The sequence below is a fragment of the Varroa destructor genome, unplaced genomic scaffold (genome assembly GCF_002443255.2).
Source record: "Varroa destructor unplaced genomic scaffold, Vdes_3.0 BEIS01000004.1, whole genome shotgun sequence".
Taxonomy (NCBI): domain Eukaryota; kingdom Metazoa; phylum Arthropoda; class Arachnida; order Mesostigmata; family Varroidae; genus Varroa; species Varroa destructor.
In genome coordinates, this window is record NW_019211457.1 from 45,872,232 (window position 1) to 45,944,320 (window position 72,089).

The following is a 72,089-nucleotide window of genomic DNA, read 5'->3' on the forward strand; positions in this document are numbered from 1 at the left end:
TTCGAGCGGGACATGGTGGGTCTATATGCGCACGTATGTTATTACAAAAAAAAAATTACTCTGCATTAGAACCTGGTCAAACAATGAACGGGTAGCTTTTTGTAGAACAACTTCGTCTGTCATTGAGGTTAATTTTCCAAACATACTCTAGGAAGCTATTGCGCAACATCAGGTTTTCTGCAGGATTACTTTAAAAGATATATGGGCCATATTATATAGCTAAATCCTACTGATTGCTAATTTGAGAAAGAAATAAAAATAACTTACCTCAGCTCAATGAGCGTAAAGCTATGTATGCACCGATGGCGAATTAAACTAAGGGATCGTTTTTTTGTGCTTACCTTGGCTAGGTTGCCAAAAGCGTCTAAGCGATATCTGAGCAAAAGATATAGGTACCCTTCGTCATTATTTTTAAAATAAGTTTTTGTGAAGAGCGCTATTAGACCAGTAAGGATATAGAAGTTTTTGGCGTATGACTAATAGACGACCATATGTTTTTAAGTGTAGTAGGCAAGCTCGGCACTATTTTACTATCACAGGAACTTCTATGTAAAAGCGAGAATATTCAAGAAATTTAATAATTAGATTACTGCGATTAAATTATTAGCATTATTAATCAATTGAACTAGAACGTTCGAGTGCAGTCGACCTAGAGAGAATTCTGTTTACAATAAAAATAAAATCACCAGGTAATAAATAAATTCTTAGGAACGGATGACCTTCTATGAGCCACCAGCCTGCAAATATTATTTTCCCGATCCGTACGTCATGTTAAGTGTTTCAGCGTGTGTATCCGGTAAACGATAGTCAAAATAACCCAAATAGATAACATATCCAAGTTAGCTCACAAATCTAGCCTCTTATCGTAGGCATCACCCCATTAAAGTTTACAAATATATAAGAATGCGATCTATTTGCCGCTAAGAGTCTATAGCGCCAACACGGCCAGCCGTCCGACTGACGACACCGAGGCTTTCTGTTGGATCATGCTTCTGTCGAAAAACGTGTATCTTTCGTTTTTGGCTCTTCGTGTGAGTCTAGTTTATATACACAGTTAGAAAACTTATCTAGTAACCTCAAACTTGAGCCGTATTTTCAAGTGTTATTTCAGTATTTCACGTTACAATCGGTTAGCTTGCTATTGCTAAACTTCAACATTGCAATGTTCCGATCATCGTTATGTTAAGGCCAGTACGAGGTCCGCTGTTACTAATCGAAGCTACCGTGGTAAAATGATAATCTGTTATGGCTTAACGACCATAAAGCAACGACTACTAAATATGTTGGAATCTGTGTTGTCAGTTGACCGCGATTGACACATGCTTGCATCGAAAACAACCATCGTCCAAACGTTAAAAATGAGCCTGTGGTCTAAGCTAGGACACTTTGTCTTTTATTTCACTTCGTCTTTATTAACCGATAGCCGCAAATAACGGCCGGCAAGAGAACGTCTGAAGTCAAGAGTTTTTAGTGAAGTTCGCGTGAACTTGCCATGTTAATGTACGGTAATAGGAAATACAATAGTAAATTATTATCTATAATAAACGTTGATTAAACGCATCTCAGATGAGTCGAACAGATGCCTAGGGAGCCGTTATTTCAGTGGCTATATGGTTTATGCGTGTCCGAAAAGACAACATCCCTACGAGTTAATTAGACAATCTATAAAATAAGAATGTTATTTTGTGTGAATTTTGGTTTATTTTTTATACTTCATACTTGAAATAAGCGATTTTTCAATCTGGACATCAGGGCAAAAGGATTCCATCATAGAGGATTGGACATATTCCTTCGTTTACAATTGAACAATCTATATCCTGAAAGGATCCGTAATAGTGAATTGGTTAACTTAAGCTTATGGACAATTGGTGCTCTACGTTTCAATGCGGGTGTAAACACATTTCATCTTATATCTTATTTCGTTTCTTAAGCAACTGACGCAAAACAAAAAATAATCCATATATTTAGTCTATATATTTCACATAACAAGTGTACGAGGTTTTACCTTTGGTACTCTCGTTAAGCATTGCATTAGACAATCCAGATTTTGATTTTCTCCTGTTAAGAACATACGTGCTGTGCATGAAGCTCCCGTATTGTTGGGTGTTTAAAACTGGGCTGTTGAACTGGAATAGATAGCTTATGAATTGGCTTTGAGGGCAAGCGCGAGCTTGAGTAACATGCTATTGTACTGTATATTAACAATGACGCAGGTTCGTATACACGGTACCACCTGCTAAATAGGCATATGATCAAAGGTCGACGCGCGTGGAAAATATATTCCAGCAAAATTTATTCCTCATTAAAATCTCATGTGATATATTGCTGCTGTCATAATTTATTAATACCGTCTGTTGGGTAGACAACATGTCTAACTGTACAAAGTAAACTCATATACATACATATAACTTTATTTTATTTATTTCAAGAAAAGTACGCATGACTATGTCGGATCATAAAGTTTTTGACAACAATTTATGCCTATATTAGCCAGTATCTAGCCAAGCAAATAATTATATATGTGCAAAAAGTCAACACAGCACAAAAATGCACGCGATGCATTCATAAAAAGAAACACCAGCAGTAATAACGATAGTTTCCTTTCTCAAAAACATGATGCCCTGCAGAGATCTTCCAGCTGTCGCATAATGTACCTTACCAAAAGTCACCCATGAATGAATGCTTTCCCTCGACGAAGTTATCTCGTTTATAGGATCACTTTTCGTTTAGCCTATATCGTTCTATTTCGCTATATTTCTATTTTTCTATATTTTTAGCTATTTTCATCCCGATTTCAATTGCTTTAGCAAATGAGGTTATTTGCTGTTGTCTGCGGTTGTTCAATAAATAGCGAAAGAGGAAGATGGAATTCGAAGAGAGTATCGAGGCTATAATTGCCTTTCTCCCGTTTTTTCTAATATCATCGTTCTTTCGAACTGAGCCATGAGCTCATATCGCAGCTTACCGCCTCCATATCTCGAACGGCACGTTGATTAGTATCGCATATTTCGCATCAGAGACGCGTCGCTACAGCTATATCTTCGATTAAAGAATATGCGAAATAGATAAGGCCAACGCAGAAAAAAAGAGCAGAAGGCGTTGTCCCTTCCGTTATGCATCGTATTGACTGACAGTCTCCTTCATAACTGGTTGGCCGGTCACGTGTTTTCCAGCCATCAACATGAGTGTCGTCGATGACTTAATCGGCCTTGATGGCGCAGCATTGAAGCTGTTGTAACAAATTGTTCTCGCCAAGGTAGCGATGGTGGCAGACGCACGCCTCACCACTGCTTGCAGCGGTCACAGTAGCAGCGGGATTAGCAACCAGTGGATACCGATACAGACACGACTAGAGCTAGCGCCGGCCAGAGCTCATTCATTCGCCATAAGCAGCTAATTGGCTGACACATGGAGCTGTGCAGTCCGATGCTACATCGCGTTCGTGTGTTTACCCCGCCGTCATGGGTTTCGAACCGGTCACAACCGACAAGCAGCAATCTACAACTAGCTAATATCTAGTAATGGCTAGATGGATGAAATCCATGGCTCACGCAGCGCAAAACGATTTTCAGGTTATCATCAACGTCAACTAATGTCTCGCGTCTGTCTTGTGTAGATGACCGAGTCGATGGTATGCATGGTGGGACATAGACCAGTGAGTACTGCTGATCGTTTGCAGCTGTGCTGCAGTTCAATGTTGCGCTTTGGCGACTTGTTTGTTGTGTACATTAGTCAATGACGCACACATACACACACTCAAACACATGCACACAACACACGGGTGGACAGATGGACATACAGGCACAGACAAAGCCAAACGTTATTATTATCAAGGCTACGTTCAGGTTCAACGATAACAAGTCCTACGTGGCGTCTAGTCTAGTGGCTTTGTGTAATCGTCATTGTACGGCAGCTTCGTCTGGCCATACATTAGGAAAGAAAGAAGCCCAGAGCCACAATCTGCGTCGCTGTGCTAAACACGCAGTTAACACGCCAATTGTCCGTCTTTGCGGGTCTGTGACTGTTATACCTACCTGTGTTTGTATCTGTTGAGTGAAGTCTTCTTCATTGGGTTAAAGTTAATGTTGCTGGTTGCTTTTCAATGTCAGGCTGATCCGCTGCTGCTGCTGCCCCACCGTGAGACTGAGGCTCGCTGTCAAAATAGCCAGTTTTGGAAGAGGAGTACCATGAGGAGGCAGCGTACGACCTGTCTTCCTGTGCGAGCCTAAGGTCGGTTGACGAAGTAGTGTTTATGCCTGCTAAACAACGTCTGTGAAATGAAGCCGTTGTAGTGGTGTTAGCTACAAACGAAAACGTTCTTTTCATTGGTATAGAACAAATTAAGGTGGTAGAAATAATTTCATACTTAACAGCAGTGTTATTATCTGGGTAGAAAAGTAGATTGGACTCGTGCGACGGTGCACCGGTGTGGAAATGCGTGGTTCCTACTCGGGCCTTACGAGCAAATGCTAATATCAACAAACGGTTCCGTAATCACAGTCCCTGAAGACTGTTTCGCAACTAATCGTTTTTTGTGCGTGCCCACAGTAGAAGACAGAACGGAGTGAACTCGAAAAAGATGACGTGGATGAAGCACGCGGTGCCCGCTGGACTGGCATTTGTTATCTTTTTACCGCTGTTAGCTGTTCTGAAATACAACAAGCCAACAGAGCAGTTTCATATCAAGGCACGGAGAGTGGCCGATTTCCAAAATGCTATGGAGAATGCAATCTATATGGATCAGAACCGCGAAAATGAGCTTGGCGACGTGATCAATGCCTTACAGACACTTAACGTTAACACGGTTGGTACTCCTTTACCATTAGAAAAAAGAACTCTAAAAGAAACCTAGCTAGTCATCTAATAGAATTTAGTTTTTACGAGGAGTTTTTGGCTAAGATATTTAATACAGCGGGAAGTTGTAGAAATGTTTTTTTTCTATACTCTCTATGGTATGAAAAGTAATAGAAACAAACGTCAAATTATGAAGATATAGTATTATTGTGGATGAGTAATCTATATGTATACTGATTAATTTCTCTAGAAAAAAGTCTGTCCCGAGACATGAAATGACCAACGAATATCCTCTATTTAATCTAGAAATTTATGAGTAAGCATTTTGTTTCCATCACCAGCAAATTCGCCAGTTGGTCATCAATATAAATAGTGTTCGGCACCTCAAATATATAACACAATCTCTGTCTATACGTTTTGCATTTGAAAGGCGATAAGTCTGTACCATCGATATACTGCAAAAAGACGTCGCGTTTCAGTGTCTAGAGTCGATTGTCACACCGACGATTTACAATATGTCGTGCGATTTGGTGATCTCGATTTACTTAAATGCGCGCTATAAGACAAAGAAAAAGACGGACCTTATCTAAGCAAAAGGGAGCATGCTCATGCTTCGGAAAAACACCATAGACGAGTATGTGATTAGAACAGGGTTACTACTCAGAAACCTCTTCTTTAGACTGACGACACACTCGAAACCTTGAGCATAGCGGATATTTTCGGCGGAATCACGATTGCTCGTAAAGAAGGGATATGTCAGCAGGCCTAAGAAAACTAACACACCTGTATTGCAGTAAGCCGGTGTTGGTTAACCGAAACGGGCTGAAGCTGGTCGTCAGCTAGCCGCACAAGGGGCCAAATGGGTTTTCGCCCGAATCCCGGATCGTATAAAATGATGAGTCTAGATGTCAGCGGATATCTAAATTGCGCTGCTTCCGTTATTATAGTGAGGTTGCTGAAAGGGAATAGCTCGTACTTGGAATTGCCTTGAACAAGGTGTCATTAGCGGTGTGTTCTGTAGACCCCAACTGGCGAAGCTTTCTGGACAGAATGCAAGTCGTGCTCCGGCCATTGGCTAGCGTTGATAACGGTTGAAAACTTCAACTTCAATAATTGTCGAATCTGGTAATTATCGTCTTTCTGCTCATGGTTTTTGTCGAATTTATCAGACCAAGAAACGAGCTGGTTCAGGTTTATGACCGGCGACTTTCGATCTGCCTTCGGAGATGTTAGTCAGACTGGGGAAATTTTGAATGCCTTGCCCCTCTACATTACTCCGGTTAGTGTTTCTTCCAACCTTTATGGTTCGAGTTTTACGCCCGGTATCGTTGCTAGGCAGGCATCCCATCAGACAGATGGCTAGCATAGACAGACAGACTTCGTTTCGAGCTGGGGGCCAGCCATCTATTAAAATACCTGGCTACCGTCAGCGACACCGGACGTAGAACTCAACACAGAGGGTGGAAAATATTAGGCAGGAGCTCATTGTAGAATAGCCTACGCTAACTGTGCTGCTGAAGATTCTCCTAATTTGTAAACGAGAAAAGTAAAGAAGCCAAAAAAAACTTTCCACTAACATTACATGATTCACGGTCGTAAAAAATTTTTTTAAATCATAATCGCGTAACCGATGCGGACCAGCAGTGAAAAAGGTCAGATAGCGAAATCGTTTATTAGGTCAATCCCATTAAGCGTCTTATCTTTCGAAAACAGCCGATATTGATCTTTGGTTAAAAAAAAGTCCGTGTAGCAGAAACCAGATGCGTCGAAACAATTTCTTGATGTAATATTGCGCAGAAATAATTGCATTAAAGTAACATTGCCAAGAAAACGAAAACTTCAATGGTTGTTATAGGGCTTGTTTGGCAGTGCCACAGAACAAGATGATATCAGAATAATTACTAAGATGTCTAGTAACAATTGTATATATTATATTACATGATATGATTTTTCAGTCGGCTTGAGATCGATGGACGATCTGTGACGCCAAGTAACGCGAAACGCTACATCTGTTTTAGAACCAGTTTATGCTGCATTGATAGAAATACAGTATAATTCTTCCTTAACGATTACAAAGTGCTGTTAAATTGGCTACCACTGTATTAGTAAAATGGATACAGTTGTTTCTAAAAATTCGAATTTTTTAGCCCCCAGATGCCTGTAATTAAACATAACTGCAATTGGAAGACAAGTCCTCTTATCTTATCAACAAATCAGCATAAAAAAGTTCTGATAAGTATCAATGGATAGTGCTTAAACAATCAAATTTCAAATGAGCCGTATTAATACTGTCAATGGTCATCTGCATATTGTATAGTAAATCCTTTTTTGTCTGTCGGGATCAGAAACTGGATATGGGAAATTGTCACATGAGTTCTTGGTAAACAAGAACTTGCACAAACATCTAATCCTGTTAGATACAGTTGTCGGGAGCTGTCCAATGAAGTCTATGCAGGTCTATGTAGTTGCCCGCTCACTAGGCGTACATGTTTCAATGAAGACTTTGTATCAATAGAGCAGTACTAGAACTACTTTCAGAGCGATGTCGTTTTTCTTTCATCATGGCTATGGGCTTGATCGCTTCACCTGCTAGATATTTGAAAAGGTAATACGTTTTATGTCTCGCAGGCCCGTATAGAAGTAGCAGAGTAATAATTTTAGCAACTTTCGCTCGGCGATTTTACCCAAGGGGTTACTGGAACCCATTGTTTGCTATCCAAACTGTGGTACTATTCAACAGTGACCAGTAATCAAGAAAATCGATTGTGCCTAGTTATGATTACCTCATTTTTGTCAGGAATTGCACTGTCAATAAAAGAGCTTGAAGGGTGCTCTGACTATCTACAACTGTCGACATTTTGCCAACAAAAGTTGAGCAGTGTGACGATAGTCGATCCATTGACGCTTTCGCCTTGAACCAACTAGCTCTCTACTTTGTAGATGCTGCATATGTCTATTTACAAAACGAATGGATGATGGAATTACGAACCCTGATTCGCGTTAGGTTCGTCGGATATTTCGGCTGTCGATCAGATCGGTATGGATCGCACGGTTCAAGCCGAAGATTAAATTTACCTCATAATAAATAACTTAGCCCCCTGCTAGTATAAAGCATATCATGCACGATCTATTTAGTTGGGCGGTTCTCGGTCGTACACTGCTTGATAACTTAAAAGATAGTTTATCAAGTACGAATGCAACAGCTCATCGGCGAAACTACTGAAAAAGGACTTTCAATTATTTCGTCTCTATTTGTTTTTTTCAGCATCTCATCATTAGCAGCTTATCATGAAAAGCCATCACCGATATGCCCCTATACACAGTTCCTTTGGATCATGAATTTTACAGAACTCGCCCAGTGCTTCGACACAGAAAGGTAGACTCACAATTGAGTTCTATCGCCGGATCAAGTCGATTAATGCCAGCCACGTTTCAATTGCCGGACGACACCGTTACATAACAAATACGAAATAGCAAAGCTACAATACGGCCCTGCTGCGATAGCGCAGAAATATAGTGTGATTACTGTCATATTTTACAATGTAACGCTCCTACTCAATGTCGTAACAACATCGACATATCCCTGGGGGCCCCCGTATATCGGGGGTGTTACAGACACCGCTACTAGCACCAGCCTATGAAATCTTGTTGTCTTGTTGCTGTCCGGCTACAAAACCCTTTTACTCGGGCAATCAAAACTGCAGTCCATAGCGTTACAGTCGTTCAATGGCACTCCGGTCGCAATCCCAACACTATGCGATAGATCGCACACATAAGCCCGGCCGCCAACCTACGCCACAGTTGAGTAGAAAAATTACCTGCTTTTTACCTAGGTAGTTAGCACATGGTAAGCTAGCTTAACGCTGCCCAATGAGAATCAGTTTTTGCATAGCCGAGAACAACGTCCGCCCAGCTTCATGATCGTATTGGATTGAAACGGTTGTTGTTCATTGTCGATTTTGGCGGCATCTTTGGACGTTTAATATCTTTGCACTGAGATATCGGGAAGGAAGGCGTATAGATATCGGCGCAGCTTGGACAGCGCGGAGTGAAGAAGATGCGCAGTGTGGCATCCCCGTGGCGGACGCCGTATATTTGTCATTATTGACAGTTTGATATCATATTATAATATCCGGTATTGACTACCCGTGAAAATTAGCATCCGCTAGATGTAGGAAAGGTGCGACAAAATGGCCGCGAAGCTGCTTGAAATTATTATTTGGCGTTTGAGTCCATGGTTGTTGGCTGATGTGTTTGTAAAACCACAGTGGCTGTCCCGCGTCGTTTTACGCTACCAGGAATGTCTCGATACAAATACTCGTCGTATAAAGAACCGACACACCTATACTGACTAGGCGAATTGTCGAGTTCAAAAAACTATTTTACTGTAAGTTGTTATCCAAATGTAAGTTTACTATTGCCTAAAGCTACATAATGTGGCAATGTTTCGTGCCGCTAATACAGGATAACATAGATATATTCATTCAATTATTCTTAATTTTACCGCTTTACAGTCTGTGACGAAAACTGTGTTGAAGGGAACGATGCATCTTCATTATGATTTACCGACACATCCAAACCGATTCGGCGAATTCAGAAACAGAAAATATGTTACGTTCAAGTACCGCTTGATTACGTATCAATAGTTTCTGAAGGCTCATCTTCGTTGAATAATGGGTGATCGATAGTGTAATGAAGCCGACATGTTTACATAAATGTGCTCCTCTGATCGCTTTCACAACCTGAATTCGTTGTTTTTCTGTGTTAAGAAAACGATAATATCCAATCTTTCGTTTCCCTGGGTAGCATGATCTACTCGCAATTACAATATTTAAAACTTGTAGCAAGCGTACTAACTTGATATCCAGTAGCGGAAGAACCGCTTGTAAATTTCTATGGTAAACGAAAGGATCAAGCAAAAACGTAGTCTGAACTATTTGAGCCTAATTTTTTGCTGATTTCGTTATACAAAAGCGTCCAAAAAATGGCGCTAAACGATTCCAAAAGGGATGCCACAGAGAGGCTCGACCATTCGACAACGTCCGCCTTTTTCGCAGTTATCGAAAGGTCTGGGGACCGATATTTTGTCTTACAAAACGTTATCAGAGGCCAAAATACCTCACTAAACCAGTAACATAACATCAATTTGCTTTACAAAAAAAAAAAAATGGAAAAAAGTAATTCGTTTTTCGTTTTAATAGATCTTCTTATTGAAATTCAATCTCAGTCTACACTCTAGGTGTATCTTGACTGAGCTTTTCCTTTAACCAGGCGTATAACTAACTGTTCTTTCTTTCGGTATGTTATTGCAGATTCTCAACACTACAGACACAGGTGTGACTACGAACGAAACGTGCAAAACGTGCTTCACACTGTTTCGTTCTGCAAGGGTAGCTATGACACAATTCACGCGGCGCGAGTTAAAAAAGATGAGCGCGTTAGCGTGTTCCATTTTTGCGGCCGACCTCGTCAGCCCTGACATTTGCCAAGGCCTCATTGATCAGTACCTCGACTCGGTAAGGACGCATGCATTCACTGAAGCTGTACTAGCTTCGATTTCATTCCAGACAATCGTCGGATAGTTTTTGCGGACTCTAATAAAAAAAATAAAGGATTATATATCTGTCCTGTGGACAAATAATTGTGTGAGTTTGCGATGACGACGATTGTCGAAGATACTGTTCACTGATAAAGTTCCACTTGCCTCTGGGTGTCCGCGCAACGATTCTAGCCGAAAATGGGCTTTGATTTCAGAAAACGGCGCAGCCAACTAAATACAGCATAAAACAGTTTTCAGACTAACACAAACACAATACGACGTATGGCGTCTATACAGGTTGTATTCTTTTTCACGTTACGTTGCTAAGTGAAATGAATACGCTTACTACGACGACTATAATGAAGTGGACAAGGGTAGCTAGGCCCTGATTCTTTCTGTACATGCAGCCTACGTGAGAGTGGTACGCTCTGAATACGTGCATGAGGTTGCTCTCAAAGGAACAATCATGACGTTAGTAGGGTGCTTACGTTCGGTGCTGAGAAATCTAAAACAAAGCCAGGTTACTGCTGACCGTTGGCATACGCGCAGTGAGTTAGGCCGTCGTAGTATCGGCAAAATTGGACGAATTGTTTCGAAAGCAGATGACAGCGGACGAATGGTTGCACTTCAGTTGAGCGTCGATAGATAACCTATAATACAAGCATTCAATCCACAAGTTTGTAACGGCGAATGGTATTAACAGTGTCGGAAGTGTCGGCAAACGCTGCTACGGAACGGCGCCCATCAGTTCGTTTACCGATATAGCAAAGGGTGAATATCGCACGTTTGATGCCGACGCAAATCTACTACGTTAGGTGCCCTAGCATAAAAAGTAAAGTAATCGTTTTTATGTGTTAAGTAGGCTAAGCTCAAGCATCATTTGGATAGGTACCATCTCAATGCAAATATAGAAGAGCTTATTGAATATTGTCGATAAAGTTTCTGGCAAGCATTCGAACTCGTTCATATCTCAGAAGTTTATGTGAAGTTTTCTAAATTGCGAAACCTTCAAATGCGGCGGGAATCATTTGTTTTTCGATCAGTATATAATACACGTAGGTGGTGTTTTTGCTTTCTAGGGTAGTAGATGGAAAAGAGTTGCATCGCGCCCCTTCCTGATTCAGAAGTTAAATGCACATTTTGACGTATTTATTTACGAGGATAATTATCGTATAATATAAAATTGTGCCATATATAGTGGCAAAATAAATAGTCTCGCTAACTTCGAGCTATTTTGGGTCAATTGGTCATCAATTTCGTGTTTAGAGTAGTCACAGTTGCCCCACATGTTATACGTAATCTGAACAGATGTCTTTAAAGTCACATTTAGCTGTTGGCGTTGATTGCACAACTCTGCTTTTTGCCCTTCTGGGTAATTTTCGAAAGCCGTTGACCTTATGCCTTACACCAGCATCATCCGTTACAGACCCATAGCAAAGCGTAGCGATTGACCAATTGTGGTGACAATATTTACGCTATACCTAATTCTAATTGAACGACAGCGTCAGAAGCCGCGATACATGTAGCTCACATTCAGTTTTTGACCGAATGAAATCGATTATTTTGAGACTTATATGCAACTTCCAATACGACTTAATATCAATCAACTTAGATGTACGCAAAGCTGGTCGTTTTATTGATCTGTTGCTGGTATGAATATATACAGTAAAGTCGACAACGAAAACACTAAATATAATTTACTTAGGAAAATGTATGGCTTATTACTTAGCTTATTGTATGAATAAATACCAAACACGTCCGTCTGGAAGATCTGCAAGTTCGATCGATAACTTCTAGATCTGTCATTTAAAGAAGTTCAGCACTTGAAACCTATCCGGAGACCCAAGCGAAAGACTATAACTGAGGCTTATGTGTGTCGAAATTCATTCAGTCCGCAAGTAAACTCTTAGATATAGTCTAGGTCCTTTAAAACGATTTAGCAGCTTATTAGGTGTGTGAAATTATACTGATCATCTGTTTTGCTTCGTATTAATGATTTTCTGTGTACGTGTATCCATTTCTGGGTTCCACCAGGTATATAACATTGCCGAACGCGTATTCGCAGCAAAGATGAGCCAAAGTGACATTTGTGGTTTGATGTTTGGTCCCACCTGTGGACCAGTGACCGCAAAACAACACACCTGGAAAGTAAACCTGCCCAAGAAGCTTCGTATGGGCGCAAAAACGAATCAAGTAAGTGATCTCAGTCGTAATGTTCCTATTACATAACCGCTGGCCAAATTTATTTCTTTCTCCTAAACTAGAGTGCAATAGCGAGTTCAGAATAAATTCGAAATATGCATTAGCTGATTAGGTTATCGTTAACGAGCAACGCCCGTCTTGTTGTTTCCTCGCGCGGCTTTTGCGACGCAGGTCGGACCTGGAACTCAGGGAAACTTAGTGAGGAAATTTGAAACCAAGCGTAGCTGGCCTTCGTTTTATGCTGAGAAGAGCCATCAGTCGTCTGAAGCAATCCTTAACGTAGGCAGCACTTAGCGTAAAACTAATTTCTTTAGGTCCAACCCTCGAGACATCTATAAATTTAATAGGCTTGTCTATGAGACCCAATCAATGGTGATAGAATCAGATGAGACATAACCTAGTCATGACAGCTATCTATTTGAAGCGCATTCAAACATACAGTGTGAATATAAATTCTGCCAAAATCAAAACCTGTGTGTTATAACTAGCATGAAAACTTGGCATCTCTGTTCCTTACGCAGTCTTTCTGACAAGTACTTTCTCCCCTCTTGACGTCCCCGGTCAGTTCTCCAATTTATGCTGTCTGATTGTGAGAATATGGATAGGTTCCTTTTTCGAACACCGACACCAAACATCTAGCAGAGTTTGTATCTATGATGAGGCTGCTGACAATAAAACACGTATGGAGCCACATGATAGATTTTAGCCCGAAAATTACAGTCTTTCATGAAGTTGAACTTCGTACGTAAGTCTTACATCGATAAGATACTACTTACTCGTCGTTGCCATCGGTTAGGCGTCAAATTGTCATTGCTAATCTCATTAGTAAAATTGTTTCTCTACTAACTAGCGTCCACAGATAAATACTTTGATGAAACAGCGTAAACGTTGCCTATCTGCTAAATCGTCGCCCTAAAAGGTTGCGGTTGTTATTGATTAAAACAAACAAAACAAAACTAGTTAGCGATGTCTGAACAGATTCTGTGACAGTTATTAGCGGCTCACGGCGTTAAAGCTAATTCATGGCCAACCTTTTCAAAGGTATAAAAAATATATTAGAACGCAAGCCTCTAAGGCAATTTCAGAAGTAGAGATTATAGTATTCACGTTGCCAACGGTAACCAAACGTGGTACCTACTAGTTCTGATGATAAATTTATGTAAGTGTGTATTTGAATAACAAGCAGTGCACCAATATCGAGAACCTTAGTTCTAGCGGGAATTTTAAACGCGGGCAGTAATCTTCCGCAGCAACGTCTCGCTGCTTGCATTAATGCCGCTGACACCATTCGAGAATATCGAGATACTATGGAGCGTACTACTTTACTGATAGTACAGAAAAAGAGATTTCCATATATAAGACTATAAACGTATGCGCGTCCTTAAATGTTAGATAAACATACGATGATCGTTCGACTTAAATTAAACAAACACTAAAAGTATGTGCGTCTTTCTCTACAAAACGAAAAACGTTGCCAGACTTCTGCAACAATGAAGATTCTACATATATCCGATATCCATTATGATCCACGCTATCGTCAAGGGGCCATAGCCCAGTGTGACCGGCCTCTTTGCTGTCGGGAGCTGCCCGAACAGCAGAACCCGGAATCGAACTTGCTACCATTGGTAATTTCAACGGAATCGTCGAGTCTGAGCAACAAAAATGCCGAGAATCAGGCGGTCCGAATCAGTACGGAGGTTTCGATGTTAGCAGGCCATTTTGGTGATACACGTCACTGCGATATGCCGCTCGAGACGATCGAAAGCCTCGTCAACGATGCCGTCAGCATTACCGATAAGGTTTGATATATATACATATAATTCATGCTTGTTTAATCTGCGTGAGCTTGTAGCTAATTACGTGAACACTGTAAAGAAAACGAGAAATAACTCGGGAGCGTGTATAACATTTGTGCTGATAATTGAGCTATAGTTATGAAGTGAATTAATCTTCGATGGTTACTCGACTTCCTCATCAACATGGCGTCTTCTTGCCAAATAATACTCAGAAAGAAATTTACTAGGTTCATAGCATCATACTTGTTATGGATAACTTCTTTGTAGTAATTTAGAGCATTCTATTTTTTCTTTGTTTTTGATACATAATATGAGTTCACAGATAAGTTGCTTTTCTCTAAGGACATTCTCTATCTGATTTTCCATTCGTTTTTACTAGTAGCATACCTTTATTATTAATACGATTAATTACCGCAGTATACCTGATCAGATCTTACTTCTGTCGGAAGAGCAAATTTTATCTATAAAAATATAGAAAACCTTACTTTACGTATCTCACTAGACAACCTTCACCGTAAATTTACGAGCTTAACGGGTTTGTACCTGCGCGCGTAGTGCCAATCAAATCCAATTACGCCTGCGTCATTTTTTCTAACATCTCGACCTTACCAGATATCTCACGTTTACCTGACGGGCGACATCCCACCGCACGATGTGTGGAAATCGAATAAAACGGAATACTGGAACATTACACGGACGGTCTATCAGTTGTTAGCCGATAAGTTGAGTTTTGACGTGCCAGTATTTCCTGCCGTGGGAAATCACGAGGCTGTACCTCCGAATCTATTTTCTACTGAGACTAGCAATAAAACCTTCCGACAATCGCTTCCCACTGTCAAAACTTTAGAGCTCTACGAAAGCTTAGCGGATATTTGGCAGGCCTGGCTTGCTGATGAGCAACTGGTTACGGTACGTTCTCGCACGTATTTGATAGTTCTATAAATACAATCAATGAAGTAGTGAAAGATTTAGCACTGCAGCAGGTAATGCCCTATAGCTCAGTAAAACTGAGCGACAAATTCTTTGCCTATTATTCTCAATTTTTCTTAGGTTGAACAACTTCTTTGACGTCAATTGATTTTCATACGGGGCGCAAATTTTACGATATCAAAAATGGTTCTGCCTGTTCTTCCAGGTGCGCCGCGGCGGCTTTTACGCCAAAACAGTTTCGCCTGCATTAAAAGTGATTTCGTTAAACACTAATATGTGTTACTACCTCAATTTATGGCTGTTAGCCGATTCTCGCGATCCTGCAGGACAGCTTGCGTGGTTAGTGCGAGAGCTCGCTGACAGCGAAGGACGAGGTCAATTCGTCCATATTCTTGGTCATGTGCCCCCTTCAAGTTTCGATTGCATCTACACGTGGAGTGAACAGTTCCTGAGAATCGTCCAAAGGTAGGAAAGATTCATCTCTCTCTATCAAAAAGCCAGATATAGTCTACTTTATAAATGTTTTGTGTCAGATAACAGTATACATGAAATTCTAACTAACTAGCTCGCAACTAGATTCATAATTAAAATATATGGACCTCTTACTGTACAACCAAAATTTCGGTAATGATGAGCTACATTTGCCTAATAGCATAAATTCGAGCGCATAGATTTGCCATAAAAAACTCTTAAGAACTAAGACTGATTGTGGTAGATGGATAATTGTCTAGATGTTTATAATAATTTTGACTTGTGAGTGGATTAATATGTGATTAGTCCATGTTGGAACTTCTACTTTACATAAATTCGTGAAGTCACTTTGACCAAAACAATTTCGTAGTAAGGGCCGTAAGTTTTCAGGTGATCACAATCACCATGGTATTTGTCGTAGCAAGTTATGTCACAGGCAGATTTTTTTCGTTTGAAAACAAGGCCAGTGCGTTCGCATCGACCCGCTTATATCGAGCAATTATGCGCAAAAACAGATCACAGAAAATGCTGATATTTTACCCTCATTAAGCCGTGCGTCATACGTGCAGTAGACTCCATGGATCGCGTCGTTGATTCCGTATTCTCCTGATCAAATGCACCCAGAACGATTAAAGCGTGTATACAGTGTTAAGCAAAAAAATATACAGTACCTGATTAGTATGCAAAAGCACGACATCATTTCCGCACAGAAATAAAACAAAGTTCATAAACTTGATATGCATTGACCTGAACAGACATGTTTATTAAATTAAAAGTTATCACATCGTTCGAAGCCATAATATTCCATTAATGCAATTATTCATTTATTTAGAGTGATAATATGACAAAGATTCATTCCATTCATAAGGAGAAGATATATACGTCACATAGGAAAATAGGTTATCTAAGAAACCGAAAATCTGAAAAACTAACTTCAAATATTTTTTGTGTTTGGGAAATAATTTTATAAAAAAAAATATTTTTTTTCAAATTTAAATACACCTTTATTCGAAAGTAAGGGCATAACGAAGTAATGCAAACGTATTGCTATTACACCAATATGTGCAGTTCACGTTACAAAAACATTTATTAATAGGCTCTGAGCCGGCGACCTCGTGCAATTTGCATTCGTACCGCTTCGTAAATTATCCGTAGGAATAAAAACAAGCATCTCAGTGCTAGCTTACGCCGTCCGTAATACAGTTCTGCTTCTTTCCATAGTGAGCTGCAATGCTTTTGTTAGAAATGGCCGTGCTTGCTTGTGAAAGTAATACTGCATTTGAATGGAACCGACTGAAGTCAACGTATGACACCCTCTTCTACTGTCATCATTGGGAGCTGGTGCGGCATTTGTGAGGTTCCGAAAGGTTCCTTAATATAAGCTTCGACGGATCTGCAAACACCAACAAAAACTGTCTTGAAGACCCAACTTCTTTTTCTGGATAAATCTTGATCGGCTCTTTTCTAATGGCGAGGATCGGTGTTTCCTACATTTGTTTATGTCACAAAATAGCACGCTTATGTTTCTGCACGAAAACTGAGATTCTTGCGAACTCGACCTCTTCTAAACATAGAATAAAGCTCTTTGTGAACGTTTTCATTACACCTAATACAGGTGCGCAGGTAACGTATATGCTTCATCTTCATGCGGCCGCGATTATCTTTATTACTTCGATTGATCATTACAGCAGTACTTCACTAATACATATCGCTTGCGAAATATGCTCGTCACAGTTCAATAACATGTTTTAAGTTAATATATTTTCAGGTTTTGGTTGTGAACTCATTTGATGATTGACTATAGAAATTACGTTATCTTGAAATCATCCTTTAGCTCGAGTTCTGCTATTGACGCCTATAGAGTATACAAAATATACAATAAACATTTCTTGCGATTATCGATCTCATTTTTCAGATTTAATTCAACGATTACCGGTCAATTTTATGGACACACACATTTCGACCAGTTTAACATGTTTTATAGCGAAGACCGCTCGACGCCAGTCGGAGTAGCTTTCATTGCCCCCAGCGCAACCTCTTATACCTATGTAAGCCTCGCTTTTGGAGGGACAACATATTAATTGGTGTATGTTACACTGATAACCATGCAAATCGTTCCCGGCATCTACTGGTGACTGCTATTTACACCGTTTAGACTCGGTACCATACGAAAGGCCCGTGGGAGTTCAGAGTCAAATTTTTACCCTGTTCCATGTCTATAAATATTTGTTAGAATATATGGTAACAATAATAATTAAAACGGTATTGAATCATATTTTTTTCTTTCGTCTTAGAACAATGTCAGCTAAGACCGATCTTCATTTCGGTTGTTGTTTTATCTCGTTAGGTTAATCCTGCGTACAAACTCTACACATATCGCAGCGAAGGTGTACTGTATAACTCTACAACTCGATCATTTGATCTGGCGATGGCAAATTCCAAAGGGTCAATTAACTGGCAGGCGGAATATGATGTACTGGGCGCATTCGGAATCGACGATCTTAGTCCATCAAGTATGGATTACTTGTCGAAAAAGCTTAACAACGATCTGGAATCGTTTAATGCGTACTTCAGGTAGGGGATGCTAAAGTAGAACACGACAGCTCGCAGTAACGAAAACAATGTCATTGAAACCTATCTATCGTCGGCCTTTTTAAACGCGATTTGCTTCCGATTTCATACAGCTGAGAAGAGAGGCACCAATCAAAATGATGGTGGGGCTCTGGCAGAGACGCAGCGAGGCTAAGTTTACTTTTTTTCCAGTGCCCGATTTCTTGACTGTTTCTCTCTCTCAGTAGTTGTTATCCCGCGCACTTTAAAAAGAGCAAAAGAAGGAAAGCAACACCAATTTGAAAGACGTAGCACTTGACTTAACTATTGTTGGTAGGTCGTTCTTGCTTAATCCTTTACTTAGCATCATACAAAATGGACCTTGTACGATTATGCAAACGAACTAAAAGTTCGAATTTCTATTATGATGCTGCTGTTACATAGGTTTTATCATCGAAACAGCTCACACAGCCATTGGGCCAATTGTACAGAAACCTGTAGGTCGAACATCGTTGCAGCAACAGCGACCGACGTTCACCACCAAGGGGCAGCGCGATTTGTGCGACAGAAAATCGACCTTTTGGATTTAGCTTGTAGAAAATAACTTATTCTAATTGTTGTGTATTAGTACTGTTAAGATTAATATTATTGTTATTATGCTTATTATTATTATTGTATCATAGCTCTCTTTCCTTGTATAATTATATTATCTGCAAAAATGCGCATATATATATGTCTGTTCATATGTAAGTATTTCAAGCTTTTTATGTAGCACTATAGCGGAAATACACTGATTATTTAGACATGTGACAGCGTTTCTCAGACAATGTATATTGAGTTCTCAAGTAAACGATAGATTTACGCGTCGCGTTAAGGGACATAATTACTGTCCCAAACTTAGCCGAACCAGGATTAATCCTAACAATGAACTTAACTGTGCGCACCGTATGCAATGCTTGCCTTTTATTAAGTGCTTACATGTATGGGCTATTATCTTGGATTATAATGGGGGGTGAATATACCAATGTGTGAGGGCAGCTTTAACAGATAAACAAAAGAAAGAACAAATATAGGCTGTATCTTAGAGAATGTACTTATGGTGTTTTTATTCATAGCCGCTAGTTTTACTATGAGAGTAACACTTTGCAAACGCGTAGATACTTGGACGTTCTCACTTTTTGCTACAGCACTTTAAAAATACACAAAATAATATTAGCCCACTCGTTATGTGTTGCCAGTTTAAAAAATTATACATTTTTTTCCTGAACGCAGTTTCATGATTATCTCTCCAGATGCCTATTTCTCTCAATAAGGACAAAATACACTCAGTAGTATAAACAAAAAATGTCACTCAGCGATATCTCTCCCTGTCAAAAACAACGCTACGTCACTACTTTATTCAACATCTGTCCTCGTTACCAACATCATCTGTAAAGGTGAGTGTCCCAGTCCCGCTCGCCACTACGTCTCTTTAAATATTGTTGATTTCCCTTTCTCTTTGCTTTCGCCGCAAACGGACCTCTCCGGGAACACTCCTCTACTGCACCCCTTCTCTTTTTCTCAGCCATGTTATTATCTGCTCCCCGTTTCGACAGCGCGATTCAGCGTGCCCAAAACACTGATCGTGCCACAAAACGAACCACACAGCAGGGTTCTCTAGTAAGCGAACGTATCACAGTCGAGCACATTGGTATCAGCCCTCGTCGAATTCTTTGCATTTTTTGGTGATTGCTGCTGCTGCTAGTGGCCGCTGCCATCGCCGCTGACGCCGTAGAGTTATCGATTCGTATACGGAGTCGCGTTGAAGCGCCGTGCCGTTTGAGGTTGTCGTGCCGTTTCGGTAGCGTGAGTGTTAGCGAGTGCGTACAGTATAGAGGGTGGTCGCCTGGTATAGAAATAGTATGTCGTGCTATTCAACGCACGAATTTTGAGTGCGTTCCATCGCGTTGGTATCAGCTATTGGTCGTGTATAGCCACGGGATAGATCCGTCTTGTTATTGTTTTGCTGTGGTGGGATGTTTGTTGCTTGTGCTGCTGTTGATGTGGTTGTTGTTGTCAGCGGTGTCGAGGCGACCGGCTGGCGAGCGTTTGCTGCCTGGATCGTCGTGGGGCTCCGTGTGCGTTCGAAGCGTTTGTTGTGATCGTGATGCTAATGGTAATAGCTGTTTAGTGTGTTTGTGTACGGCAAAAGATTGTATTGCATATGAACGTGTTTGGCCACTTAGTCGCCAGCTTCGCAAGGATAATTGGACGAGCGGCACGCCTAGATAGCCGTGAGGTCTACTCTTGGCTTCAAGGTGAGCTAAATAAAAAAGGCCTTCGTAGTTCTTCGTCGCCTAACAACGCGTCGTTTCTACCAGAGTCTGGCGAACACAAGCATTTTATAAAAAACATAATAACATGAACAATATGTATCACGACAGGGGCATGACACTAACGACGGGAATGATTTTGTTCAGTAATGATAAACCCAAAAAAAGGTCATTAGAGTACATTGTTGCTTTTAACAGGGCTTTTATTAGGAATAACAGGGCTTTTATTAGGAACTGATTATTATCTGTGGGACAAAGATACAGCGCCCGAGCAGCGCCCTGTTTTTATCTTCGTTGAGGAAAAATGTCGCTCCAGTATCAAGTGAGGTTTACCGAACGAGCAGTAGCAAATATTCGAAAAAACTGTTCGCCACTGTGTAAACGCGGTGAGACGCCCCCGTGAAACTATGCAATCGTAACATGTTTACTTGTTTGCCTTCTAAAATTAAAATCACTTAGTGACCGGATGGTGTAGGTTCGAAACCGGACGTAGACACCCTATGTTTGATGCTACTGGAAGGGCTCGCCAGGCGCCTGGGCAATGCTCGTCTGAGTGGCGCTTGCAGTGAACGCGAAACCTCAGACGTTGAATTTAGACGTGGTGAGACATTATACCATACGTTTGTTCGCGAGAGACTCTTTCAGATGTCGCATCCCGTTTTGCTGCATGGATAGATGATGTTTGATTGGTCATATGCGTAGCGCCTTTTGATTAAATGCAAAACTGCTAAAATGATTGTTAAAACTTGCATAGAATACAACTGAACCTATTGTTATCGTTATTATTACCAAATGTGTTATTAAGTTGGATCTTGTATAGCTGTGCGTTCCATGAATAGACGTTCGTATTGCTATTGTAGGCTCATATGCAGAACTCGGTTAGGTATAAAGACCAATCCTATTTAAAGTTTCCTAATGCTAACATGATTTTGCTACATAAACACTGATTTTCTTAACAAATGAACTGTAAATAACATTACCTGAATTTGTTATACATTGTAGGCCAAATCTCATGTACTTTCGTAGTACATATTGTACAAAGAAAAACTTTTTTGTTGTATATTACTTCAATATTCTTAACTACTGCCCTTGTTACCTACATACTGCCCTGATAAGTAGTATACTATTACGAAGTAAAATTTAGTGTCGGTGTCCGGCTTGAATCTAGTAGAACATTACGTCGCCGCCCAAACGACAACGAAGGTAACACCGAGGGTACATTTGATTCTTAAGGTACGATACAAGAAGGTCCTTCATTATGTATTGTCCCAATATTAGCTGTTTACTTTGGCGATTGGTTAATCAGTGTCGTAGCCACAACTTCCTCAGCAAGATTCGCGACCAACATGGCCGCGGAAGGCTTGATCATACCTCACCGCTTGCTGCCTGCCACTGGTCCGGCGTTGGCCCTCGCTGTAGACGCTGCAGGCAGAACGTCCGCTAGCAGCTGCATCGTCATCAACAGCTGTAGCTATAACCGTTGAAAGCATTCGCGGAATTCTTCTGGCTCAGCAGCCGCCATCGGCCCGGTCGCCGCCGGCGCTGCCACCGTTGCGGTCGTCATCCATTCGCATGTCCACCCGGGGAGCGTCCGGTGATTGGCCATCACCGCTTGCAGCAACGGTAAGAGCGATAGCCGCCGTAGACTTACCAAAGTCGGCAGCAGCGACGACTTTAGTGGCGAGCTGCGAACGGATGAAAAGCATGATGGTCAACTCGCAGCAGGCCCAAGTCGTACCACCGATGCTGCTGGACCGTCTCCGGTCCGGCCGTTCGTTAGAGCCCATTTTGTTGGCCGTTAGCATTGCAGTTAATCGTCAAACGTTGCTGGTAGTTGATCCTAACAATTGCTGGAACATGATTTGCTTACCACAGAGGCTGTTCATAATTATAGCATTGATATAAGTAGTATAAACGACTGATAATATATAAACCAGGCAAACTTGCAAACAAATAAGCGCTTAGAAAGTTAACGACATAAGACAGACGATGATACAAGCTGATTCAATGGCTTGGATTGCTAGTGGCTATTGCAAAGAGAGAACGGCCCGCCGACGCATTCCGACGGTGACGATTAGCCTGGTTAAGAGTTCTTACTTAATGCTGTTATACGCTATAAACAGGAAAATGATCAGAGCTAGAGAAGCTATTTTCCGGAAAAGTTTGAGATCTGCAATTCACTACTTCGTTTTCACTATTGAATGCTGTGACGTAAATAGCGTGGAAATGGAAAACTGCTGTAAGGAAATTATTGGTCGCTCAATAGATATATAGCAAATGTGTAGGGAAGCAGTGCATGCAGTGAGTCACAATGCTTGCTGTATGGGCGATAATAGGAAGTAAAGGGTCAGAGAGAAGGTACTTGAATATTTTAGCTAGAACCGAAGCAAGATATTACAGATCGAGTTTATCCGGTGTTGCACCCTCTTGAGATGCGACATCGAGTCGATTGTATCGACAGATGATGGGGACATAACGTTGTCTGGTAAACTTAATTGATGTCATATGTCAAGAGTTTGAAGAGTACATGACCCATTTTGTCGATTGACATGATTGGCGACAATCCAGAAGAATTTCACCAAAAATATTTCAGTATTACATCATTATCATCAGTGTATAGTCGATTCGATTTATTCTGTCTTAATTTTAATTTTCATTCTTTCTGTCTCGTATTCCTACTTTTGCCCTGCACCATTCTGTACAATGGAAACGAATCTCGTTAACTGCATAGTTGCGACTCCTGTGTTTTTATTCGGGGCACTTGCCTACGACACATGACGACGATGAGTAGGGGTCGACTAGCATAAGCCATTGTTACACAAAACCTCTAATATTTGTTTCTGAGTCTTAACGTCCACATGCAAGTCTGTAGCTCACGTTTTCGTTACGCTTTGCTTACACTTCTAGAGCCGGCATAGACTATTACATGTGATTCCGTCCTTTTCATCATCTCGCTATCGAATCCGGGTGGCGTAACAAGTACTCGCCGCCGCACTGCGATTCATTTTCCTCCCTTGACGCTGGTCGTAGCGTCAGCCAGGTTATGTCGCACGAGCTGCTTTAACAGTAGCACCGGCAGTAACAGTTCACTCTCTAAACCATCAGCCATTCATTTCAGTATAGATGAAAGGGTGCACACATGGACGTACCTCATCTTTTATTCTTACAGACATTTATTCTGTTTGCTAGTAAAAACCCTATTAAATCGCCTGTGTTATTACCTGTCTGAGCGAGTAACACAACCGGAAAACATTTGGCTAACTCTTACAAGGGACAACCTACGCGGGTCGAAAAGAGCGACGGGCGCTAAGCTATCTCAGCGTTGTCAAACAAATGTAGCTCCGCCTCAATATTTCATTTTGATAAACGTTCCTTCCTATGGCGTGCGTCTGTTTATAGGCGAATCTCCCGTAACTGTGGTTGCGTGTATTTGAGGATGCAACGACATATGTTCCTCTAATACACGACATTCACTTCGAGGGAAGACTTCCTCCGCTCCAATTTGTTTTCCCACATTGTAGCTTGGCGTTATTATTGCTATTTTTATCATTATAGTTATTCTTGTTCTTTTTATTATTGTTAATACGTTAAATAGTTCCTCACTGATGCGTCGTTGCACAAAGGCTCATAGAATGCTCGTAGCAGTGCAGTCGCAAAACGGCAGTAACCCGCCAGACAGCACACGTAAGGCAGAATGCATTATGGCCATCGTCAGCAGGGCTCGTCGGTACTTTCTCAAAAGCGGACTCCGCTTCTATTGCTGTTGTCGATGGTGTTGCACGCGTCGTCGCCGTCGCCATTGCCATCGCGATTGGGGCGGTCAGCGTCAAGCGCATGGTTCTGTGCCACAACGAGGGATGCTCGCTGTACGGCAACTAAGGGTATCTCAGTTTCCGCTGACTGCGACGATACGGTCGCTGTTGATGCTGCTTGGACTGGAACCGAGTGGTTCTCTCGTTCTTTATTTTTTCTTCCTCTATTTGACTCTGTGCTCGTTTCTTGTTCGCCTTGATATCCGACTGCCTGTACGACCGACCGCACGCCCGTCACTCCGTCCATCCGCCTGTCCGGCGTAGACTCGCCAAGGAATGCTGACTCAAGGAGACTTCTCCGATTAAATGGTAGTAGTAGTTCTTGATAGAGAGCGCATGGCCTCTATGGTGTTTCTAGCGTATGGTTCATTTGATCTCGATGGTACCGCCGTCTACCGCCCACGATTGCCAACAGACAACAGCTGCTAAGTCTACTACTGCTATTGTTGTTCCACTTTCGTGGCCGGCGTTACAGCCGCCATCGTTATCCTTTTTGCTAGAGTTACGTGTATTAAGCAACACAGCGCTGTATCCAAAAGGGTTTTTCTTTCTCTCTCTGCACCGTTTTTCATCTGTAAATATTCCCCTTCAGTGAATTAGATCAAGACCGCTAATGCCAAAGGACTTCGTTGTTGAGCTGAGGCCATACTTTCGGTCGCAACTTCGCTCAGTAACTGTAGCTATATTGAGTTTCACATTTCGACTTCCAGGTTTTTACTTAGTTATGTGTGCCGTGGGGTCGAGTCTGTGGCATGACGTCTTTAGCGGCCGTTCGGTATGCCCATTTTATATTTTGATGATGCAACTGGAAACCACCGCTGCTACCAACACTGTCTAGTACTACTGATTGATCCAGGCAAAACTGGATAACTGCTGCGTAAAGTCGCACCGTTGTTGTCTATGGTCCAGCTCGCTGAATTATGCACAAATAGTATCGATGCCGCTTCATCTAGTTTATCTCGTTTTTTTTTTTTTTTTTTATCTTTTTGTCCCTCTCTGTTGACTTGCTTGTTTAACTGTCCGCGCTCAAATATTTGACCTAACTGGTCCTAACCATAAATGACGAACGCTTTCGTGTCCACAAATGTGTATTATTAGTAGTATGAATATATCGTAATAATCTTTTTCGCTCCCTAGTAAATACAATACGCCAACTCTCTGCTAGACACCGCTTTTGGCCTTATGGAAGATGGAAAGCGGAAGGCAAAGAAACGGTTATGCTGCCACGTAACCACGCGCAGACACGGCTTGCTCTAAGAATTGGTCCATCGTAATTGGTTGGACACGAAGACCAGATTCAGGTATGCGATTTCAGGTGCGATATTTGTAAAGAGCTCTATGGTGAAGCTACTACGATTACAGATCCTGCGCCGCTTTTAAGCTGAGTATCAATTATGAATGAGGAGGCGACGACTGGCCGTAGCAGTTTTACAAATGAAATCAAAAGAATAAGATTACGCTGGCAAATATGCGTACGTGTGTGGCTGGGTTCGTCTAGGACTATGGGACTGTGCTGTTATCATGACATCAGCTTGTATGTACGAATATGTTATCAATTCATACAGATCTATCGAATATAAATCGGTGCCTGTACTGGTTGTTTATAACTCCGAAAATCGTTTTTTTATGCAATATTATTTGATATTATGAAGTATTCCGAAATAGTCTCTTATGATATTTTGACGTCCGCTATTAACTTAGTTGCTAGCTATTTTTGATCCGTATTTATTTCCATGTATACGTAATCTGCAATGCCTGTATAGCTCATATGAAGGGGATAATTGCGCACCTGCTAGTAGCCGCGTATTATAAGCAGGGTTTTTGGACACGTGGTTTTTGAAGGAAACTAGCCTACAACGCATATCCATATGATACTTATATCTTTTTAAAATTTAGCAGCTTCTTTGAAATGATTTGCACGCGTCAATAAATTATTATTATTAATGTAGTAGACGAGCTTTTGATCCACTTTTCATTGATTGTATGTATATATATAATCGATTGGTAACTTTGAATAGACAGTCCTGACGCCGGCAGCGGCATCACACGTTGACAGATACTTCCTCACAGGACAGACAAACATCTCAACGGTTCCAGTAGTGGTGGTCGGTGTGGATCAGCTAAACTCAGCTATACAGAAGCACCTAATGTTTTAACAGAAGACGTGTACTTGACAAGCTTTCAAACGATATTTGTCCTCTTCAATAGCATATCTTATAATGCATACCACGTAAAGGTACAAACTATGCCTCGGGGACGCCGTTTATATGGCGTAGTTGTCAAACAGAGAAAAAAAAAGCCCTTCCTACTATCTATCGGCTGAAAGCTGACGAGTGAATAATCTAGGTCTGGGCACTTGTACAGGAAATAATGTCTATTAAACATCGCCGTAAGACGGGTTTAGGTTATTCGACGGTCGTCATCGATAGAATGTTGCGTTCGTAGCAATAATCGTTGGCGATGTCATTAGATTAACTAGCTAGGATATGATTTAGCCTGAATTGTACATGCAATGAAAGTTTTATAAAATGCACGAATCTATTATTGAGTTTCTAGAATCTTCTACTATCCACCAACTGCGATAGTTTGTGGTGACCGCTAGGTTAGATTCGCTCCTGTCTACATAGTTGTGGCTAATAGTTATGTGTGGTAAAAACCATCAACTATTCGGGTATAGGCAGGCGGATCACATGGCCAAACTGTATAATGGCAAAACTCTGCCATGAAGAAAGCTGATACAGTTAAATGTTAGTTTGAATTAGTGTATTTTGAATTTGAAGTATTTTGAATTTTAGCCAACAACACTTTGAACTAAACTAGTATTTTGTGGTAACAACGAGAAAGGGCTACACAAGGTTCTTTTTTTTAATTGCGGTTGCTCGTCATCGCCTGCTCCTTTTTTAACACCTATACTTTTAATCAGCCACACGCAAATTAATTGATGTCTGTCTTTAAGATCGGCCCAGACAAATTGGAGATACTCGAAGTCAGTTCAAAGGTATCGAATGTGCTTCCAACATGCCTGTTCAAATGGTAAATCGGTAAAGCTTAAGCTCAATATTAACGTATACATCCATTCCAGCATATACGACTTTTGCGTATAAGTCAACCATCCAATTTGAATGTCCAGTGTTTTAGCATCGTTTGCATTGACTTGATTTGTGCCGTATCTTATTTCCACAGGATGAGTGTCCGTACGACCCCTTCAACGGCCGCTGCGTACCCCAGCTCAACGGCGGTTATTACCGTGCCATCGTTTTCTGCGTCGTATTCGTCAGGTGCGTCGGGCGCATCCGATCCTGAGCTGGACGGTCGTTTGTCGGCCTCACAAGAGAACCTCGCGGCTGCTGATGGCGTTGTTGGAAATGGAACCAACGCCAATGGAGGTAGTGGCGTCAATAGTCCAAATAGCCAGAATAACAGACTTGCACCACAAGGTATTCCACCTCACGGTGAACGTCAGGAACCGCAGGGTGAAGAGACTCTGATTGCAGATGAGCTCAATAACACTCTTGTCATAAGGAATAACGCGTCCATTGATGGCTATTCATCGCCATTCTACGGTAAAGCTCCCCCGTACCCTGGTCTTATGGGAGCACAAAGCACACCAATGATTAATAATCACAAAGCCAGTACCCAAGGAGTTGGAAGTCAAGCCGCTAGAGAAGTTCAGGAAATCACGGAAATACCGAAGCATTACCTCGACAACAGTCCTATGCTTAAACATCTAGGTGAGTAATGCTAGATTTTACAGTGAGTAATTATGATAGTTTGACAGTATGATTTAATTAGGCTATAATGGAAGACGGCTCTGTATCGAAAACGCCGGTTGAAATATCCCCAGTCAAATTCAGCAGCTGGGGCAAAGCAAAGATGGGAGAATGTAGCGTAAGATATTCTAGCGCGGCGCTCCTGTTGATGCAGTTTCGTCATAATTGCCACTGTGGCAGTTTTAATGTCAGTCTTCATTAGAATAGCAGGCAGTGTTGTAGCCCCTTTAGCTAACATCTGATACATTTGAATGAATATTGAGGTATATATTCGGTCTTATAACGCGTTCCTAAGTGTTTGGAATTGATCGAAGCATGTCGCATTAATATTTGTAATTGCGCAAGGTCAGAATAAACGTTTGTATAAATATTTCTTTTTTGAACATTTACAGTAAGGTTGTACAGCATTGATTTCGCAACTTTGACTATGTATATATATAATCTACTCAAATTAATACGTCATCGATTTTTGCGTGGCTTGTCTGTGTCTACTTAAACTATAGTTTGCTCAATATTGAGACTTGAAGTATAACGTAACATGCAAATTTTATTGTTTGCTGAAATTTTATGCTAGGTAATTATTTTGTAGTTGTCAAGCTAATCGGTAGTATTAATTATCGCATCCTATTAATACTGATGAAATTGCATGCAGTTTTTTCATCAATGGAAAAAAATTTAACTCGGTATCGTGCGAAATAGTAAAATGTCAGGCGGACTTCAAAGTTGAATAACGTTTAAAAGTAGTTGGGCTAGAATGATGATTTTTTAATGTATTAAAGGTATTTTTTACGTTTGTGGTAGCCTCTGTACAGTCATATACTCACCATTTGCGTTTCCATACGTAATGCCTCCATTTGACTGACGACGCGGGGGCAAATAAGGAGGAAGAAGTCGGCTGCGAAGGCCCGATACCACCCCGTGGGCACCGGCCACAGCAGGGCCTCTTCGTAGTACCCACGGAAGTCAGACAAACGGCCGACTGGCTAATCTCTTTTCGATACGCTACGATCTACGTCATTTACTGTGTTGTATTTTCACGTTGCTGTTCTTTCTCTGCCAGCCAGAGAAGTGCACGGAGAAACTTGAATGTGTGAATAGTAGTAAATCAGAATTTGAATATGTTTGCTTACCAGCTGCTTCTTTCAAGGAATGAGAAGCCCCGTAATCACTCGGATTTTGATAGAATAGGTGCGTTGAAATCAACGTTAGGCATTTTTTTGCTTAATTCAGGCATCAATTGAGGCATTGGGATCAGGTTTAATGGATTGGAACAAACAGACTGCATGTTTTCGCTCGCTGTGCTGTCCGTTGCTAGTAGTACCGTTCGAACTTACTTGGCACTGCTACCAAATTCGATATCTTTTTAGGTCGACGCTAAACTTGGGCCTGGTAGAGATTCAACCGCCCTTCCTCTATAGAGACTGTATGATTCAGGCGGGTTTTTCAATAATTCAAGTTCCACATATGGTGCGTTAAATGCATTACACGCGTTTTTAACTGACTTAAAATCAACTCACGGGGGACTTTTAAGAAAAAGAGACTGATTAAGAATCAGTCTCTCAATTTTCAGTTATATGTGAACGCTACATATGAAATGCAAGTTTTGGCTAACAGAGACTGTAGATTCCAAACTCTGATTCCGTAAACAGCATTTTCGATTACAGCAATGCGTTCTTGTACCTCGGATCAAGACATCTAGTCATCTTCTCGTTGGTTTTCAATACTCTAGTCTTGCTTCTTGAAACGTTTGTATCATTCGCGTATTAAGCTTTCGCTTAAAGCCTTTTTACGTGATATCTTTGCCAATCTTTGATGATTTGTCGGATCTCTATGGTCTTTAGGGAACAAAAAATTGACCACTAAGCATTCATTTTCGAGGCTAAAAAATGTTTTCCCTTCTGAACTATTTTTTTAATAAGCTCGGCGAGTCTTCACTCACAAGTTTTTAAAAGGCTAGAGTATTTTCCTGCCAAATTTTGTCTGCTAGCAGTGCGTGGCTCAAAAGTTATTCAGTTTTAAAGTCCGCCGGACTCGCTTCTAAGAGCCTAATACATTGATTCCAACCAGGACGCGTATAACTGATCGACCTTATTACACAGTTTCCCAAATGTATCATTTCTGCAAGATTAGTGTTAGCCACAAGACGAGTGACACAATTTTAGGTATTCCAATCCAAAGAGACTTCAGAGCTGGTTGTTATGAGGCACTTTAAGCGGAAGGTAGGCTAAGGCAAATAGAAAAAATAACTGCTTCGTTTACAAATCGGCAAGTGCAAAACCGCTAACAATTTTAAGGTTGTTCTAGCACATCGTTTCCTCATCGTTAACGAATTTCGAGACAGACATCGCACAGTCTTTAGCTTAGTACCATTTCTCTGTTATACTATGATATAAATCGTAAAAAGTGAGTTGTGCGGTAACTACTGAAGGAGTTTACTTTTATTTTACTAGAAATTCGATTTAATTCTCAGCGCAGACAAGTTGCAAGCCATGCCGACCTGCTACGACATTGTACGACTGACAAGGATGTGTTTGTGAAACGCTGTTTGAGTGTATGTTCGTGAACTATTAGCATTCAAAGGTCAATGGTTATTCCTCTAGACAAGACAGTGGAGAGGAACGTAAGGACGGGTAAGTCTCATGGTGAATTCTGGCTTTTTCATTTGATCGTCCTTTGGAACGCGTAAATGGTATGGCATTATTGTCACACCCAAGTTTATTCGAAGACTACATTCAAATCACTGTTGCTGACCTAAATAGAGAGACTCCACGAGGCTATTAACATTACTCAATTCAAATTGATGAATTGCTGAAATGAGTTAATGAACAAAGTGCAACTGTAGTAGTAACATTTGCACTAAAAAGGATTTAGTCAAAAAAAGTTAAAAATTGTGAAGTGCGACGTCACTCGTAGACGATGGACTGAACGAATTGATTCACATTTTTGAAGTAGACTATTTTTTTGAGGAGCGACTCTCGAAATTGTTTTTAGCTGTATTGGAGGTACTGTAACACGCTGTTGTCACGTGATGCGCCCGTTTACCAACACGTATACACAATATGCACGCGTTTTTTCCTCATGAAAAATACAATGATATTAAACGAAGTTTTTTTAAGACTTCGAATGAGTTCAAAAAAAAAAGCCGCTTGGTGGCGACACAGTTCGATATGGCAAAAACCCGTGACAGCTTTCTTGCCATATTTTATCGTTTTACCATATTTAATCGTCTACATTATGAGGTACTGTCATAAGTTCGTTGTAATATACTGCGGCAATATGATAGAGTTCATTATCACGCACGTTAGTTGAACCTATAGCGAGAATTGCAAACAAAAAAATTTGAATCGAAGCCTCAGTACACGGCTTTTGTTTGATATCATTTCGGGGTCCAAAAAATGGCAGTAAGTTGTTTTTATGCGTCGTAAGTGAGACTGAAGTATCTCATTCAGAGAAACTTGTTCATTAGCTAACTTCACATTGATTCATTTACCGTGTTTTTTTATTAATGGTAGTCATACTATTATTACGATGTTGAAGATAAAAATAGTTAGAATAATTGCCGGTACTTTTTTATTCATGCATTTTACGTGTTGGCATTTTGTATTACTTTGTTTTCAGCGAAAGAGATCCAAATTCAACCGACGTCTTCAAACGGTTCTCCAGCCGCAGCTGACTTACCAAGTCCTTCAGGCGTATCAATGACCCCACAGGCCATGCCAGTCGGGATCACTAACTTGCAGACTTTGCAAGGGATCCAGCCAATTCAGGCCAACCACCAGTTGTCCGTTTTGCAAATGTCCGTCGTCAATGGTAGTCTTCCAATGGCCCCTGCTGGTCAGGGTACGCTCGTGAACATGTCACAGCTCGGAGATATCACTGTCCCCCAGGACGATAACGGCAACAAAATTATATCGCTTCTTTCCCAGGAGAATCAGGCCCTCAAAGCCGAGCTTGATCTCTGCCATACGAAGGTAAATGAACGGAAATATGATTGATGCTACCTCTAATGATAGAATAATAGTGTAATTAACAATATATCCTATGACTAACTAGAATAGGTGTGTAAAGTTTATATATTAACAAATATATATGTAGGTATTTTTTGTTACTGCTAGGTAGATATTTTCAGAGTAGCCACAACTGTTCCTGCAAAGGTGTTGTTACTGTTAATGTAGATGTGCATGGTGTGAATTTTTTTTCATTGGGCTTTAAAACCAAAGGAAGAAGAAAGGGGACGAAAATGAGGGTAATTTTTTCTATCTGGTCGCTTGTTTTCCATGGTTCTACAAAATTTCCAACTGTATCGTATTTATACTATGAACTAAATTCAATATGCCGATGTATCGCCGAGTCGACATAAGTGCAAGTCATTCAACCGTTAGCATTCGAGTTCGTCTGAAATTAGCCATTATATACACAGTTCGTCAAGAGAGGCCTGCCAGTAGGAAATTTGGTGTGTTTGGTTCCTCGGACAGTTCTGGAAATTGTGACCTGGATTTTGCAGCGTTTTAGTACGAGAGATGATTTTGATAACACTTGCAACGATCGTAGGTTGTCTGCGGTGTGTTTTAGCCAGCCCCTCTCCTTGACTTCGAAAGAAAGGAAAGGAGATTCGATTTGGAAATGTCTGTGGGATATTGGGCTAGGAGATTTGAGAGCCGCTAACTATAACGGCGGACCGCTGGTCCTCAGAGAAATCTCCACCCCCCTCTCTTAGGTACATTCAGAAAAAAATATATGTCGACAAAAAATTCAGATATTGCGCATAATTGATAAACAATAATGAGAATAGTAATAACATGCATCTGTATTATCCTATGCTATTTCCCAGATCTCGCGCTTGGAAAGAATGGAGATCGAACTGCAGCACCTCCACGAAGCCCAAGAAGAAATCGTAGTGGCTAATGAAAAGCGCGAACGTCTTGAAACGGCATTACGCACGCGAATGGAACAGGAGATTCAGCGGTTACGTCGAGGTCTAGCTGCTAGTCCGGCCCATGCTGATGCCAACTTTGTCGAAATGCAGCAAGAGCTATCCCGCAGAGATCTACTTATTGCACAGCTGCTTGGACAAAGTGAGTTATCTTAGAAACGATCGACAGTAATACTATTGCGCTACATAGAATTTCCAGTGTCTAGCAGGTGGTCACAGGTAGAGCTCAGACTTATTGGACTACCCAATAATTACAGTAACTAATCACCAATTGTGACATTAGGCATGTTACTAATTTGCCTTTCTCAAGCAATCCAATACCTACCTGGGATAAGATCACATCGATAATACGATCCTGACCATGGGTTTCCAGCAGTATTGTGATTTGTTTGAGAGCTCAAAGGATCATCTGCATCGCAGCTGTGACATGTTCCGTTTACTTTACTATTCTATTAATAATTAATTCATCAGACGCTATAATAGCTTGGCGCATGAATAATTCCAATATTATTTGCTGTTTGACTAATTTTTGGTATACAAACTGTGGTATACAAATATCTATTTATAGTTTACGTAATCTACAAGTACGACTAAATAAGAAAGCATTAAAAATAAATAAAATAAAAGTATCTGTTGTTATCGAATTTATACCATCTACATAGGCAGAAATTTTGTATCCATTGAAAAGAGAACGGTTAAGACGAGAGTTCACGAGTTGCCGTTTGTTTTTCGCTGTATCTATCTACTGCAGATAAAGAACTATTGTGCGAAAAGGAACGTAAGGACGTGGAGATTGCCGCCCAAACAGCGACACTAGCAGAGCAACGGAAGCATATCGAGATTCTAGACCACGCATTGACGAACGCGCAAGCCAACATCGTCCGGCTTGAAGAGGAGGCCCGCAAGAAGGAGTTCTATGTAGAGCGGGTCCACGAACTTCAGCGAGCTCTTCAACAGATGCAGGCAGCCAGCGAAAGACGACTCGAAATGGAAAAACGCATGCGAACTGAGCTTGAGAAAGATGTTCAGAGCCTTGGAAGAAATTTAGCAAACTCAGGAGGTGACGTTGAAGACCTTCGCAAGACAATTAGGTACGAACGCATCTACTGCTAGTACGATCATATGAGACTATGTTATAGACGCTTGATTTAGGGTTACGGGTGCTCCTATAAGACTTACGTAAAAGGGCGGAATATTTTTTCTATCATTATAGGCTAGGCAATTCATTCAGACGCAGATTGAATGTAGCCTATATCTTGCTAATGACGTTAGCAGTCAAGCAGACGATCATAGATGCAAGCGTCATTCTCTTACGTTAATGGATAAGGGCATAAACAGATTTATGTGAATGAAATCTTGGAAATGTCATTACCAAATATATACTGCTCCAGGCATACCGTTCCTTCATCAGATTGTTTTACGTTTCCGTAAAAAAAGACGCATGCTAGTAGTCCACTTCAGTAGAGTTGCTTTGATTTTAAACACGCCTTGCGCTCGATCATGACGTATGCTGTGGCTACTAACAATGACGGGAAGACGCTGATGTTTTTCAAATTTTTCTTTTTGAAGGGATTATGAAGAAAAGGTCGTCTCTTTGGAAGGAGAGGTGGCGCGTTGGGAACAGAAATACTTGGAGGAAAGCGCACTTCGTCAGATGGCCGTGGACGCTGCATCAGTACCCAAGGACGCTCGCATTGCAGCTCTTGAGCGAAATTCGGTCGAGACGGAACGACTCATTTCACAAGTGCGAAGTGAGAAACTTCGCCAAATGGATGAACTACATGCGGCACACCGTAGGGGCGCCGAGCTCGAGAGCCGTCTGAAGGACATGGAGAGCAAACTGGCTGAGCGTGACGCCATGATTCGGGTGCTCCAACAACGAAGCTCGATTCATGCGCGAGCCGCTAGTTCTGTAGCGCTTACTCACCACCACAGAAGGTCAGTATTATTGTATTGATCCGTTTTGAATGGCTCTTCTATTCAACACATGTTTGATATGCGTAGTCCAAAGCAGATAGTGAAGAGTGTTCTTTCATTTAGTCATATTTATAATTGTCGGACAGTCATTCAGGCGCCGGCGATACTCTTCCTTCAGAGGAAGGTCTGATCCTCATGACATTCTGTCCTTGCTTCCTTGAATACCAATAACAGCGGGAGAAAATTGAATGCTTTTTGATTCAGTGCCACTCCTCTGAAGCAATTATTTATGATAATAAGTAATAGTAAAATTATGTACTTTTCGGTGTAGCACTCATGCTTCGGCTGGATATACGTAGAATGCAAAAAAAATGAAAAATCTACTCCAATTTATCGTAGTGCAAGTATATGAAGTATTCTGTATGATGCAGCATAAATAATAATATTTCGTTACTTGGGGCGATATTTCAGGACGGGTAGCAAGGATGAGACGATACCTGATCGTGCGGCCATGGATGAATCTCTTAAGGAGTTTGGATCTCGTTTGGCAAATAAGGTATACCAATCTTGTGTAGCTGCTACGTTGGTCATAGACATGGCTTACGCAGAGATAGTACTTTTTTGCGAGAAAGGATCGGAGTAAATGGTGGAAGGGGATTCATTTAATCGAAAGGTGTACATGTTGATTGAACGAAAGCCATTTTTATGGCTTTAGAAGGTTGGCAACATGCGTTCTCAACCTGATTAGTTAGTCAGAAGGAGAAATAGGCCATTAATCAAGTTAAGCAGGATTTTAACCGGAAATGAAAAATAGGGCCCACCTTAAAAGCACCTATTCTTTGACCTGTGCAAATATGTTACTTTAGATCGAAACAGCAGAAATCCGTAGTGTGTAGCTTCATCAAAAACGCTTGTTTCTTACTCTATAATGCTATTACCGTTTTTAATCCATGACGCACTATACATCGTTACATGTGGGATGAGTACGAGACTGGTTGGATTCATGGGTATATATTTATTTATATATAAATATACCTAAATAAAAAAAAAAAAAAATATATATATATATATATATATATATATATATATATATATATATACGGTACTAATCTTGGCGAGATTGATCTGATCACATTTGGTAATGCCTATGCCCGGAATACCTCGTTTTTATGTTTATAGAGATTTGATAAACAATCTTTCGGTAGTGACATTGTGCTCGCTAACGAACAAGGTAGCCGAGTAGTGTGTATGTGTTCAGTATTGGGTATCAGACTGATTGCAGTTCGCAGTCACAAAGCACAATGAAGTGGCAAGCCCGGGCGCTGAAAAGCTGAGGTTTCCCCTCGCTTGCCCAGTAGATACAGCATATCAAGGCTACGTGGCCTACTGTAAATAAAATTATATAAACATAGAAAAATTGTAGTAATGATATACCGAAGATTCGTATTTACGGCGCGGTGCATTGTTTAGATATTATTAATGTGGTAACAATGTATTTCTGGCTCTCGTGACAAATACATCATATAAAAAGTACTATTACAGTATCAACATTCGCATTTCAGTTCTTCTTCTGATCCTGTAGAACCGTCTGCAAATAGAGAGCGCGGGAGGGATCCAATTTACCCACCTCCATCTTTAGCGGCGTTTAGCACAACAAACGATAGTTTAAAGCTTCTACCGTTCAAAATTCACCCGAATCCTAACGCTTTGCGTTATTTGAGGTATCTCCGTGTGCAAACATCTGAACCTGTTTGTCTATGTTTTGTGTGCTCACCGAATAATCAGTCCAGTTGATTGATTTGATCCGTTTTATCGTGTAATTAGCTGTGCCTTTAGCTTTCATGGGTATATGATAGGGTGTAGCATTAGCGTTAGCTTAGTATTCCTGTGATAATGAGAAAAGTAAACGTCTCCGATCGTGCATGATTAGAACTAAAATTAAAAATCGAAATTCGTTTATTTTTGACATTGGTTTGATATTGAGCCACTTGTGAAGGCCGTGACACGAAATCTGGCGGTCACCTATTGATACTTCTTTTCGGTCGAATTTGACGCACGTCCAATAATGATAATGGACGGCCTCTTGCTTATATCTGTTTTGGCTGTAGTACGGTTTGCCTGTCTGTGCACGCTTTTTCCACCGGCTACAATCGACTAATAATAACCTGCATCCAAGTTTGTTATTGTTCAGATGCACAAAGTTATTCATTAAACTAACCAGTGTCTCAATATTATTTTATGGTATTTCTTGTTTCTACCAGTATAAGAGTGTGCGATGAGCAAACGCATTTCTCCGTTTACTAAGTAAATAAGCGAACGGTTGCGTATTTGCTATGTGTGCACGTACGTTACTTCAAGCTGTCGTTTAATATAGGCGAATGATTATTTCGTTGGTAAGGATGGGGCATATTAAAAGAGATCTAGAGACCGCCTAAAAAAATTGCCGCGAGAGATCTACAAGCTAAGGCTAAGGGCGCTGTAGTTTTCAGTGGGTGACAAGGCCGCTTCATACGTGTCGAGTACAATATGGATGTCTATTTGTCTGGGCAGGTGCGTAACACCTCCTTGGTGAAACCGTGTATTCACCGAACGAAATCAAATAACTTGGCAACAGCTTTCATTTGGCTCTTATGTAGTTCTAGGAAGGGTACCTGAAACACGATTAACTACTCTTGCAACCGGGTTCCCTTAAGTCTTCGCTCATCTCCGTAATCAAAATCCATGACTAATCCTCTTATTTGGTCGACTTGGCGTCTACGAACTCGCTGGTCTTTTTTCCATCAGCGTTCATGTGACGTACCTGCCAGCAAGAAAACAGCAGTTATCAATCGGTATTTTAACGCTGTTCTCGTGTGTCTCTGCGTTTAAACAAGAAGCAGATAGAATTACTGCAACGACTCCCCAACTGTAAATATTGCTGAAAACTAAATTAAACGTGAAGAGGAACTAACTTTAGAATGAAATTAGAATAAAGGGTGACCTTCGAGATACCAGTGTCGTCACTATCCGGTTAATTCATTGTGATTGGGTAATAGCACACAGCATATCGAGATTAAGTTTATTTGCTTGAACAAAAAATCAGCGAGACGGCTTTTGTCATATACTCCAATAAAAAAAATTCTCAATGTTTAACATCAAAAGCTTGACGAGACATTGCGTGTGACTAAAACGCCTTGCTAGTTGGTAATCTGCTATGACAGTCATCCAGGAGCGTGGCGGAAACCACACATACTGTCTGTTGTTGTTTTCTCGATGTTTGGATGACTCCAGTCGTATAGGGAATGTTCCTTTACTATGTCGGTCAGGGGCTAGGATACTCTCTGCGTTACCTCGCAACTAACAGGTCACAATTGGTCTCGGGTGCAGTTTCTTGTCGCGGCAGTCAAAGGCAATATTCAGCGTGGATATTCTACCGTTCCGATGTTTTGTGCGTTCATTACTAGTAGTCAGCATTGATTAGTTGCATCGTAGTCAGATATAGTTATCATAAAAACAAATTTAACCATGATTATCAATGTTTATGTTCGCGTACTTTCTAGGCAAGTCTTCTGGGCAATATGCAGTGCGGTTCGGCAGTCGCAGGAAGTTCATCGACACAATCGTCGCTTCAGCTTGCTTCATCCAACTCAAAATCGACCTCGAATCTCATCTCGCCGATTGAAGTGCCCGCCAGCAAGCTAAGCATCTCTGCAGCTTCACTCGAACAGAATGGCATTGATGGAAATCAGGGTGACGGAGACGGTGGTACAGTGAAGGTGTGGTGCGTCTGAGTCAAGAAGCACTTAATCAAGTGCCACCGAATAAGAAAACGTGGTTCGAATTCGTACGACTTTCAGCCATCAGGTAGCCGCCACGTTTCTTAAATACTTATTATTCTAGCAACGAGCATTAAGATATCATGGCTGTACGGGTATTGAACCGCTCTGGGGTATCACTGCGCATTAAGGAAGCATTCAAGGCCTCATTGCTTCAAGGGATCGTAAATCAGAACTGAGGAGGTGCAACATTTGGGTTATATATAGGTCAGAGTTTTTAAGATTCCGCGAACGTGGCCAAAGTAGTAGAATTGTATGTGCCATACGTAAGCTGCTAAGCAGGACTACGGTCTTCGGGTGTCAACAACATACCGTCTATGGCGTTCGAGTTGTCAGATTTCATAGTTTTACTTAGCCGGGAAAAGGTACTGTAAAAAAACCTTCAGGGTTTGTTGTCAGTCGCTGTGCGATAGGGCTTTGCCGTGAATAACGATGTCGATTGGAATTTCATATCTGATATTTAGTGGTGGTCGCTCCGTCTAATTCTTCCCATGATAACAGAATGAAGATGCCTTAGTGAGATTATCAATAGCTAGTTGAATTACGGCCTGTTTCTGCGCATGGGTATTTCGGTGTCATAAAAATATCACGTTTACATACCCATTCACTGCACTGAAGTGCCAAACACCTTTTATGTAATGATCAATTGCTGTAACTTCCTAATCAGTCGCGTGTATTTCCCTAACCAACTATCGGGAAGATGTGACGCCGACAATTTTCACTGTTGATGCAATTGATCTGCTAACTGACAGTAAAACTTAGCCACAAAGATCAACACAACAGTAGATCCCGCGACTTGAAGGGTCATTTTCTACACCAGGATGCACTGCTCTCGCACATTCATGTGCGAGTATGCAAGTACGCATCCGTATTTCCTAGAAAATGTAGCCTATCACCGAATAGTAGAAACGATGTCAAAAAGTTGTTGAGGGTGGATATCAGCCGCTCAGAATAGACCTCGCTTGCCTTTATAAGCGTCCCCAGCCACCGCTTATTTCAACCCTTTGTCTCCTATAGCATTTCCCGATGAATCATCAACATTGCCTTATTGTTCCTATCCGCGTTGATAATGGCAGGAGTGGTTTGTAGCAGGGGTATGTGCCAGATTCTACACGAAAAATTAAGGCCGTTCAAAAGGCTTGTATATTGGGTGATAGATGACTTGTTGTGATCCACCTCGTTACAAGGCTAAAACGAGAGTTGCACAGTGAGAGCGACAATCTTCCTGCTGAGATTTTGTACGGGACACCGTGCGCCAAGATCGGACTGCGCTCGATGTAGACCCGGATTTGTATTTGTTGGCAGTGTGTCATTCAATGATAACGTGTTTTTTAGCGGTCACGGTTGCCTATTTAAGCATGCGTTATGTAACTAATTAGGTATAGTCTTTTATTGATATATAATTTTATCATGAAAAATTTATCACACAAATTTGGAAGTTCTTATTAAGAAGTTATTTATATTGTTTTTCGTCTAAGTGATGACAAACTATAGAGGACATACTTTTGGCTGAACGGAAAGTAGGCCCTACGGAAGTTTTACACTAACGGCTTTGACACTTGTGCGCGATGATCAAAGTAGCTTTTACGTTAAGCACACAACAAGTTAGTTGTATATGTAATATTAGTAGTAACGATGTCAGCTCTAATGGACAACGACATTTATCCAAATAGGTGTGGTGCGAAATCCAGCCGAAAACACTTTGTGTTAGCTTCAGACATTGAGCCTAAGGTAATTAGCTTTCTATTATACAACAGGTCGTTGCTTCTTGTACAGATCTTTGCATAGAATGGAGATAAATAAATGAGAGATTTGTATTTATTGACTCTTATTCATCGCCGGGTGGCCCCTTTCGACCAACGACGAAGAAAAGATTGTGCTACAGTATAGTACCGAATGTATACATAACAAAACACGGATTGTGTCAAAAAAATGTAACAACAGTAATGAACACTTTATATAGCTGCGGTCGAAATATATAGATATGATTGCGTTTATAATTTGGTGATGCTGAAGACACGAATTATGACAAGAAATCGAGTTGCTGATTTAGGGGATGCTGGCATCCCTTAGGTTAAATGAAGTAAAGACTTGAAAAACAAAATGAAAATGATGTGTTTTACTTTTAAATAGGAGATGATAACACTTTAAAAAAGAAACGTGATCACACTTCGAACGTTTTCGATATGCATGTAGGTAAACAATATTGGGCTTACTGATATATATATTATACATTATATTATATATATTATACAGCTTCACAAATTTCCGATTTTTTTACACAAAAATTAGCACCTCTGGCTTATTCTGTAAGCCAGATATTTAGGTAAGATTCTATCTCAGTCTGTGGGGACCAAACGAAAGTGCTATTCACTGACACCTTTTTCAAAAATAGATAAATCGTCGTTAACATATTTTAGGCCAAATTTGTCGCCAAATCGATTAGTAGTCTATTGATCGTAAGCACTCATTGGATGAAAAAGAGAGAGGCGTTTGTCTGGCCGATTTACTTACAGGATACATACTCGACCTGACGAAGGGGAAGTAAGCGTGCCGAACGGCATAGGGAGGATGGAGGTATTCTTGCGAGTGAGCCTTGTCGATCAGCATGAGTACTCCGGGTACTTCGACGTCCAAGATTAGACGCTTGTTCGCGTTGAATGTGGGATACCACTGGAGAAACGACGTCGTATCGCCACTTCGATGATTCAGCATTTGGCACCATACAAGAAAGTACTGGTTGATTTAGCAGACTAGTTTCTCAAAGAATGCACGTCAAAATGGTGTCAAATATTGAAAATGCTAGTAGCCAGATGACTCATTCTTGAGAAAATAGCGCAGAGCTTTACGCTGCACATGTTTATGTAGGTCAAACTTAACAAAAATTGAGTATCTCTCATTCGTTAGGATATATATGTATATTTGAATATAGTATATACTTTGAAGACTTCCAGCTCGCCTTGTGTTTACTAGCACGTTGTCGGGTCATAAACATGAGGACTGTGGATATTACAAGCGGCTTTATGGAGTAGCCTTTGAATTATTCGTATTAGAATTTTGGATTTTTAATATTTTCTTCAAATTTTTGTCCATACAGATCTTCTACATGCGCCTTAAGAGAGTTATATATGCACCAGTCGCGTTCTTATATGTAATTTACCTGTTTATGGCTTCTCGAAGTAAATCTATAGCGGGATATGCTTGCCCACCAGTTGCCTTCTTTAAGGTATGGAAAGCCTCGTATTCACGTGGACCTGAATCAACAGGATAAACAGATTGAAACCAATGTTGAATACATTTTTGCTTAATCCAGGAGGTACTGAAGGCTTGAGGATTAGGTCTAGTGTTACCGACAAGTAACCAGACCACGTGCTTTCGATTGCCATGCCAGCGGTGCATAAGTCTCTTAAAGAGCTCGAGATAGCAAACTACTCCATTCATTGTTTCACTTGTGACGAGTAGCTCAATAGCAGATCCAATTCAAATATTACTATCACGTTACATATGCACGCATTCGAGACTGTCATCGAACAAGATTTCTTTTCAGTACGATTTTTTTTTCTTTCTTTTTTTTCTCGCCTGGTCGCTCTCAGGCCAGAGACTCGAATAGCATAAGAACAAAGATACTAGTTTTTATTATGGAGGTATAGGTTGATGCACTTAGATACGACTGGGACATTTAGATTTCTCTTCGTTTATAGCCTATTTGATCGGCCCGTAGCCGACAGTGTAGAGCACTATATTACTTACTAAAAAAAGTACCTTCTTTGTTACTCCTTTTAGGCCTGTAACCACTTAAAACGTTACCTAAGATGCTTTTTTTTGGTGTGGGGGAGGGGAGTGCAGTTGCTTTATTTTATTTACTTTTCTGTCATGCGTTATACTTCAAAACGTTCCTCTTTAAGCCTTTTCCTCCTTGCATTTTAAAATTATCCTTTTTTTTTGTAAATAATGGTCCTAAAAAAGGTCACTCCGCTACTGCGCTTCTTTATAGATCAAAGCATATGACCAATCCCGTCCCTAAATATGGTTCTAAGTATACCTCAAGGCATTTCTCTGCGCTCCGATGGGAAAGCTTTATAGTCAACTGTAGTACGATATGCCCAGCGCATAATACACATATGTCCTTATACGTTTTCCCTGTTTTTACTATGTAGGACTGGTGCTGACCATGTTGATTCAATGCGTGGTAGGTTAGATGAGGTTGTTATTTTTATTGCCATGCCCCATTCGCAAATCCGATTCGGTAAGGGACTTCGTCCGCTTTTTCAGTCTATCTGTCATTTCTAGTTGTGACTATTGCTTTCGCGATTTCCAGGTCGTTATTTGTCTGGCTGTCAAGGGGTTTATATCCTCCTACAAATATCATTCCGTTTTTTCTGGAAGATTCCAGGATAAGATATTGGCAAGCACGAAAATATGTTTTAGTGTAGGCAATCCTATATAATTTAGCTACCCTGATTGGTCTTGCTATTTGTGCCGTTAGCGGGGTCTTCCTATTCCTCTATTTATCTAGAGCAGTATTCGCCCTGATCGGGGCCTGATACAGTGCTAAGGATTCTGCCACCAAGGCTAGAAAGCTTTTTCCAAAAGGTTTGTCATTCAAAACATAGGTCGTGTTAAACTTTCCTCCTCCTTTTCGAGTGTTTTTCCTGCAGAGTATTGGACATCTGCTCTTCCTATCAGACTTGTATCCAAAGCGACCCATAAATACTTCACCTGTCAGCTGATCTGCGTGCTATTTTCCTTGTCGGTACTTGAAAAAAATCTTCTATGCAATTCACCGTAACGGCTCCGTATACGACATATTAAACGCCTCGATATAAGCGAGTTTTTACAGGGCCGGTCCAACTCCTGTAAGGCTCCCGTTGTGATCTTATTTCTCAGAAAATCTTTCTATGAATGAAAATATCATTCTTCTAAGCATTGGCTTTTTGAATGCGTTTTTAGCCATGGTTTATATGATTATGCTGCATTTCGTACTGTTTAACGCATTCGTAATATCTAGTAGTATCAGGATAACGTAGCTTTGGATCTTGAGCGTGCTGTCCTTCTCCTTCTGCGTTCTTGTACTCTCTCAATGGCTATGAGAGTTGACTTACGCCTACGCCAGCCATAGTATGAGTTACACGAAGTAGCCTCTATTTCCTATTCGAACTTCCTTCTCAAAATGTACTCTATTATTTTGGCAGCCGTACCAAATGAGTAATTGGGCCTATATGCCAGTGTGCCCGTTTTTCCCTGTGTTAGAATCAAGACAACGACCGTGTTCTTTTATTTTTCGGGAATCGTTTCGCCCGAATAAATTAGCAAATAGGAACCCTAAATTGTTCCGGCCTTCTAGTAGTAGCTTTACAGCCCCCCAATAAGATCTAATCGGATTTCAGGGTGTTAATTGCTGATAGCAGTTTTCTGGTTTTTTTTAAACTGCCTCAGGTAATACGTGTTAGACTTTTGCTATGTGCATTGTTCCTCTGTCTGCCTGTCTAGGAAAAAGACTGTCTAATCTCTTCTTTATATCCCCTGAGAGGTTCGGAGCATTTCTGTGATTCTATTCATGACGATCTGATAGGGAAGGCTAAACTTATTTTTTTCATCGCATCTATTAGTTCGTCCCGTTTTTACTTTTTACATCCTTTTCTTCATAGCTTCGTCTTATTTGCTAGGCCCTCATCCTCCTAAAACCAATTTCAGCCGTATGCATATAAGACATGCCGCGGCGATATTTTCCTTGCACCAGTATACTGGTCTCTTCGCGCTAAGATGATGACTATCGTCTGAGGAGGATTTCTTATAGGCCTGTGTCAGTACGCATCTAAGTATATTAATGTAAAACCGCTTTGTGGCCTCCTACAATCAGTGTCTTGAATCAGGACTTCAGGATGGTCCATTTTCGACGTTTACGTCGTCACCACCATCGCGAATTATGTGGCTTTCTTGAAGCATTTCCGCGCATCTTAAAAAAATCTACTTTTGCTAAATTCTTCTGCCACTCGCCAATTCGATATTTCTTTTCTGTTCTTCTATGAACGCTTCCTGACTGAAAAGTTTCATATTTATGACATACTCCTTCTATCCGGTCTCTTTTCGCCATTTGGTATCATAAGATGGTGTTCTTTATAGACGAGCACCGGCTGCCTCTTTGGGTTGGTGCCACATCAAAACAGCCAATTGATAAAATCCCCTGTGCTCAACATAGGTTTGCACATTGCTTTCAGGATCCAAAAACAACTATGCAGATTTCTTGTCAGGTCTGTTAGATGAAAAGTGGAGTGGAAATTATTGCTTCTGAATTGATGTCTGTCCACGAGTGCTCCTGTCTTTTCTTCGGCCTGTTACTCCCGCCTGTCTGCCATATTGTCGTGTATGTTCTATAATCTAGCAAGCACCAGGAAGAGCATTTTGCCATAGCGTTGTTTGGCTTATTACAAAAATCTTGCTCTAGCTTGTGCCTATCTGCTGTCCCCCTAACGTATCACAAGTGTCTTTATAGCTATTAAGATTCACTTGAGACGTCTTATGTTTCTATTCCTGTTTTTTTTTATTTGCAGCACGGATTGATTCTGATGTGACGAAGCCAGTGATCGTCTACCGTTTCTTGTTTTGCTCGATGCCTTGCTTTTTTGCCGTCATTTAAAATGTGTCCGACCTTCTGGCGGTTAAAGCACGTTAGGAACTGGATCCATTCTGCTGGACAGTGGTAGATATTGATTTTCTTTAGAGTAAGCAGTAGGAGAATTGTTATACTCAAACATACAGCATTAGTGATACTAGGAACCTCTGACTTTATTGTTATTTCTGTGGATATATTGAATGGTGATGTGAGTCTGGCTTGGGTTTATCCGGCATCTAAGAGGGGATCAATCTCCTTAAGCAGTATAAACGTACTCGGCATCATGTGCCTCAGTGAGTACGCTTGCCCCCCGTTTCGACTTTCTATATATATATATATATATATCCCTCCCCTGTTTTGCTAGATATACCTCCCTGTTTTGCTTCATTAATTCTAATTAGAGTAGCTCCTTCGCGCTACTTGCTAATTTTATTAATTTTTATCTGCCTTTTCTGGTTTTCCATAGTCTCTTACCTCCTAATGGGCTTCTTCCACTGTCTTGAACTACGGTTTTGATTTTGAGTATTCAGTTTGTGTTCTTTGGCGTTCCCTTCTCTTCCTTCTCATCTTTCTCAACCTGTTTTGTCTTTCCGTCGACGATAAGTTCCCAGTTGCTGCTTGTGAAACCTGTGCCTCCAGGGCTTTTTGCCCATCGCAGCCCGTCCATGTCTCCGATGTGTAGCATCAGTCCTTCTTTCCTGAGTTCCTCACTTTTAGTGAAGATCGTACCCTAATGAGACCAACAACGCCTGCATTTTAATCCTATATTCCAATCGTTATTCACATCGTAGTACTTACACAACATTGTTCTTCTTTTTTTTTCTTCTTCGCCTCAGTGCTAGTCATCGTGGCTACCCGTCCAGGGGCCAACATGACCATAGTAGAAGGTTAAGAAAAGCTACGGGCTGACCTCTGCAGAAGACTTTAGTCTTGGCTCGAGTTTTTCACGATCATTGTGGGTCTGACTTGCTTAGCCGCAAGAATGGTCTTCAAAGCCACGCCTATGCATCCAAGCGCGCTTTCTGCCTGTTTTATGGCAATTACAGCTGCTACGTTACCCTTTTTCTAAGCTTCCAAAAGAGATTTGTCTGTTTCCTTTATCTGCTTCTGATTTCCTATTTCTTTTGTTCTTTTCTCTATCTCTATGCCACACTGTCTTTTTTTTATGTCTTTCATCTGTTTTCTTTCCTAAAGCCTCCATCCTTTTTGTCTCCAGTAAGGTTTTCTTTCCCTTCATTCATTATATTCATCATTGTATTCCATAACAACTTCATCCGTTCCTTCTACATTAGTTCCCTCTTATCTGCTCAGGCTTTCGCTCCTTTGGCTGTTCGGCCCATTTTTCGTACTCTTCGGTCACGCTTCGACCTCCTTTCTGCGTAGCTGTCTTTTGCTTGTCTGCCGCTCCCTACCGGTGTCCCTGCCTAACAGTTCTGACAGGTCCACCTTATTGCTTAATATATTTATTGCCCTATCATTGGATTCCTGATCTCTTTGTAAGCTAGAGAATACTTGTGAGGATTTCTGTTTCTTCTTTCTGTTTCTTGTAAGGCTGTTGGTGCCTATCAGTTCCCAACAGTGCACTTGTTTTAGAAAGGTTAGCTCCAAGACAGGCGCAGTCGCGTCATACGTCAAGCGAGCTTTAATACTCATAAATCGTCGCCGCTGACAATAGTAAACATCGTGTCTAGATAGAATTCTATAGAAGCCAGCAGAAAAACTTAACATTCTGAGCCATGGCACTGCAATCAGTAAAATCATAAACAAAATCCCCTATAAACTGCAAAGTGGGCGCTAACATTCTGAGCCATGGTACCGTAATCAGTAAAATCATAAACAAAATCCCCTATAAACTGACAAGTGGGCGCTGAACAGGTTGGTTAGTTCGCAGCCACTCCGCGGCGCCTCAGTCGATTCACGGTCGAACAGCAGCTCTACTAGCGGAGGAGTGCAGAACTTCATGAAAACAGGCACTTTTACAGAAGGCTTCGAGCAGGGCAGACGCAAAGAATACCAGCTCCGCCATTGGTCGAGCAGTCATAGGCATAACTCACCAAGCGTTGTCAAGGTTGTTTAACAATCCAGTACTGCGGGGAAGAACGTGTCCGTTCATCTCAACGGTTGAGATGTAACAAACCAGGGTCAGACAACAATCCCATGCAACAAGCAATAGATTTCAAATTTATCTGAATGCAGAGCGTAAATCTGTGCTACGTTGTGGGTATTATTTGATACTGACAAAAAAGGCAAATGCTAACGGTAGCCCAATTGTTTATATTCCATGCTTTTATCTTATGATCATAAGTTTTTTATGTAATTATTAAGCTATTATGTTTTGTTTTAATTAGGTTTCAACAAATCTAGGTGCGCGTGCCCTGCCTCGACTATAAGCTCCTAAAGTCGGGAGCACTATTTTAGTGAAGGCGGAAATGAAAAGGAGGAGGACAACAGGTTTGGCCTTCGTTTGACTGTGTACACCTTAACGCGTCCAGTACGAGGCTGACTTTCAAAAAAAACAAAAAAAAAAAATCATTGGCTCCAAGTCGTATTCGACGTCAAAGTAAAATGAAATGCATATTTCCTAGTTTATCAGTAGCGTACAAATGGTATTATGAAATCATTTTTGTGGGTATGCCTTGAAGTTGATTCGTATCAAACAGAAAAACTTATAAAACTGCATCCCTGCACAATCAACTCTAACTTTTACGACCACCAACAATACTTTTTCTAAGCGTGTCACTTTTGTAAATGGCAGAAATGAAATGGGTCCTCCACTTGCTCGTTGTCACCAACCCTTTTTTCGTATATTTCGTACATATTTCGCTTCTCCCATTTTTACTACATTTGCCGTGATATGCCACTGCATACAGCCCTGGTATACTAGGTTCTTCTAATGATCCGTTCGATTAGAACCCTCTATAGCTCGAATAGAAGTCCTAGTCCAACTTTATTTTCAGCTGAGCCGGAACACCGTCTTTATGGTAACGTCCCGTAAGGAAGACGCTGACGACGCAATATCCTGTAATTAGTTCCCGAACTTCCAATAGCATGCCGCAAACAAATCTCTTCGGGAAAGCGAGTTCGCCACACCTCTGACAGTATCTAGGATCGACCTATCATCACAGAGATGATAACCGTATTTCCTTGGTAGGAAAAAGGCTTTTTTGGTTAGGGCTGTGGTTTGCCTGTCTCCGTCGACTCATTGCGCTCTACAGCTAATGTCCTGGCGTAATACTGCTACGTACGAATCTCCCCATTTTCCTTCGCCTTACTGCTAAGCCTGACAAACTCTGCTTTTTTAGCGCCCTTTTGCAGATGCTTCGCTTTTCTTTTGGATTCAGATGAGGTTGTCGGAATCAACTCTGGAATCTGTCTGGAATCAACTATCTCTCTAGCACACTTAGATCCCTCAATGCGACTCTGATTTTTGGATCTTACCTATATTCACAGAACATTATGAAACTATGGTTACAGTGACAGCGGTAGCATTTATGATCAAGTGCAAACTATCTCGGCTACTGTCGTTCTTCAGCACTACGTCCAGCGTTTCGACGACTGGCCTCTCTAAATCGTGCAGAATTTCGGCACGAAACTTCGAAACCCCGTTCCTATTTTTATGTCAGTTCCAGGACCCCGTTCTTCCGCTGCTTGAACTAGCCTCGCTTCTACATCTTCTAATGCTAACGCCAATCCGACATAGACTGTTTGCCAACTCTGGGGTCAACAGGAAAAATGAAGGAGCTTGTTGGCTAACGCCGACTTAGGTGTGGATGCTACCGCGTTTGGGTTGCGTGGTGGGTGTATACATTCATCGACGAACATATACGGGCCAGCCTGCGTGCGTTTATTCTGTTCCTCTTCTCGTATCCTCTTAATGTCACTATTTCCGGAATCTGATTATAAGCGCCATCGAGGTCATGAGGCCAGACCAACCACCATAATGACAGAGGCACGAAGGCACTGGAACTAGAAAAGACAGCCATTTAAAATCGCCCGCGGCACCAATCATTCTAGTCATTCGGATCGGGAACGCCAGTAGAGAATTTGTTGCAGAAGATTAGGCGGTTAACTACCTCAAGTCGACGTGGTGGAAGTAGTTTAGTTGGATTTAACTAGCGTCGACTGATGTCCGTTGCAAGTAAATGAAGCACTACCCGAAATCGTACTATATCCAGAGGTCAATGGGTACCGGGGTCCACTGACATCGTGAGGCAATTAACATTCTGCTACCTCCTTATAAGATACTTCTCTTGTTTTATAGACTCGGCGATCAACTAGCCAATCTACATAATGCGTGCTGTTACACAAGTTTGACACTGCTGAATTCATGTAGTCATATAATATACACCCTATTATAACTGTGTACAGTCAGTGTATCTAGCCAATCGTCGTTTGACATTATGTAAGCCAGCTTTGTATTTTGGACGTTGCATACCCTTGTCTAGCAAACTTCTCTATCCATTGTATAGATAATTTTACCGAGACTCCGGAGTGTGAGCTTTTTACTGACTAAAAGTCCAAGGCAACCTTTGAACGCTACTGTCACGGGATTCGTTCGAGGTAAATATGGACAGCGTGCGTCATCGTTCATACCTTCGCTGATACAAGCTAGATAAGGCTGCCCAACAAATCTACTCTCACATGCCTACCTACCTCGGATTAGGCACACAGGGGAACTGATACCCCCTTTTTAAAAAGTATTATTGCGTGAAATAGCACTAACTGGAGGGTGTGGGTTCGGAATAGTCTTGGAGGATGTTAGGACTGTTTTAGGTTGATGCTTTTTGTGTTCACTGTGCATAGCAGCTACTAACTAGTGCTATCTTAATCCTAAAAAACTCCTACTTACCGTTAACGAAAACCGCTAAGTGTAGACCTACCACGTCATGAAGATTCTATCTAAAAATAGTTCTAACTATATTTCATGTGGTCGTAGCTGACAACTACTCGTCACTTGACACGGTTTAGTCCTGTTTGGTCATTTCATAGGGGATTGATGGGGGCGTTACGGCAGGAGGCTACTACACGTGTACGCACGAAGCATTGCCGTGATTGGAAGTCTTGGTTAAAGTGCAGCGATAATACAACCTGCCATTTAGATAACTGAACAAAAAAAAAGAATGGCCACGTGTAGGATGGAATATAAAAGCCAGGTACACGTTGTTTCGTTCGACTGCATGCGTGCTAGCTCTAGAGCCGTTGCAAGCAATACGGGCTGTTGCTTTCTACTTCGGGAGTCTGTGGCTCAGGCCTTCGCGTCCAGAGCAAGACCTGGGCCGGCCGACTACCTACAGATAATCGAGATAGCCCCTTTCCTCGTTCTGCGTAGACGACTTCTGCCTTCTAGTGGTTGTTTGTTAGCTGATTCCAGCTGATCGGCTGGGAGCAGGGTTAACAGCAAAGAGTGGTCATCAGCTGTAGCTCTCCTGGATCACGTTATCGGCTTATTCAAATCCAACTTGTGTGTAACAAGCCAAGATCTCCATAATACGACGCAGCTCAAACGTGAAGTGCTCTTTCGCGCAGCTTCCCACCGCACGGAATCCTAACTCGAATCGATCGACAACTAATGAAGGAAGAAAACTATCTACGATGAACTGGAAATATTTAAAAGTCGCTCATCGTCGACAACTTGTACAACCCATACCGAGGTCCGATCGCAGCGATTTAAACATGATCGAAGATATATTGTTTGTGTATATCTATTGGTCTCTTCACTTGGTCACTTGGCAGCGGTGTCGAAGTAATCTATTGATGGAGTAATTTATTGATGGACGTGTGTATGTTTGTATAAGAGTCTCTGACTATAGTTGCTAAGCCCTTAAGCCGAGCCTATTGTCAAGCTGCCAAAGAATTCGATGGCAAATGGTGTCAATGGTCGCGCAAGCACTATAAAGGTGAGACGAAAAAAAAGAATGCAGAAATCTGGCCCAGCTTAATATTATTTCGCTTATATTCTATTACGAAACACTGCTTCCCTGTTCTGCCAAACTAACCATGCTTAATACGTTAACGATACAAACTATGAGGTCTTGATGGTTACTTGATGGACAGTCGCATTCGAATGCGTAAGACTGAACTTACCTGATATGAGGATATATAAACGTTAAATTTGGTCATGCTTAACTTGGATGGGACGTACTGGTATAGTATATATGGAGTACTCAAGACGCACTGGTATTCCAGGCCAATTCCACACCAACTTACGCTAGCAGAAAAAAGAATCACTGAAAGCTCAACTCAACGTAGTAATCCTTTTTGCCCCTCAATGATCCGTTCTCCGTATAGACGTCTGGTTATCTTTCTTTGCAAATTTCCTAATAGGAAATAGATATTAGTGCGACATTCTTAGTGCAGGTTTGAAGAAATACTTCAGAGCTAAAAGAACTTTTTGCCGAACAACCGGAGTGGCCCGGTATGCCTGGCTCATTGCTGATGGATCCGCAGCTTTTAGCCTATGATAGCCATATCTAAAGTATGCGTGTTAGGGTATTAGGATAAAGTTGACAAATGTACTAATAGCACAATATTTGAGGAACGCTTTTATTTATAGTCGAATTTTTCGCTGAGAGTTCAGTTCAGTGATATGCCTTAAAAGTTAATGACTAAACATGGGCGCATTCCCGTAAGTTCCATGTGGTAGAAAATACAACACGCGATACACTGTCGTTAATAGGAGTCTAAAAAAACAAGGAAAAATTACCTTGTCGAGAGATCAGACCGCCTAAATCGCAGGAATAGCATATAAAACCAGAACGACAAGATAGAGTCTCGACCGGAACTGTTCTTTGTCACGTATGTATTTTGTCGAAGAACAAACGGAAATAAATCTATGTTTGTAAAAAAATTTTCGCTCCCTCCTTCCCTCTGATGATATTTACTGTAACTACTAACAACTAGTCGTAATAACGTTCCCATTTGAATAGAAAATAGCGACATTTAGCATATAGTATTAAAGTTTAATATGCACACAAAATCTCTAGGATACATTTTCCGTCTGTACGCTAAAAACTGTGAAAAAATAAAAGGCCGACTACATGTGCCGTGCTTGTTTCGCTTTTGTAAAAGAAAAGGTCACTATTGAAGGTCAGGTCGCACTTACAGCGTTTCGAGAATTCTGTAGCCTTTGGCTGAAATTGTTTTGATAACTCATTTTGTCGACGTTGTAACCAAATCGGACGCCTCGTTTTACGCCGGACGCTGCCATTGGAGGACGTTCTTAAACGCATACGACTCGGCTAGGGAGAACGGCCGAGAGCGCAAACCCTTCGCCCACCTACAATAGACACCTTACAATGTAGAATACGAGTCCTTCCGGTGGTTTAATTATCTTGCTCTGCAGTCCATTATCGTCGGCATCATTTCGTAAAGCTCGATTTTGCGCCAACAAATGCATCTTTTAGTTCGGGTCGTGCGAGTATTCGCTGTGTCCGAGTAGACTCCCAACCCATCATGTTACCCATACGTGCTTCTAGCTTATGATGCGTTCGGAAAAGTCGAAAACAGAAAATGTTTAAATACGAGGCTAATGGTCAATCAGCACACCTTTCACATGTTGTGCACATTGGCACGTGCACTCACAATCACCACCGAAGAAAAGAAGAAAATAACCCGGGCTAACTGCATGTATCGCGACGAGTAATTAATACATATCATGAAGTTAACGCTCCATGCTTCCACACACAATGATAACTGGAACGGAGGACTTAAGGTATGATTACATAATGTTATCCGGTTGAATCCGACAGCTGGCAACACAACCTATAAGTTGATTACTGACAATCCGTTATTTCAACGTAGATCAATTTTTTCGCCGCGAATTTTTGATTTATAGAACGTATTCAGTCATAGCGAATAGATCAGATTAGAATGTTTTAGTATTTATCTTCATCAAAATGCGATTTTTCTACTCTAAATTATCATCATCATTATTGTTAGATATATTCAAAAGTTATGCAGACCTAATTTTCTAGAGGCTAATTTTCTATTCCTCTAAGCTTTTACTTAGTTTTGATTTTTCTTCCGACTCAGTTCTGAAACTTCGTATTTTTTCCTGCTGCAGTTCTTGAAAATCAGGTAATCTTGCGTACGAGTTAATGGAATTTGCTACTGACCTCCGCTTCGAATGACACGCAAAACAATCTCATACAACAATTGACAATAGACGGTCAGAACTATTTCCAATAAACTGTTAAAATGACCCTCTACTCTAGGCCAAGGCATTTGGATGCAACCTAAGCAAAGGCAGTCAGTGAATCCAAAGCAACCGCTTTGAAAAGCTACCAGCTATATCACCATCTGAAACACGATGGCGTGAAGTTATTATTAAGTATTTTTGCAAAGCGAAGTATTGTGATTAAGTTGTTCCAAGACGCTCACATGCCAGACCTGGTCCCTGAAGCGACAACATGTTTTAGATACCGAAAACAGGTCTTCTAATGTGAGAAGGACGCAAAAACAACATCTGTAGACGGCTATATACAACTGCTATTTTCTGAGAAATATTCTTATTTTGTTAGAAGAATATTTCTCAGAAAGAATAGTTGGAGAACAGGTCCGTTGCTCTGGAACTCTCGTTCTTGTGACGTTGTTATATGTCCAACGGGTTTTTTTTCTATACTAAATGAATATTATCAATCAGAAACTCACTGAGCACAACGGCTAGGCAAAAAAAGCGGCTGCCTGTACCACTCATGAAATTCACATACGAAATAGCAATAATAAGCAACCTTGGGCTCCTTTTTTTATAACACAATGTTTCGATAATATAATGCTGTTATATAATCACTCATACAGAACAAAACGATTATCGAAATTTGTAGGGGCATTCGTAACCACTGTAGAAGTATTGCACTTCATACTGTTCTAATATTGTCACAAACAACGAGGAAAAAGCCATATTGGCGTAGAACTGTTTCGAAATTCCAAAGAATTGTTGCAGGTTTACTTACAAATATTTCGGTATTCCGATAAACGCCGTCTGATCTTTCGAGTGACTATTAAACAATCCCCAGTGGCGCAGCCTATGCTAGTCGAGATCTTCGCTTAACCGCTAACCAGATGATGTAGGCAAAGAAGCGAGTGCTTCTTATTCTACGTGACTCTTTGGCCCCCCTGTTAATATAAGCGGAAGTTCGAAGCCGGTTGCATGGACATTTTAGTGAGCTTACGAAGGCTATACTATATATGAAGGATACATATGTGGAAGTGATAGTCTGATTCCGCGCATGCTTGCGTGTCTACGTGTAACGTCTTTTGTGTGCGATTTTTACGATCATGTAAATGCGCACTCTGTTCCGTGTCATGAATGTTTGTTTTCATAACTTCGATGACGAGTAACTATTTTCTATAAATTAACGTTAGACTCGTTGCATAACATTATTGAGGACAATATAAAATAAGCGTTATGCACAGACTATCTGTTACATATCCGTTGCAGAATTTCCGATTTCTAATCAGATTGATTATCGATAAATTCAGTACATCTATGATAAATGTCTAGTCTAAAAAACCTTTAGCTCAATCAAATTGCAAATGATTTCCCTTGTATTGGATAGTAGTGACGATTATCAAGATAACCGATCTTCGAGACTGATGGTTTGATAAACACACTCAGTATATTACCACTTCAGTCTGCTTTATATGATGCTGAATCACATTAGCAACATGTGTGATCCATGCATGATATGCAATCCTAGTACGACCCTCATAGGCGGTGTATGATTCCACTCTGAGAACCTGCAACTCATTGGTATCTAAGATGGCTGCTTTCTGTTTGACGATCGTTTCGTCTGTATGATCATTAAAATGTTTCGGCATCAGCCACTAGAACAATATAGAAGATCGCCCATATCTTTGCCTGACTCACATATAAGGATTTGGTGCGTTTCCTTTTGGTTCTGCTTCTCAATCTGGCAGAACAAGGAGCACTTATTTTACAGCATACAACACAAGTTACTTGATTTAAAGCCATCTTATTGCTCGTATTCCATACGTGGTATCGCAAGTAGTTCTTATGATCTTTTCTGTCTTATGAATAGGCATACATAGACCGCGACAAGCGGGAAGACGTCGGGCGATTTTTATGGACATATTTGCCAAAGGCAGGTCATGAAGCATGGACTGTCTTCAAGTCCTGGATCAGCCAGCGGCTGGCACTGTGACTAACAGCTACTACCCATTTGCAAACTTGTGGTCATCTCCCAATAATAAATTGCAGAGAAAGCGGCGTTCCATCCACTTCAAAATTATTTACCGTTGTCGCCCTGAAGGGTAACCAACGGTAGAGTTAGAGGTGCAGGGTTTACTATAGACAATTACTAGCCTCAGGGAATAGGGCTCCGATCGAGTATGAAGCCCTTTTTTGTGTTTGCATATTCAGACACGGGTAAACTTCCAAGATGAAAGAATTACACAAATGTTAATATTATAGTCTTTTCCGCTTCTTCTGGCTACCTCTGTGACCCCGCTCATTGACTGTTTATTGCGAAGATCGACTTCGTGCTTGAGCGACAGCACACATTGTAATAATGGTCCCTATTTTCTTCGGTTTACACAAATAAAAGCCTTTACTACACTTTAATGGCGGCTAGCATTGGTACACAGCTGAAAGGCCGATTAACGAGTGAAATACGAGTTTCAGTTGAAGCCTGTGTGACAAAGTTTAGACTCGGACTTGGATTTCAGTTTAGTACTCAAGGAGGTGCGCTTAAAAAAAGGCATATATTATATAGTCGCTATGTTGCGCGCATGCGGACTTTGAAAGTATATTATTATCTGTGTAATAATATTACGATATAAAAATGGTATGAATTGCACTTGTCAAACATAATAGCATTATATGTACATATTTCTATTTATTGGCTTTTCTGGGAATTTCCGGTACATGGATCGAAGTTTACGCGTATCGTTTTTGCTTCCGGTACGGGGCAAACAGCGGTTTCAAAAATTTCCTGAAAAACTATTACGCTGAAATTGAATCTCATACTAATTGAAAGTCTTGTCCATGCTATCATGGACAAGCTCTTGTTAAATTCGGCCTTATTGCTTTTTTCTCCTTTTTTCTCTATGTGTCCTGTGTTCCTCTCTATCGAGCTGATCTTTGCTTCACTTGTGACAGGTTTGAACTTTCAAAGCAGGCGAGAAGCCAAAAAGGTCGAGCTTATAGAACCTTATGTCTACCATGCTTATATAAAGTTAGACGTGATTCCTGTCCTTAATGCAGCATAGCTTGATCCTTCCACTCACGCACATATACACGTATGTGTATGACAAAGACGCAAAAAATCTACATGAAGCATACAGAAATCTACGTAAATGCTGTGACTGAGTCGAACGTTATCGTGCTTAATCAACCCGGCGGCGTTTCCGAGCGAGGTGTTGATTCACAGAGTTACCCAAGCCGATGTTGCTTGGTCAACTGAGGTAAGAAAGACACGAAACTAATTAGTTATTGCCATTAGCAGACGGTTCCAAGTAACGGTGAGGATTCTAACGCGCATACCGAACACGTAAATTCCATCTATATAAACATCAATCTTCCAATGCCATCAGGATTACCCCTTCATTGTCGGAAACGTACAAACGGTAGCATTCTAATGTACCTAAACTAGATCGGCTATGAGAAGAAGTTTGCACGACCTTCACCCAGTTATTTATTCACTACATTGCCTCAACTACAGCGGTCATATCGGCGGGGCAGTTGTGTTCCGAATGAAAACAGAGACATCCAAATGGCATCGTGCATGCAAAATCATACAAGGTCATTGAAATGTGTGTGTGTGTGTGTGTTCGGTTTAAAGTGAGAATTTGTTTTTAATCAGGATCATTAGGCAGTAGATAACGGAATGAAAGTGGAACATGTTGCTTGACAAAAAGAAAAAAATTAAAATCAATGATGAATATTGTTTTAGTGAGCTATCATAGTAGAGTTAATGTAGATATTCATCAATAGCCGATTTGGGGTGCTTTTCGTTCTATCAGCAAACAAATTTCGCCTTGTCATTTGAAGTAATCATTTATATTGTACTAGTATTTTCCAATTGTCTGAATTTTTTGTTCCATATATATATATATATATATATATATATATATATATATAATCGAATCGAGCAGTTATAACAATCTAAAAGGATTTCTGCACCAGCGAGACTCATTTTAAATGATCAAATTTTCCTGAGAAATTTCCTATTACTTTTGACAGTTGACGCTTTTGAACCTGTCGGTGTTCAGTGGCACGCGGTGGGAATTCCTCTGCACCACCTATAATATCACAGTATTCACTAGCATTCAGTGTAGATAGTAACAGCAACCACTCGCTATGCCTTACAATTTTCTGCTCTATGAAAAATCGAAGATTCTATGTTTCTATCTTTCTAGCTCTTTGACCTTTTCCAGAATCTGCATAATAATAATAATAATAATATAAAAGCTTCTTGCGCAGCTTTCTTGCTTACGGTAGTACCCTCTTCGTCTCTGTTAGTTTAAGTGAGGGCACTGTTTTGCATCATAACAAGATTACATTAGTTTCAAATTCAAAACAGTTCCTCACATCGGTCCGTCCATATCATAGCTCGGTTTTGGAATACGCGCTCGATCAGCTTCTACAGGTCGCATTCAGTAGATTCGGTAACAATCTAGATAAAACTAGACAGTAAAATCGAGATAGTGCGGTAGGGAGGGGTTTTGCTTGTTTACGTTTCGATGGTTTACATCATCATTTCTCTGAGTGCCTGACGGATAAGTGAAAATCAACCTGACCGACCCAGTAGGACGCCGAAGCCCTTCGTATGATTTGAATGGTTATGGTATCCCGTCTTATCAACAGTCTGTTGTAACAACATTCTCCCTCCTGTGAGCTGGCCATGCACTATATTACCCGAATTCACGGGGGAAACGGGAGGAAAGGAATTATACTGGATAGCTCAAATACCAGATTTCTAGGTCTGTAGTACTTGTTCTACCTTCCCAGTGCTCATAGTAATCAGGCTGTTCCAGTCATCCTACGGTGCATATAATTCCAAGTAGAACCTAAACGCAAGACAGGTTCATTTTCACTTGTACTTACTCGTCAATGTTAGCGTGCGGGCGTGGATATGGGTCTGTCCGTATGACCCCCAATGCGCAAGAGGTTAACTCGCCTTACGCTGGAAGCGAGTTGGCGTCAGTGAAGCCGCGGATGATACGCTTAGCCGAGTAATAGAAAAGGTTGCGGGAAAAGTTGAGTAGGACGAGTCACTTGCCCCACGCACCGGGAAAATGGCAAAATTTTCCCCCAGGGAATACACATGTCTCTACGTCCGTCTTGGATGGAGGCGACGCAATATAGGTGGGCCTGAGAAAAAAGCGTCAGGCCCAGCTCGGCTCGCCTAGTGCGGGCAGAAGAAGAATGGCAAGCCAGCTAGCCAGTACAAGCTATAACACGGAAATGAGGCATTTCGCAACTTTCTTCTGCCACCGGCTTTCTCACCTCGAGACAGATCTTTGGCTTAAAGCATCTGGCGAAGAACAATGAAATCATTCTCTTTCTCAAATTGTTAAAGAACTAAGGAGATTCAGGGCTGCGTATGACTGTTGCCAGGCTGCGATGGCTACGGTAATTTTTAGAGGATTTTTTTAAAACTTGACCTAGCCTACATCCGCTATAGCATCAGAGGGCGATCAGAATTTGCAGCACGATATTTCGTCACATGTGTCACGACACCGACGATACGAAACAAAGAAGAAGGGGCACACAGGCAGAACTGGTAACCGGTCAGCTGCGCGGTGATCGAACGCAGACTAAGCAAGTCGAAGCCCAACTAAAGTGCCACTCTAGTTCCTAGTAGGTATGCCCCTCAGTAGAGGTGTAGAAGCACGCACAATCGAAGTATCTAAATATTGAGACTAACAGTGACTTCAATTTCGCAGAAACGAATGGCATGGATGCCTCTCAGGAGACTCCGGAGAGCCCGCAGCGGTTGGCATTATACTGCGAAAAAAAAGCGGTTAGGTACTAGAAGGAGACTACACTATAAAAAGGGATGTATCTCTTGGCGGCTTTACAGATCACAGTTTCATTTCTTTGCTTTGCTTTTTTGTACTCTGTCTAGACCGCTCAAAGTAGTCATCAAGGCTGCCACCTTCCTTAGCCCCATCAGGATTATCACACTAGACCCGCTGTTATAACTGTTAAAAGAGCAGGAAAATGTCAAGTCATACCAAATCCTACATGATAGCAATATTTTTTACGAAATCCGTAGTCAACACAGTATTAGCGACATGAAGGATTAGATACAAAATTATATTCATAGCAAAAACAGCTAATAGCCCAACTAGCGGCCGTACCGCTAAAGTCTTGCCTTACGATAGCTCGGAGGTAATTTCGGGACTCGGGCTTTTTACTTCCCGTTCTGCGTTTGCCCCTATAGAGATCTTTTTTCGCGGCCCATGCCGCTGTACGAATATATTTAAGTTCTCACCCTCACAATCCTGAATGCTGGTATCAGCGATGGTGACACGATGCGTCATGCGGTGGCATTTCACTCATGCGCTGATTAGACTTGACCATTGGCCTTCATAACGGGAAACGGTGGTTTTGTGTGGTATGTCTGTGTGGATACGTGATCTAACTGGATGGACTAGCGGTACAGGAGTTTTCACACGGTAAAACGTGTCACGGATACGTGCACGATAGCGCGTGATCAAGCGGGATTCCGGATTCATACCGCGTCCGTGGTTCATACCACTTAACACAATTTACCTTTATGTCGGCTTTAAGCACTTCGAACAGAGAAGTTTGGTAGGATGAAAAATGCTCCGCGGAATAAATCATAGTGAGCGGTATGCCTGCACGAACTCATGTCCTTCATGGCTACGTAGCCAAAAGCCATGACCGGATTTTCTCTAATCCGAACTGCATACATTCCCCGTCCACAATCCATGTTCATAATATATGTTGTGCTTGCTTCTCTGTCTTGATGACCGCAGCGTCGACCACGACGACAGCTACCTCCATCGCGGGTAGAATCTGAAGGCAAAGATCCTACTAGCTAAGCCAACTTCAGCGCCATGAAAATAGAAACGACCGTAATATTTCGCGCGCAAGTTGTCAGGCCTTTCTTTGATAGCTTAGTATTGTACATCGTCTTTTTTAACTCACAGCCAGAGAAACAAAGGAAGCATTACATATGATACAAGACAAAAGAACTCAATTGAATGAACGACATCCAAGCGCCATAAAATGGAGGGATATGATATGACGTGCGTGGTAGCGCTGAAAAGTTAGCACAAATAAGAATATAAACATGTCCATAGACGTGTGTGTATAACAAACAACATTACTTTTGCTAAGCCTCTTGCAGACGCCGTCTGTGCCGGAAAACAAACCAGGAAAAACGGTAACTGACAGAATTCAAAGCGGCGCAACATGAATGACATACGAAGCGTCATAAAGGCTGATTTTTTTATACGTGAAATGCACACTTTGGTATCCGAGACGAAATCGTTAAAAGTTAAAAGGATACTTTTCAAGCCAAACGGAAATTTTGCTTTCCAGTAAACAATTTGAGTTTGTAACCCATGTTTTCTTCTACACCGAAAATCAAACACAGCCATTCCTCCGTATATTAAACAGCAACAAACATTACAGAAAAGAATTCCTTGCTTTCTACTACTTAGTATCTAAAATGGTAGAAATGGAAGTACAAGTTATCCTAATCGTGCTACAAGGTACGGGGAGCTGTTATGGATTAGATTACCGGTGCACTATATCAAATAAATGTAGTGTCGTTTGATTTTGCTGTGCCGGGTTTGCATTTCGTTTATTCGTTAATGTTTACCTTCTAATTGATAATATTGTTTCTTGATATTAAACACGTACCTGATTAACGGCCAGGTTCACCAGACTGCCTCTTACCAATCGCACCGGTTTACTCTATAAAGATCTATCGACCGCGTCCGTACTTGCGAGAAGTACAGCCATGGAACTTTGCGTGCCTATTGCGAATCTATTTGTTTTTGAGGAATGATCAAACAAGACGAACTTGATACGTTAATATGCTGCGATCGAAGGCGACACGTACACAGAGCGATATGTGAGAGGGCATCGGCTGTAGCGTTCTGGGACAATGTACTGAACGTCACAGAAGGCTGGGTTCCAATACACTAACAAGAGCTTTTTGTTTTTTTTTTTTTTTTTTTTTTTGGAGCTAATCGCCTTTGAACCTACCCGTTGATTTTGATTGATACATCGAACAAAAGTATACGTCATGTTAGAATACTAAAAGCAAAGCATACCCACTGTTCTGGCTTTTAAGGCATGTAGGTAGACATGTGGCAGAAGCAACAATAAATAGTGTAGTCGATCGAGGACAACAATCAGTTGTTATGTTCACGACACTAGCTACAGCGGAGTGTTTCTAGTGCTATAAACAGTACCGGAGTACTGTAAACAGGAACCGGCTACGTACGCTTGACCGCTGTAGTTCGGTTCAATCGTTACGTAATTCTCGAAAGAGCCCCAAACAGTCCCGCAGCAACAGGCTAAACGCATAAATACATGATATCTGTTTTTAGTTACTAATAAATACCATAAGCCGATTGGCGCTGCTGGCCCCACTCGTCAACAAAGGTTTTTCAGGGTTAGAAGTCTTCTTGACAGTCCTTGAATAAATATTAATACTCATAGTCACTTTAATTAGATAAAGGTGAACTGGTATCAGCATGAGATCAGCATGTCGTGACGCTCTGTGTACATACGAAAATCGAATGTATGGAAAATTTCGTGAAAACCGCTGACAAGGTCGATGTGTCGCATCATAACGTTAACCTACGTAAATACAAAGGCCACTGTTGATGAATTGTGGGTCCTTTGTTCTCAAGCATAAAAAATCTATAGTATATCGAGTGGTCGAAAAATATTAGCGTTTTTCTTGCTGTAAACTCACATGTCTCAGGTAATATAACTTGCGTTAGGTTGGCGCTAGTGTCACCTGAAGGCTAATTAGAAGGCTAATTAAGGCTAATTATTGAAATGACTTTGTGATTTTTTAATTTAATTTTAGAATTACAGTGAAGGCACAAACAGTGCTCAGGCCCATAAAAAGATTGTACTGTTTAGGGTCAGGATGCGTTAACGGAAGAAACGAAACATGATTCTGTTTCGCGATGAATAGTACTGCTCGTAATGGTCGTCGAATCACGGGAAAGTTGAACCATAACGACACGCTAGAAGCCAAAATAGAAACAATTAAACAGTTTGAAGTCATCTGAAAAAGTAGCAGTAAAATATAAATATCACTATTTGTGGGAAAGCAAGTTGACGCCAAAGATAATACTATGTCTGTGGGTGGAATTGGCAAGAAGCTGTGCATTAGGAGTTGTTAGCACTTAACAAGCGATCGGTTCAGACCTCTACTATCAACAACCAGAAAATTGCAACAATCTATTGAAGAAATCGGTCAGAACAAGCGAACAGAATATACATTGTTTTTTTACCATGACGATGTCCACATATGTTTTTAGCTATCGAACAAAAGTTTGGAGAACTCGAATGGAGAATCTTAATGTGCCCGTCCCATAACGCACCCCCCATACTGCCATCTGTTTCGCTCTCTGCAAAAAATGGTTTTAATTTAGTTCCAACGGAAAGAGGTAGAAATCACTTGTCGCACTTTTTGGGCTAGAAACCCAGAGGATGGGATTATGGTTAACTGCAGAACATCATTTATCAAAGTGGTGCATATTTAGTTTATGAGTATTATCTTAAACTATAAAGGATGTTTGCTTCGCTGTTGACTTGAAAACGATCGATTCTTCTCCGACGAGCCAATGTTATCAATAAATAGAAAAACAAATAGGGAACTATAAACAGAAGGCAGCTGGAACAATACGCTATGCTAATCTCCGATAGAATCTTATATCTCAAGTAGATACATCGCTATGGATTTTTTCAAATTAGATCGAATGTACCAAGTACGTTGCTTTTTACTCTCAATTGGAAATCTGTGTTTTTCTCGTTGAGGTTTAATGCGTCAACGAGACGCACCGACATTTTGCTTTCTTTCATCGAGAAAAGAAAGGAACTTAAACGGACGCTAGTTTGTATCACAAAAAAGAAACTCATCAACGAAGTAGCAAAACCTAATCGATGGCTTCATTCAAATAACCTATTTGAAGCACATCCCTGCTACCCCTTCAGTTTTCATATCACTTCGCCATTATTCCACTGAAGTATCGGCCGAGCTGAATTAGAGGGCTATGTGATCTTCGCCAACAGATAAAAAATAGTTCTACTCAAGATACGTAAATAGGTAGAGCAAAAACACGTGTGAGAGAGGCAAAAAGTGAGGGAACCCACCTATCCCCTATCTTCAGTATCTCCCTCGAGACCATCAGATGGTTAGGGGCCAAATCAGCCAACTAATTCTACCCAGCATGACTTTTTTCCATTGACTCACCGTTCCTAGTAAGCCAAGTTTGTTGCCCTGCAACTACGGCCGTACGCAAGTCGATTATCCGTCCACTGATCGTTCTTGGCTGCCAGCAGCAGTTACCGCTTCGTTAATAGTTTTTTTCTGTTTTTTAATTTTATCAGCACGGGAACAATGTCAACAAATCGGCCTGAATATCCATTTCAATTCACCTATTCGTCTACCTGCTCACGCGCACAGTACACCATGCGATGCTCGTTATGAAGGAAGCGTTAGAAAAATGACGAAGTACACATGCCAGCTATCACACATACCGTGCCTATATAGCCATGGTGCGATAGTAGGACATCATGCCTACACCTTTCATGTATAATATGGTCTATTGAGCAACCAACATTAATGCTTATTCAACTTACCCGTGCCTGTCCTTCTTATAAACTCTTGTGCTACAGCCACTGATACTGTAGGATTGTACCTTCACCGAGCGATATCCATGACGATAGAACAACAGGAATGGAACTGCTTGCTTTTCCGTAGGCGATGTCAAGCGGTCAGTCATCTGATTCCTTCAGGCCTTTCTACATAACAATGCCTTACGGCAAAAAAGGCAATGAATGGGGAAGAATCACACGAACCTGACGGGTTTGCTTATCCCCGATGTATTCATAACCCCCTAGCAAAAAATCTAGCACAAAGCACGGACACGATCGGACGGTGTATTGTATTCCATCGTACGAACCAGCCGGCAGTGGATATATCATACCAAAAATATCTATCGCAAGCAGATACGTACAGTACGATTTTCGCCTCTGTTCTTTCCTACCTTGTATGTAAGGTACGATCCCTTGGGACGACGTAGGCACATAATAGGATAGTGTCTTGCCACCTTTCTAAACGCGATGACCTTTTTCGGGGGAGGGACATGACACGCGGCATACATTCATTTCCATTATTTCATAGTACTACGTGGGTTTTTCCAAGGGGGCAGGCAACAATCGCGTTCGATATGAGGTCAGATTTTCTTGGTTATTTAAATATAATATAGACTACATTAAATTATTTTAACAATGCAACCGCTGAAGAGCTATATCTCAGTAGAGTAAAGTTCGACGTAACCTGATAATCCATTTCACTTCAGAGCATTTATTAACAGCTTTTCTTTGGTGTCTTAAATCGTGGGGATGAGTAGGGTACTAGCAAGTTGAGAAAGTGTAGACGAAACATGATAGATCGTGAAGTCAACAGACGCTACGCCTCATGAAAACTAGTCAAAAATTAGCGCTGACGTTTGGCTATTAAATGCATAAAGATGATATTGCCAATGGACCCAATCGTACCGTGGAACCCTGATCCAAACCATCTACAAGATTGGAACTAGCCTCTAGGCATTGCCAACCGTCTGTCAATAAACCGGGCTGTATTACTACTCAGCGATTTCGTACTACAAGTAATACCGCGTATCCGTGTACTCATTGGCTACCCAAAGACAGCCGAAACTTGCTCAACCTCATAGTATACACGTGACCCATGTGTGTCCATTCGCACACTCCTACCGATCTATATATATATACAGAGGCCACTGTTTGGCTTTCCCATATGTCCATAGACACCTGGCTGTACAAAATGACAGCGTCTAAGTGCACACTGAGAACGCGGACAAAAGGAGCTCGAACTTGAGCTGTATAGCTTGACATCTCATCAAGCACTACATCAGCCAGTCTTTTCCGCTGTCCCGAAGTCATCTGCCGCAAAAGCGAGCTTAAGTACTGTTTGGTAAGAAGTTGCTGAACAGAATAAAGAAATAGTAATGGAGTAAATTGAATTTCAATAGAAAATGCGCTCCTGTTTTCCTAATGTCTTGATTAGCTAAGAGCTATCTATCTACAAAATATATATAAATCGTGTTATGTATACGTATAACTTCCTCGTTCGTAACCCACTGCACGGCGAAATGTACATTCTCTTTCAAGCTTTTCTTGCTGTCATTCCACTAGCATCTGTCGCTGGCCCGTACGCCTTTCTACCACAATTATTTTCTGCTAAACAGAAAACTATCGTAGAATATATTGTGCGACAAGCAGTTCGTTGAATGTTATCCAATTTCCGGAGCGAGATCGAGTAAGGACAATTGACTTCCATGATTATTACTACCACCACCTACATCTACAAGGAACTCGAGTTTGTAACCCAACACTATCACTATTGGCCGACCGAACTCCCTCCTGCTTGACAAACCAAACCCGCGCGTGAAGGCCAGATGCACAGAGAAGCAAATAACCTGATTTTTTTGTACTATCAGAGTGTCTCAATTTTTTTGGGGGGGGGAGGGGGTGAGTTATACTTCGAATGCTGGTTATATTATCCGGCTCTACGAGGTTTTATCGCTTTGAGACGACTCAGGTTGCGAGAAGCGCGGGTAGGGCATGGGTAACCGGTGCTAGTTGAGTCGCTAGGTGGTCTCAAAGGAAGTACAGCCGGATGTAAGTGGGTTAAGCAGGGGCCGTAGTGGCCGGGTATGAGTCAATGTCACCGGTTTGGGTAGCTAAAAAGGGGCCCATTTGCCCTCTGGTAACTATTCCGTCTTGCGTTGCTCCTCAGTTGCGCACTCGCTTGACCTACTCGTTTACTAGCGAATGAACATGGGCAGTGCTATGTGCTGGCTGGTTCAGGCTCACTTGTCCTAGCTAAATAAGCCTGCATCGCTGCTAACGGATAGGACTTTGGTCTCTACGCAGTCCCAACCCGTCCAGTAGAGCTGCTCCTGCTTTGCTATTCCCCCAAACCTACAGATAGTATTCCTGCCTTCCCTCTTTAAAACCCTATAGTAAGCCCCTTTAGTTCGGGCCATAGCCTGCGTTACTTACGAAGGTGTCGCCCTCTGTTGAGCACACATGAGGACCGCTATCGAAACTCATTAGCGATCACTGACTAGTCGTTCAGATGACTAGCTGACTGTTTCTTTAATGATGGGTGTTATCTTAGATCGGTTGCTTTCTTGGCCTGCTATGGTATTCTATAGTCTTGTTGTCAGAACGCCGCTGAGGCTAGAGGAGGGCATAGTAGGCCCGCTGCGTGCTAGAGTCAATGACGCGTTGTCAAACAGGCCACTGCCGTCAGCTCACAATCGACGGCTTGCTGGCGCGGCTGTGTTATGCCACCGTCGTCTGGCCAGTTGAAAGAAAAGCTTCTAGCTGCGCGTTCTGGCGCTCCTCTTTTTATGTACAGATTATCGGGTCGGGGGTCCAGGTCTCTCCTTTTTCGTTTCCTCACTACATCCGCTCTCTTCTACGTTTGCCTTCTGTAGTTTGACCGTAACCACCCACCCACTAGCTATTCCTCTTACCCCTTTCTCCTCTCCATTATTTTTTTAATTGTTTCTCTTTCCCCCCTAGCTTTTCACTATTGCGCATTTTGTACTTTTTCCTTTTTCTGTGTCTGTCGTTAGCTGGCTTGCAGATCCGCTCGCTCCCGTCCTTTGAATAACGAAACCCGTCGTTGGAGCGGTCTGCCAGGCCACATCCTAGCTGCGTGCAGCTCGCTAGCCGGTTGAGCTCAGCCTAGTTGCCCCTCTGGCTCCTGCTTGCCGCCAACTCATTATCGAACGTGGAACACGGACCTTGGCGCTCGCAGCGCACGGTTCTTCACGTTCTGCATTCAGCTCTCAGCCTCCTTTTGCGACCTCTTTCTATCATCGCATCGTCGTCGTTAGCAACGGCGACCAGCGACATCGTCGTCGTCAACGTTTTTGCAGTAGCGGGGGAAAGGGTAGCCTCAGAGGATCAATTCGGAGCGAACAATGGAGAGGTGGGCGAGGGTAAAGGCGCGCACCTCTTCACTGCTACTGGCTAGGTCCTTGTGCCTGACTCTCTGCTGTCTGCCAGGCCTTGCTGTCGTCGTGTCCGAACAAGGAGGCCCAACGAACGGCAGAACCAACGAGGAACAGCGGCAGCTAGCAAACAGGCGGCTGCAACTAGCCGACGACAACGAAGGGAAGACCGCGGCTTCCTACTGAGTGAGCGGCGACGGACGAGGGGACGGACTTACGGACGGAGCAACGAGTGTCCGCAAACGCAAGTAAGTTCGTTCGCCTAAACAACGACGGCCCAGTCAGTAGTAGGTCGCAGGCCGCGCTGAGCTGCCATCTAAAGCCGAGCTGGCCAAGCTAGTTGTCGCTGTTGCCGTTTAGGTCCATCACTGAGACAGAAACCGCCGACCTGTCCCATAGCTCCAATGTTCCACAAATATAGCCGCTATTGTCGTTATCCTTATTACTACTGTGTTCATGCCATTACTAGCATTATCAATGGAGTTCTTCTATGTCGAGGATGAGTACAACTAATGGAAGCACTGATGTAACAACAGGTGCTAATGATTTAATAATCTACCACTGATGATTCACCAGCTCTGGCTTCAGCTGTTTTATTCCACACGTCGTTTTTCCTGAGCAACATTTTACTTTGTCTACGATTCGTTCAATGAAGAAGAACGAATAGTTTGGCGGCATCAGCCGAACGTACTTGATGATGCCGATAATGGCAAGCGGCGCCTGTAAAAGTGAAAAACACATACAGGTACAGTAGCTGTTGCTTCTGATGCTGATGCCGTAACAATAAACTCTACCACTGTGGCCATCGCCAGCGAAACGGTCATCACGGCCTTTTTGTCCAACATCGACTAGGGCCTTATAGAGGCAGCAAAAAGGAGTGGGGCTACCAACACAGTCAGTGCCAGCATCGTCGAACTGGAAAGCGAAGCACGTAACAACGTTCGCCCTACGTATACAACAGCAGCAGGAAAACTGCCACAATAACAACAAACAATCAAGCAAGTGGAATCGCTTAATTCGTTAGTGAATGATACGTTCCAACTGGATTAATCGTGTGAAAGAGATATATCTCCAAAGCAACGAACGCAACCCGCCCCAGTGATAGGTTCACTATATTGTATGTTAGTGCTTTCTTGTTTGCTGGTGGCTGGCTGTGGAAATCATCTGTGGTAGTACTGTGCTACGACGTGTATTCACGCATCTGTGCTTGTGTGTAGGACACGTATCTCTTTTGTTATTTCTGTAGGTGAACGCCAAGCACAACGTAAACCTGGGTTCGTGGGAACACTACCACCTTAGCGCGTTGTCTGTATTGTATTGTATTGTTTATTGGTATCAAGCTAGGGTCGGTAAACTGTATTATATTGAACATAGTTATCCTAATAGGTTGGGTGACCGAAAACCTGAGAGGGTTGTTGCAGGCGGGTTCATTTAACCTCAAATCGACGCCTCGAAATTGTTGGAAAGCGTTTTAAGTCATTGTAAGTAGACTGTTTCGCGTAGCGAACACCGCTTTTGCCGTGTCTCTGGATTAGACACAGGAAACGCTTACTCTATTTCGATTTCCTTCAGCAGCCGTCGCCTGTTGCCGTTACAATTGCTACTACTGAGTGCTCTAATTTAGACTGCTATTACCGACCAGTATATCAGCATCAGCAGACGCGTCATTGACGTTACGCTGGGTGCTGCTTCGTCACTACGATCACGATTCAATTGTACACTCGACGACGTTCCGAGCTCGAGGGAAGTGGGACGACGTGCCCGATTCGTACGGCTATTACAATCAATATTTTTCCAGTGCAGTGCTTTCAGTGTGGAGAAGGAACAAGACACAAAAGTCACTCCTTTAGCTGCCGAACGAATGCCACACTTACGAGACGGATCGTCGACAATTCCAACGATCAGCAGGAGATAAAATAAGAGATTTCTACTGTTCGACGAGTAGAAGCCGGCTTGCGGAATCAACCCGTCTATGCGCGAAATCATGTTATCCTCCCCATGTCGAGTACAAGTTAGATCTCATGCGTAACGTCGAGATAGTGGTCTTTCTGGAGTGGAGTTTTTCTTAAAAAGTCAATTAGAATACATAATATCGATTGCTATCAGCGGGGAGGAGGAGAAGAAGAAGAAGAAGAAGAAGAACGGAACATGAACTGCGGTGATAAGCTGCGATAAATCCAATGGTAGTTTACGTTAATGAATAGCGCCCTATTATAACTGTACCGTTACTTCCGTTACCGGCAGAATAATAGCTCCATTATCAGGTTTGTCACGACAACAAACAGCAGTGAGATGGTTTCTCGCCACCCCCTCCGCTGATCGCGCCACAGTTCTCTCGTAGCCAATAACAGTCACAGTAAAGTAGAGTTTCGAGCTACCTGACGCTAAGCGTTGCCAAATCACCACTTACAACATGAACATGGGTAGCGCTTTAGCAATAATTGTAGCCACCTGTAGCCCGCTCGGGATGCTGGACAATGGCAAAACAGAAATAACAATAAAAATCGCAACGCTGATAAACTAGGTACGGTCGCCAGGAGTGAGGACAGACAGCATCACATGTTGGCCTATCCAGAAGCAACAAACGACCCGCGACCGCTGCAACGAAAATAAACTTAGAAGAAGCGGCGGCTGTCGGCAGGCGCTAGTAAGCTAGATAAATAGTAGTAATGTTATGAGTAGAACTAGCAGTGAAAAAAACGTGGCTGGCTATCGGTAGTGGCGTCAAATATCTGCTGGTTCACGAAGATAAAATAAGTTACTAAGTAAATTTTCACACTCATAAAAATCTATAATTATACAATACGTCAACAAAGTGCCCCAAGTGACGCTGGTCGTCTTAGCCTGCGTGCCCGGTCTAATCCAAAGTTTCGTATCACACAGTCGCAAGTAGTGGCAATGACAACGACATCTAGTACCGCATGAGGCAACGGCGCGCTTCGTACGCTGCTAAGTAAATATTTAGGTAGCCGATGCAGTAACAGTGTTAGAAGCGATGTTAGTTAGCCAATACGGCAGTGCAGTAGAACGGCAGTGCAGTAGAGTCCTAGCGCAGTGTCAGACCGTTAAGGTGACGACCCTGAGCATTTAAAAGGCGGCATCCCTGGACAGCGGCTCAGTACCCAAGATTGCCCTTGGGCGAAAATCTCTTTCTCAATTTGCTGCTGTTTGCCTACGTACCCGAATGAAAGGAGAGACTACTATCAACTCTGTCATCGCTCAATAGGACAAACACGGCAACGCTGATTAGTCCCGTGTTTCAGATTCTGCACGCGACGGGGCTTACGCTGTCTGTGCCATCGTTCCGCTGCTCAGAGAGTGCAATCTGCTGTCAATCGCGTGGCGATTGTTCGTATGAAATCGTGTTCATTCCGTCAAAGCGTAGTAGCTTTTTCGCCCTTTTTAAGTCATAGACCAGAGCTAGAAAACACAATGGAGAAAGAATTTATGCCACGTGCGCTGGGTATGCCCAGCCATCATCAACGAAGGGCCACTACTTCGAAGTTGATTTAGTTAAATCAAGTAATCTATCAGCAGCCAGAGGTCGACAACGGAATAAACGAACTATAGAAAAGACACTTCTAGACCAAGGCAATAACGAAGGAAGCATAGTGATTTCGTCGAGTTAGATTTGCATTTTGAGGACTGCAAACGTGTAGCATTTGGGCTTATGATTTTCCACACGGTGTCAGTGGAGTGTTAATGTTTCGACCTAACACGCGTTCCAGGACAGCGCAGGACCTTATAGGTGAGTCAAAAAATTACAACGACAACAATACGAACAATAACAATGGATAATACTTGAGTATGAATCTCATGCTAGAAACAACGAGTAGAATTTTACAAGGGGAGCCCCGTACTCTTCCCGAATAAGTAATGTTCGAACACCTACCCAGTTCTACTAGGTCGGAAAAAAGCGTTGCTAACTATATTCGAATCCGGATTGGGTCGATTGAGTCGGATCGTTGACGACCGTTAGGAAACGTTGAATAAAGACTGTTGAGTATAGCGGTAAGGGTCTTACTGAAACCCTTTCGCCAAGTCCGAATAGGAACGGTGTGCTATAAGGACCCTGAGAAACAGGTTTTCTTGTGACGGCGGCAAATCCACGCAAAAAATATTCAATTTAACAGCACAAAAAGGCTCCCTGCGACGGTAGCGCAACGACGGTGACCTCAAACTTCTAAGGAACACATTGATCGTGAACGAAAAAGTAGTAATATTTTTGTTTGTTCGGACCATTTTTGATTCGCAAGATGGCTATATGAGCCGGTCATCACCCCACGCTCCCCATACGGGCTGAATCAAGCTGAGAAATATAAGCAACAGCTTACAATAGAAAATAACAGAACTTAACATCATTCATTATACACAAGCGCTTTGGGGGTGCGCGAACTGT

At 41.7% G+C, this 72,089-nt stretch overlaps 3 protein-coding genes and 2 long non-coding RNA genes across 17 annotated transcripts in view; 3 read left to right on the plus strand and 2 right to left on the minus strand.

Annotated features, from left to right (window-relative positions):
- The first annotated feature begins 3,636 nt into the window (after window positions 1–3,636).
- Window positions 3,637–19,375, plus strand: LOC111248726 (sphingomyelin phosphodiesterase-like). 5 transcript variants are annotated; one of them, XM_086988152.1, is made up of 11 exons: window positions 3,637–3,655; window positions 4,110–4,230; window positions 4,552–4,804; window positions 10,107–10,310; window positions 12,368–12,526; window positions 14,014–14,334; window positions 14,944–15,240; window positions 15,467–15,726; window positions 17,648–17,780; window positions 18,080–18,306; window positions 18,727–19,375. In XM_086988152.1, the coding sequence occupies exons 3-11, from the start codon at window positions 4,580–4,582 to the stop codon at window positions 18,884–18,886; spliced, it is 1,986 nt and encodes a 661-aa protein (XP_086844278.1). In that variant the 5' UTR covers window positions 3,637–3,655; window positions 4,110–4,230; window positions 4,552–4,579; the 3' UTR covers window positions 18,887–19,375. The 5 variants fall into 5 exon arrangements, with proteins under 5 accessions (XP_086844278.1, XP_086844280.1, XP_086844279.1 ...); XM_086988154.1 differs by having other exon boundaries at window positions 3,638–3,655; window positions 4,549–4,804; XM_086988153.1 differs by lacking the exon at window positions 3,637–3,655 and adding an exon at window positions 3,800–4,013 and having other exon boundaries at window positions 4,549–4,804.
- A 523-nt stretch (window positions 19,376–19,898) lies between these two features.
- LOC111248724 (angiomotin-like protein 1) lies at window positions 19,899–40,951 on the plus strand. Of its 7 annotated transcripts, none has more exons than XM_086988148.1 (9): window positions 19,899–20,579; window positions 21,054–21,195; window positions 27,590–28,137; window positions 31,795–32,147; window positions 33,008–33,251; window positions 33,861–34,200; window positions 34,679–35,047; window positions 35,498–35,582; window positions 38,566–40,951. In XM_086988148.1, the coding sequence occupies exons 3-9, from the start codon at window positions 27,591–27,593 to the stop codon at window positions 38,794–38,796; spliced, it is 2,169 nt and encodes a 722-aa protein (XP_086844274.1). In that variant the 5' UTR covers window positions 19,899–20,579; window positions 21,054–21,195; window position 27,590; the 3' UTR covers window positions 38,797–40,951. The 7 variants fall into 7 exon arrangements, with proteins under 7 accessions (XP_086844274.1, XP_086844273.1, XP_022657293.1 ...); XM_086988147.1 differs by lacking the exon at window positions 21,054–21,195 and adding an exon at window positions 25,544–25,707; XM_086988149.1 differs by lacking the exons at window positions 19,899–20,579; window positions 21,054–21,195 and adding exons at window positions 24,581–24,715; window positions 25,544–25,707.
- LOC147756275 (uncharacterized) lies at window positions 21,194–23,634 on the minus strand. Of its 2 annotated transcripts, none has more exons than XR_015327160.1 (2): window positions 23,494–23,634; window positions 21,194–22,279 (listed from the first exon to the last, which is right to left on the minus strand). It is a non-coding gene; the product is annotated as an uncharacterized LOC147756275 (long non-coding RNA). The 2 variants fall into 2 exon arrangements; XR_015327161.1 differs by having other exon boundaries at window positions 23,360–23,500.
- On the minus strand, window positions 36,741–41,585 carry LOC147756276 (uncharacterized). Its single transcript, XR_015327159.1, has 2 exons — window positions 41,356–41,585; window positions 36,741–37,826 (listed from the first exon to the last, which is right to left on the minus strand). It is a non-coding gene; the product is annotated as an uncharacterized LOC147756276 (long non-coding RNA).
- A 26,142-nt stretch (window positions 41,586–67,727) lies between these two features.
- Window positions 67,728–72,089, plus strand: part of LOC111249106 (calcium-dependent secretion activator-like) — a 64,477-nt gene continuing 60,115 nt past the window's right edge. For both annotated transcript variants that reach the window (XM_086987186.1, XM_086987185.1), the window contains exon 1: window positions 67,728–71,438. The gene's annotated coding sequence lies outside the window, so the exon portion shown is untranslated. The remainder of the gene's footprint in view (window positions 71,439–72,089) is intronic.

Bases quoted from the DNA above. Each gene is read 5' to 3' on its own strand.
- LOC111248726 (XM_086988152.1), top strand. From the start codon at position 4,580: ATGACGTGGATGAAGCACGCGGTGCCCGCTGGACTGGCATTTGTTATC. The intron at 14,335-14,943 runs GTTTGATATATA...CGACCTTACCAG, and splicing joins CCGTCAGCATTACCGATAAG to ATATCTCACGTTTACCTGAC. The intron at 17,781-18,079 runs GTAAGCCTCGCT...TTATCTCGTTAG, and splicing joins GCGCAACCTCTTATACCTAT to GTTAATCCTGCGTACAAACT.
- LOC111248724 (XM_022801555.2), top strand. From the start codon at position 27,348: ATGTCTGTCTTTAAGATCGGCCCAGACAAATTGGAGATACTCGAAGTC. The intron at 27,440-27,589 runs GTAAATCGGTAA...TTATTTCCACAG, and splicing joins CCAACATGCCTGTTCAAATG to GATGAGTGTCCGTACGACCC. The intron at 35,048-35,497 runs GTCAGTATTATT...GCGATATTTCAG, and splicing joins CTTACTCACCACCACAGAAG to GACGGGTAGCAAGGATGAGA.